This window comes from Calliphora vicina, chromosome 2 (genome assembly GCF_958450345.1).
Source record: "Calliphora vicina chromosome 2, idCalVici1.1, whole genome shotgun sequence".
NCBI classification, from domain to species: domain Eukaryota; kingdom Metazoa; phylum Arthropoda; class Insecta; order Diptera; family Calliphoridae; genus Calliphora; species Calliphora vicina.
Window position 1 is genome coordinate 580049 of NC_088781.1, and position 72089 is coordinate 652137.

Below are 72089 nucleotides of genomic sequence, written 5' to 3' on the forward strand. Positions count from 1 at the left end.
ATTTGTAAATAAATTTTTCTCACACAAATTCCTACGTTCTTGTTTTTTTCACTTAAGATTGGATAACGTTACCCCGAAATAACAGCAATTACCATTACCGATATAATCGTTTATACCGTTATCTGTAAATACCGTTAGTTACCCTTATTCTATAAACAATTTAAAATTATAAAAATACAAATTTTTGATTTTGGGTTATCTTGAAAATTAACGTTTCCAATAACAATTTGTAATAACTTGTAAAACTGTATAGTTATTAAATAGTATTTGTTGTTTTATATTTTTTTCATGTTGAAATTAAAAGTCTTGTATGTATATAAACTTAAATTTAGTTTCTATTACCAATATTACGCAAACAAACAAAAAAACTATCACAAACGGCAAAATGTCCACTTGGAAAACCAAAACATAGCAATCTCCAAATTACTTATCGTATTTTTCTGCAAACCTTAATGTTAATTTAGTTCAAACTTGATTCATATCTTCATTTTACAATATAATAAATATGAATACATTTAGAGATACTAAAATAGAGGATATAGCTACTTTCCCTCATATAAATGTACATATTTATTTCAGTCGGTTTTGAAATCTGAACAATTGATAATTCATTCATTCAATTAAAATTCTAAATATAGATAAAAGACATACATTGACAATATATTTTTTGGATATAATTGGAATTTAAAATTACACATGAATTACACATTCACTCAATTACACATGGGCTACACATCCAAGTTAAAATTACACACAATATGTGTAATTACACATAAAGTGGCAACACTGGTTCTAAAGCAAATATTATCTCCTCTTGTAGGAGTATGAGTGTAAACATCATTTTATGGAATTTTTATACTAATTATAATGGAATTTAACAATTAACTAAATCTTAACGTAGAAGCTTAAATAGAATTAGTTGCTGTTATTCATTACTGATGAGTTTTATAACAGCAATTAAATACTAAAACAATAATTACAGAAAGTCCAATAGGAAATCATACTCATACTATAAGTCCAATATTTAAGCCCGAACAAATTCGGTTTTCACAGCGAAACTCCTTTTTCTGCGTAAAGGATATTTAAAAAACAAGCCGAACTATCACATAGTTTTGGACGAAAAGTGAAAATATTCCAAAAATTGGTATTACCCAAATTTCTCTTGCCATGCCTCATTGTTGGAGTAAGTTCGGGTAATATGGTATAGGCGGGTAATGTGGTATAGCTACTTTTCTCTAAAACTAAGAGCATAGAAGTTACGGTACCAAGTTTAAGAGTTTTATGATCTCAGAAAATTATCATTGGGTGAGTGTACTTCATTCTCTCAGGTAACGAAAATAGTTAGTTGTTTAAAATCAGCGTGATCTTGTGGTAGACTTTTTGTGATCTGTTAAAAATTAATTTTTTCTAAAGTCACGTGTTTTAAACTGCATTAATTTAATTTTAAAGTCAAATGGGAATATTTTGCTATTGAATAACACATGCATGCAACAATATAGCATATTTAGTGTATATGTTTAATTTTATAATAATTTCAATAAACCACTTGGTCGGCTAATGTGGTATAGCTAAAGAATTTCAAACAAATAATATGCCAAAGAAAGGTGAAGTAAGAAAATGGGCAGCGGAAGATTTGAAGAATGCTATCTGAGCTATTAGAAACGACGAGATGGACATTATTATCGCATCAGTCATTCAATGTCTCCAGCGAAGCGAAGAATGTATTGAGGAGCTTCTGGTAAGATTAGTCAGCCGCCAACTTTAACCACATCCATTGAAGATGATTTAAATAAAACGCAACTCATTTACAAATTAAAATACTATGCATCGGTTATGTGGTTTAGTATACAATATTAACAGAACATGGTATACAACATTACCCGCCAATTTTATCAATGGCTTGTTTATGTATTTTTTCTCTATTTCCCAAATTTATCTGAAACCTGTACTTTTAGAAGGTAGAATCACTAGGGATAGATTTAAAATGCTATGCCTTGTTACGTCAAATAATAGAATAATAAAAAACATAAATCCAAAAATACGAATAATAACAAATGAAAATTGAGAAATATTTTGTTTATATTTGAAATACGAAAAAAAATCATTTACGCCTTTTACTGGCTCAAGAGAAGGTGTCGCATTTGGCATTAGAGGTGCACGTTTTGTGGCTTGAGGCAGTTCAATATAATCGGAGTCATTTTGAAATGATGCATGCAAATCCGGGAGTGTTTCTTCAGCTCAACACCGCAGGCTACACTCCATTCTCTAATTTTATTTGCAGGACATTTTATAAATCTTATGAGATTTTGTTCAAATGAACATTTACACAAACAACATTTAACACACATGTTTCTTCTTATATTTTTTAAATTGAATTTAATTTTTTTTTCAATTTAGTTAATTTTTGATGTTTTATTTCAATTGTACTTTTATTTATTATTTTATATATAATCATCTGAATTGTCGATAGCGTGCGGTCTCTGGGGACTATGAGTGCCGACCACTTCAACACCTTAAAAATCTGAGCATATTTTTGTCTGCTAATTAATTTAAATTTGCAAAATTTTCTATTGAATAATATTTAATTTGAAAGTACATTTTTTAACTAGGCTTAATTAAGTTCACGTTATTATAATTTATTTGTAATAATTCAAAGAATATCACTAATACTAAAATTTTAGACAATTGGCAAATTGGAGTGCATTTTCTACCCTGCCAAGGGCGTCATCAACAATCTTCATTGTCAAGGTCTACATATGTATGTATAAATATCATATATTTAACTTACTATTATTAGATGATATTTATAATAGATAAATTGAACTTAAGCCTAATTAAAAAAATTTACTTTCAAATTATATATGTACATACATATAAAGTTCGAATAATTACCAAAAATCTATTAAATAATATTTCTACTCATCAACAATAAATATTCATATTTATTCTATTACGAAACTGTTGATGGTGTGAAACGCCTACCCCAACTGCGGTAGGGATGATTCATGTTAGCAGTTTATTAAATTTGTTTAATTTGCATTAATTAATAAATAAAGAGGCAGTAAATGAACTTTGCAAGAATACAAGTTCGAAAAACTTAATACATTTACACGTTTTCACTTGCAGCTCAACTCGCAGTGTTGCTAATTATTTTATATGTTTCAATATTTTAAGTTTGGATCGGACTTTGGCCTGAATATTAGGACTGAAATTTTGAATTTACAATTAGCGAAGCAAAAAGTTATGTTTTAGGTGACGAAAAAAGTCTGCTCTGTTTACCTAAACAGGTAATAAATATAAGTTTGGTACTTTTTGGAAATTTTGTTGGTACTTTTTTCATAAAATAATGTTTTTCTATTGTATAATTTGACATAGACAGTGAATATTTTATTGTGACCTCCCACTACGATACTGAAATTTATTTAAATATAAAATGTATATCTTTCAATGGGAAGAAAAAGTACGAAAAAGGGATAAAAAGCTAATTTTGATAAAATATTAAACATTGTCCCTGCAGTCATACAAAATTTAACTATCCAAATCAATCTATGATCACTCATATTTTATACCGAAAATAGATTTTTAGTACAAAATCGTTAATAGGTTTGTAAATACTGCGATTTAAGGGGACATAATCTTAAACTGCGATCATGTTAGCAGGGGAAAAATACTAGATTCAATTTTTGTGAATGTTTAAGGAGAAGTGACAGTTTTTTTTAATAATAAAAATACATACGACATAACAAATATTTCTATGTATATACAAAAACATTTACAAAACAATTTTATAAAATCATGCTATTTCTGTTGAATTTTATGTTTATACGAAAATTTTTAAGAGATTTATGCTCGTTAAAGTGATTTCGGAAGCGGGCCTTATATGGGAGCTATGACTAATTATGGACCGATCGCCATGAAATTAGGTCGTGTGATTTATGTCTATATGGATGTTTTTTCTGTTGAATTTTATGTGTATACCAACAGTTTTAAAAGATTTATGCTCGTTAAAGTGATTATCGGAAGCGGACCTTATATGGGAGCTATGACATATTATGGACCGGTCATCATAAAATTAGGTGACATGAATTCAGTATATATACAAAACAGGTCAACAAGTATATATGGGCTGAAAGAGGACAATTTGGCCTTACTCCTGGTAGAAAAATTTGTTTAACCCCTTTTGACCCTAAGAAATTCTATTCCACTGAAATTAAAATTTGTCTAAATTATAGAACCTGAGAAAAAATTTAATAACACAACAGGTGTAAACGGTACAGTAACACATCATACCAGTTCTTAAGGCTGTTATCCTACCAACATAAAAAATCATCCATTTATCGATAATAGCTTGCGGGTAATGATAATTTACTTCTGATCAAATTTACCAAAATCACGTTTTTTTTTTATAAAATAACATAAAATATTTGACTTTAACAGCATGCCAGGCCTACAATTGCCAATATTTATACCCTACACCACCATAGGTGCATTAGGGTTTTAAAAGAAGTATAAAATAACTATATTTGGTTGTACAATGTTGGTCCAGCCTTTATAAGGATTACTAATTGAATAGTGGCATTTGATCGGTATTGTCACAGTCGTAGTTTTAATCAGTAGGTATTAGGGTATTCAATCGATTAACCGTTAATCGGTTAACCGATTAATTTTGGACGGTTAACTGTTCGAATAATTTAAAATTGCCGATTTTCAAATAACAAATAAACCGATTTATTTGTGTCGATTAACCGATTAACCGAAATTCCTTTTTTTTCACTTTAACACATTTTTGAATTTATTTTTCCGTTTCAATTCAAATACAAATTTCAAATTAAAATTACATACATATTTTTTCGAACATCCAAGAATCGTGTTTAGTGAGTATAATAACTGACATATTTAATTTACATGTATTTCAAACTTTGTTTGTATTTATATGTATAGACGAAACTTTTTTTGAATTTAGTCTTTTATCAGAAATTAACGAAACTATTAATAGTATTCAAAATCTAAAACAATCCAAAAAGGACTAGAAAAAACTCAAAAAAGAACTTTTATATTGAATATTCTTTATCATGCTTTCTATTTCTCCAACATCTACAATCAGCGAGATAGTTTTTCCAAGTCAAGTTTTATTAAATCTAAAGAAAAAAACGTTTAAAAGGTTATTTCAGAAAATCTCACTAAAATCCTATAAAACTCACATGTGTATACAAAAAGGATCTCAAATACCACATTTGCTATTATTTTTTCGTTGAATTGTTATGTTATGTTTTGTTTGTTTGTTTTTTTTATGTTTTTGTACAAAAAATCGTGGTTGTATTTTCAATTTGAAATTAAAATAGATATTATTCGGTTAATCGAATAATTTTAAATTAATCGATTATTAATAAATCTAAACCCCGATTAATTATTTGCTCGATTAACCGATTAAACCAGAAACCCGATTAATTGAATACCCTAGTAGGTATAAAATCAATAAATTCTTTGTTTAATTAAAAAACTTATGAATTTCGGCTATGTTAAGTCTGTAAAACATGTAAACAAATTTGAACCACTATTATATATTATTATTTTCTCTAAATATGAATAATATTCATTGAATATCCCTAAAAGTCGTAATGTCAGACATCTTAATAATTCCTTTAAGAGCATAAAGTTTAAATTAGATTCATTCTTAATAACCAAATTTTTCTGAGTTGAGTGAGAAACATTCGGTTATTTGAACCGTATTACTTCTTTGCCAACTGACTACCTATCTGTTGCTAGAACCAAAAAATCTATGGATATAATAAAATGATTCAATTAGCAACAAATTTGGCCATCGAAACGAATCTGAAAATTGTAATTTTTAGAAGAAAACTTATGATGAAATTCCCGTAAATTCCCGAAAATTAACAAAAAAATATTCCCGGGTAATTTTTCCCGCGTAGGAACCCTATTGCAACGCCTAAAAATATAAATCTGACACCCACCTTAATGTATACCGATCGACTTAGAATCACTTTCTGAGTCGATTAAACGATGTCCATCCATCCGTCCGTCCGTCTGGCTGGCTTACTGTCCATGTAAACCTTGTGCGCAAAGTACTGGTCGTAATTTTGAAGATATTTCTATCAAATTTGGAACATATAATTTTTTCGGCCCAAGGAAACTATTGAAACTGGCTGATATCGGTCCATTATTTCACCTAGCCCCAATACAAATGTCCTCCTAAAATTGGACTTTATCGGCCATAAATGTTTAATTTATATATGTATGTATCTCCACAAATTTCGCTCCAAATAAGTTTTATATATACGAAATTCATGTCACCAAAGTTTGTTACGATCGGTCCATAATTAGTCATAGCTCCCATATAGACCCTCTTCCAAAAATCACTTTAACGTACATAAATGTCTTAAAAATGTTGGTATACACACAAAACTCACGATATATGGTTCTGAGTTAGGGTGATCGGCCCGGTTTTTAATAACCGGTTTTTTTGGTTAAGTCGGTTTCGGTTTTTTTGAAAAGCTCACATTATCGAAGAAACCGGGTTTTTCTCCTCGAATAGCCGATTTTTTCCAAAAGTGTGTTTTTATGAGTTTTAGTGTATTAAAAACCTTAAAAAATAGTCAAAATCCAAAAAACTTTATAAAAAAAATACTCCAACTATTTTAGAAGACTTTTTATTTTTATATTTAGAAAAATGTCACAAGCAATCTGGAAAGCTTGAAAACTTACTCAATGCTTTGTTAGCTACATATACGTCCTACAAGTACACTGAATGAAAGATAATTTTCAATGTTTCTTTGAATTATCATTATTATAAACGATTATTGCTGAGTTTTTCTCCAACAGAGAATCGTCATTAGTTTACATATTATATTGATGCAGCAGTCGAATGGTTACTATAGGTGTTCACTTTAATTGAGAAATACACAAAAAAAACATAATTTGCATAAATTTAATTAAAACTCGTTACCATGTCATACAACATTATTAGTCAACTACCAATTTGTTGTATGACCTCAAATAAGATTCATTTAATTGGATTTTAACAAAACAACATGCAACAGTGTTCTGTCTGTATTTTGCAAAAATGTATGTGTTGAGATTTTAGTTTTGTTATAGACATTAAGGACATTTAGCTCAGGGAGTACTTCGTTTATGAGCTGTCATTATCAGACTTTAGAAGGAGAGTTCAGCTATAACGAATGTGAAAATGTAAGATGAGCAATAATATTATAGCGCTCAGTTTCGTAAGAGGCTAAAATCTTTGCGATGCTTTATAAAATCATATTTTTTGTAGTTTTCCTTATACAACAAACCAAAATGCTTGAAAAGTAAGTAAGCTTTTGCTTATTTTACAAGTTTTTACAAAAAAAATTTTGCTGAACCGTGCATAAATGTGCATATTTCGCACGCCGACTATAATTTCTCAAATAAATTGAGTTTTTTTCACACAACCCAAAATATATATATTTTGGGTTGTGTCCTTACGAAACTTAAAGACGATGGCGATTTTTTTTGGCGATTTACAGACTAGTTGGCGATTTTTTAACAAATTATTTGATTTTTTTGAAATATTTTTTTTGATATTTATTAACCCAATAGTTAATAAAATTAATCATATAAATTCTGATCATATGGATGCAGGTAGCGTACATGATCAAATAGTTTCAACAATATTAATTTTTTCTTCTAAAATGTTTAAGCCGTCATGACGCGTGATTTTTAAATACTAATGGAAATATTGATAACTGAATATGCTCATTAAAATTGGCTATTGGTTCGACGGATTTTTTGGAATCAGGAATCTATCGATTTTGGCACAGAATTGGAAATGGAATTACAAAATATAAAAATGGAGAAATATGATGTAGAAATTTTAAAAGAAAATAGTTTTTTGTACTTAAAAAGCTTTGTAAGAAATGCTTAAACGGTTATCAGAAAATATAACTATTTTTAAAGTATATAATGAATTTTCAATATTGAAATGAAATGGAACTTTTCGGTAGTTCAAAATTCACTAACTTTATTTTTCAATCCAAAAGTATCTGCTGGGGAATGTCAAAATTAGCATATATTAATTTTCAATATTGAAATGAAATGGAACTTTTCGGTAGTTCAAAATTCACTAACTTTATTTTTCAATCCAAAAGTATCTGCTGGGGAATGTCAAAATTAGCATATATTAATTGATCTTTCAAGGTGAAATTCCAACAAAATTTGTTAGATGTTTGGCCACAAGTTTACAATTATTAAGATGCAGGTGGAACATTTCTCTTTAAAGACTTAGCGTTGGCCGTTCTTAATATGTTAATTTTACCAACCAGCAACGCTTGCGTAGAAAGGGAATTTCAATATGAACTTTTAGATTCATTGATGAGAATAATAAGTTATAGAATGTTAATAAATTTTGTTGCTATTCATTTCAGGCTACAGATAAAATGTTAAAAAAGTTTAATTCTAATACAATGTATACTTTTGATATCAATTTAATATAAATAACTAATGGACTAGATTTAATACATTTTACAATAAAAAACTCAAAAAAATTATTTTGGCGATATTTGGCGATTTTTCGTTTAGCTTTTGGCGATGGAGGTAAACAAAATCTGACAACCCTGCATACGGGTGATACAAAAACAAAATACATGCAATACATTCTCATGAATTAGGTTTCTGAGAAGAGACTTAAGGCCTTGTTAGTTTGTACGTTCCGTTCCGTTCCGAATCAGCTGTTTTGTTTTTAGCATAGAGAAAGTTGTGTATGTCGTTAGTTTTTCTGTAACGTTGCCGTTCTGTTGCGGATGAATCTGCTGAAAACAGAATTTTGTCCGCAACGTTAAGTGACAGCTAAAACAGCTGATATCATATATACACAAAAATGCCAACAATATGAAAGCAGTGGTGCCAACATTTTTGAAAGGGAAATATTTATTATTAACAAAAGAATATAAAATATAATATTTTCAAAAAAACATTGAAATTTAATAAAATAAATATAAATTTCTTTTAATGTGTGTACTATGTATGTAAAAAAATTAGTTTAAATTAAATCATTAACAAAAAATATATGTATGTATTTATAAAAATGTTCACAATAATATGTTGAAGGTCTAAATACAAAAAACACTAAAAATAGTAACAAAATCACCAAGATGGTTTTTTGGTTATTATTTTAAAAACAGCTGATACGATCTTACGGAAAAACTAACTACAATATAACAGCATTCAGAACGGCACAGAACAGAAACGTTACAGAACGCAAAGACTAATGGAGCCTTTAGGTTTTTGGCTCTCAGTTACCGATCTAGTTGTTGTCTATGGCAGTGATGTTAACCGTACGGTAGGCAGGTAATTTCTACATTTGTACGGTAATTTTAAAAAGTATAAATTTTAAAGAATTATATCGCAAAAGTTATATTTCCATAATGTGTCTACATATGATATACATATTTCTCATTAAAATAATAATAAAATTTTGAGGATGATGATAACCAACTACCGCAAGTCTTTCAAGTATGGATACAAATACAAACAAATTAGTATTAAAAACTGATTGCAAACATTTTTTTGAATCAAATCAAATGCAATCATTAAAAACATTAACGTAATAAATCCCCAATTGTTCGATACCAATATTTCTGTAATATTAAAATATCCTTTAGTTTTTCATTTCCCAGAAAATGTTCAAATAGATGAATTTAATGGAATTGATATCTATCTTTGATATTCATGAAAATTAGTTTTTGATGGTAAAATGTTCAGTAAAACAGTCCTCATCTATGATGTGAATTTCTTACAAGCATATTGTTTTTTGCTATTTTATTTGCATTTTTGTTATTTCTCTATGTTATACAATTAATTTTTTCCGAATGCAAAAGTCTCTATCTTTTCAAATAATTAATTTTCAAATATTTTTTTTGCATATAAATAATGCAAAATTTTAAAAACAAATTGTATGTGAGATTCAGTAGTTGTTTTAAAATAATAATTGTAGCATACCGAATTTTAATAACTCAAGTAATACGCGAAAAAACATTTTTTTGGCTTTCCTGAAAAGTTGTGTTTTTTAAGATAGAGAGTTTTGAATATAGGCCCTCGATATGTTGAATTATAAAAATAAACCTGTTTCAATAAGAAAATATTATTATTTTTGTACAAAACTTTGCATACGGTAATTTTACTTAAAAACGGTAATTTTTTAGGGCTGTACGGTAATCGAAATTAAAAAGTTAACATCACTGGTCTATGGCCACAACATTACGATTTCAATAAAAAAAAAATTAAATAGAAAAGCAGCTACTACTTATTTTATAAAGACAATCGAAAGCAACTATTTAGAATTTTCCTATACAAGGAAATTTCAAATCAAATATACACAGACAAAAATATGAATGAAATATATTCAAACAAACGCTTGTTTGAAATAAAATTTATATTTTAGTATTATTTTTAATTGGTTTTATTAATATATTTATTGATTTTAAATTTTGTTTTTAACAATGCTGACAACATTTTAAATAATCAAAAACGCATATTTATTCTTAAATTTTCTTTATTTATTGTACTGCAAATCCCATATTTTCTCATTATATATGTAGATGAAAATCATAAAAAAATTAAATATTTTCCAAGAAAAATTTCAAACATTTTTGAATAACATAAAAATATACTAGAGAATTTAAATAATTTTGTTCAAGCCTCCTAGATTTTATTTGAAAACAAAAAGTAGGAAAAAAATTCTGTGAAGTTACGCAATAAATGCCCTACACTTTTTCTTCAAATCGTTGGGCAGTTGCATTTGTTCCATTGGAACATTTTCGTAGATTTCGTAGATATAAATTTTGTGTTTGAATACGAAATTTAGTTTTTTCTGTGTAGTTTTTACCGTTGGGAAAAATTTATTTAGGATTTTTAGCTCAATCGTCACTTATGGATACAAAAGAAGATCCGGAAAAGATTTTTTGAGATTTATAAATTAATTTTCTAATATAATTTAGATTTTAGTTACTATTAAATCAATTTTCTAAAGTCCAAAAAGGACTCCAATGGTATAATGGAGGATTTTATATGCTTAGAAAAAACTAAAAAAATAACTGACAAATTGGATATTCTTTACCTTGTCTTACTTTCGATTTCTCCAACATCTACAATCAGCGTGAGAGTTTTTTCCAAGTCGAGTTTTATTAAAACTAAAGAAAATTATTTACTGTTTGGTTGAATTGTTATGTTTTGTTTATTTTTTATGTTTTTGTTCTTTTTATTAATAAAATACTTCAATAAGTACACAAAATTCGTGATTTAATTTCAGTTTAACATTTAAATATAATTTATTCGGTTAATCGAATAATTTAAAATTAAACGATTATTAACCGATTAAATCTAAACCCCGATTAATTATTTGCTCGATTAACCGATTAAACCAGAAACCCGATTAATTGAATACCCTAGTGTTCATCATAGCAAAATATCGGCTTAGTGCTTCTATTGTATCCTTAATGGGGTTTAAAACCTCCACCAATATTTGGAAAAAGCCATTCATCAAACAGAGATATTATATTTAAATCTATTTAAGTATTTTTAATTAATTTTAAATTTCCCGTTTTTTCCGGGGAAAAAATTTAAATTTCCCGGGAATTCCTGGCAATAATTTTACGGGAATTCCCGGCCGGCACCCCAAACCTTAATCATGTGCTACAAATATGTAAAGTAACTACATACTAATAAATTATTTGTTAGTAATATCTCTACTCTCCTGTATTTGTATGTATGTATATGTGTTTTAAGAGGTTTTTTATTCATAATTAACTAACATCATTCGTGCAACAAGGTTTTATTTCTTTTACAAATATTGCGTGTCTTTTTAATTTATATTGTCAAGATGACCCTGAATGAAAAGTTCTTTTTTCCTTTCTTAATTATTACCATTAAATTCTAAAGTTTAAATACTTACTTAAGTTTGTCGCGATTTATAAGGTTAAAAATCTCATATTTAGTAATTTTAAATGAACTTTATTTTGTTTTTATCATTTTAATATTATGATTCATATTTCGGCGGTTTTTTTTGTATACATTGAACATCATATATTTCTTTAATAAATTATTTCATATGTTTTGAGTTTACAGTGTTTAAATAAGCTACATATGTATTTATGATTGCAATAAAATGGAGAAATAATTTTTTTGTTAAAATATTCAAAAATTAATTGCAAACTTGTTTAAAATTAATGACAAGCTTTTTAAAACAATGGATTTTTTATAACTTTTACTGCAGCTAAAAAAGAATATGGATTTAAAAAACATATTACTCATTGGCCTACACTGTTGTAAGTAATCTGTGCCGAATTACCGCATTCGATATCGATTGAAAATGTTCGTAATTTTCTTATTTGAGTTTATGGAATTTGATATCCAGCCTGCAATTTAGTACTACATATAAGATTGCCCATTCGATCATGAATGCGGTAATTCGGCCTCTGCTTAGCTATGGATTGTGATTTTTTTTTATTTTATGGACTTCATTGACATTGTTCTTGTTTACAATTAAATAACCGACCATGCTATGAGTACCACCGACCACTGTTTTATATCTATTTTATTAGAAAACTAATATTGGAATTTGTTTGGGAAGAATACATATTGTTACGTTTTAACCTTTTCAAAACGTTTGTTTATTTCCTTTAAATAAACCGGATACTTTTGATTGCAAATAAAAGCCGTTTAGTAGTTTGAAAATTGTAACAACTATTTATTTATTTAAAATGTACAACAACCACAGAATTAAATAGTCACTCAATGTTTTTTATACACGTTTATAAATTGTCAGAAATACAGACACTTTATAATGTACACGAATTCACTTGAAAAATACAACACACTTTAAGGCACTCAGTTGATGTTTATTCGAATAGCGTCTCTGATAAACTGACTAACTACTGCAACCTCTGCCACTATTTATAACACTGCATTACCATCTAGAAAGCTCTATTTCTACAATGTTCTTTAACTGAATATTCGAATTCGAATATAAGGTCGCAGCAAACAGCGCGCTGCAGCGTTGCCAACTTACGATCAATGGTCAACTGAAAGATTTTCTTCAATGTTAATAAGCACTGTTATTTGAAAGCATTAGGCTATTTTAAATCAGCCGTTAAAATCTTTATATTTGAATTCAAGTACAATTTCGTAACAATATTGGCGCATATTCAGAAATCATAACTAAAGTCGTAACTAGTAAAACAGAAACTAAAAAATAGTTCATAGATAGTTGTAGATCTTATTCACAATTCATAACTAGCTTAGTTACTGCTTTGACATATAGAGAAAACAAAATATCGATAATATTTTGATCGATATATACTGTAATTAATTAAAAGGCTTATAAAGCTATTAAAAACTATTTTTGTTCTCTAAAAAGTACATACAAAATTTATAGTTATAGTTTGTATGTAAATCAATTAAAATAAGGGCATGTAAAATTAAATTTTTCAATAGAATGTTGTTGACAAAAACAAAATACATCTCTAGATTATTTTCTTTTTGTATACATGTATTAAAATGAAATCAATCAGCTGTTTTTTTTAATGTATTAGTTAGTTGGCATTTAGTTACAACTATACCCATGATTAAGTGCTAACTAATTGTGCTGAAAGTAACCAATTGTGAATAGGTGCTTAAAAAAGTTAACACTTGGTGATCGTTTATGAATATGCGCCATTATGTTTTGTTAATGCTTTAAAACATGAATATAAAACTGAAAACTGAACTATTTGTTAATCGAATAAGGGTCAATTCGTATCGTAAAACATGAATAAAATATTATTTTTAATGTAATTTGTGGTTGATGCGAAATTGACTAATCATGCGTTAAGTACTCAACATGTGGACACGTTTTTCCCTTATTAAATGAATTAGTTATAAATAAGTCCCTTCAGTTTACATGGTGGTAAAATTATAGTGTTATTAAATGAGAAGTCAATAGATTACATTACATATACCAATAAATCTAGCTTAGAGTCAATTGTCACTGTTTGGTCATTAAATTAAATGAAAAAAATGAATTTTAATTGAATTTAATAATAATAATAATTAAGAAAAACAATGAATTAGTAATACCCTAATCATTAAAGTTTTTGTTAAAAATAGTAGTTTTTTACACCCTTGACCTTAACAAGGCTTGGGTAATTTTGTACAAAAAAACTGTTATACTGAAAAGATATTTAATTTTGATATAAATAAACTTCACTTGTTTTATACACACCACACAAAGAACACCAATTTTATATTTATTTTCGTTTTCGGATTTTTTTAAAAAGTTTTATAAAATTTTAATATCGGTCAATTCCGTGAAAACTCTCACGATACAGTCACTTTAGTGCCCCTAAGCAATCAAGAAGAATTAGTTTACTTCAAGAAGTAGTTATTTTACTCAGTAGGAGTAAACCATTGCAGATTCAATTGTCTTTGTAGGGTCAATTGTCTTTTTTCAAAGACATGTACGTGTTAAAATTACTGGCATAACTAATTCGGTAACCAGTTGTGACCCTAAATGTAGGTAAAACCTTTAGTTCTGTAGCTCGTTTCTGTATTTCTCGCATCGGAAAATTTCTCACATGAAGTGTGAAACAAAAAATTCTATCGTTTCTCGATGTGCGAGAAAAAAGTGTTTCTGTATTTGAATGCGAAAACAGACAACACAGATTCTGTTCTTAATGGAAAAAATTGTCTTTTATTGATTGTCATCATTTAAATGAAAAACAAAAAGTATAGTGTGGCGCTTATAACTGCTGAATTTAAAAAAAAAAAATTTAGAAACACATTTTTGTGTACTTTCATGTGTAAATATAATTATTTTATTCAAACTCTGTGCTACTTACATTTTCGGCTGATTTGGGTTCCATATTTATATGTACACATGTATATACGAAATTAAAAATATCTGTATTTTTTAAAATTTAGTTTTTCTCACACCAATTTCAAATGAGACTTGTTTTGGCAGTTCTTGTGAGAAACTTTTCGCAAAATGTTGTTACAGAAACACTTTTTCTCCCATCCTTCCAATAATAGCTGGAAAGTTATTTAAAGTGACAGATAATTCTCGCAAACTCAAGATACAGAAACAATTGTGCGAGAATAAACATATGTATTTTGTTTCATTTTACATTCAATCGTTTCATGCGGAAAGTTTTTCGATTCGAGAAATACAGAAACGGCCTACTAGTTTAGTCACCAGAACTGCTGGGATTTAAATCCATATCGCTCATTTGCAGCAACAACGTCATAACTCAAAATCCGGATGTTTTGAACTGAGTAATACAAAATATGCGCCGCTCTTTAGTCTTTCATAGACATATGTATTTAGTTTTAACAGTTTTAAAAAAGTGAATTATTTTTTGTATGAGAGTGTTTTTTTGTTGGAAAACACTCATGTTTTCTCGTATATTTGACAAGTAAAAATGTGACTTAAATACAGATTAGAAAGATATTAATATCTTCTATTTAAATCAGGTTTTATTTCTGAAATCGCATGATTTATTGAAAATTTAATTAAGAAATAGTAATATCTCCTAAAACATTCACAGCCGTTTTTCTCGAAACGACTTTTTTTGAATTATGACGTTGTTGCAGCAAATGTGCGATATGTATGTTGAGTTGTATGTATGTGTATTCAAGTTGTATGTTTATCAATTTTGTATTTAGCATCAAATAAAAGAAATTATTCATTTGGTTTTGCTCAAATTGTGTTTATACATATGTAGTTGATTTTATGCACTAATGAAAATAAAGCTCTTTTGTAATAAAAAGCTTTTCAACTGAACTGTTTGTTAGCTTCTAGATCAGGGTTGGTAAATTAAGATATTAAATGTTACATTTTTTCTACGAAAAGTTTAATTTTTCGTACTTTAATAATATGCAAAATTTAATTAATTGCCTGGAAGTACGGTAATGTAAGAGAGTAGTAAATAATAATATTTTTATTTGAAAACATTTTAAAAATGTATTTTTTGGAATAATACTATTGAAATAATCCTGAGGGAAATTTGTTCAAATTGTTTTAAACACACTAGTCCCGTTATTTGTGAAAATAAGACATATTACTCTACCAATAAGTTCTTTTTTGTTTCAGGTATGTTCGTTGATTTTTTTATAAAGTTTATATTCTCAAGAGTTTATTTATGAATGCCAAACTCATATGTAACAATTCGAATGAATTCGCCACTGCACAGTGGTTTAGAAACTTTTTTTTTTTGGAAATAATTCGGTATCTCGGGAACTATTGGAGATATTATTACAAAATTTCACATGGTTAGAGCTGAGGTGTTTTTGAGTTGAATTACATTTGTTCAGCTTCCTAGGGGTAATACGGGCCAGTTTGTGCCCCCTCAAAGTTGGTCACCTCGGGTCTCAAAATTTTTAAAAAAATCCCCAAAAATTCATTTATGATCCGAATGAGCTGAAATTAAAAAAAGAAAAATAAATAAACCTAAATATCTCTTCAAGTGAAGGAGATAACCTACACATGTAAGCGTATTTTTTGTAGATCTTCTCAAGGACTATTTATATTTTAAATTTCAGCTCATTCGGATCATAAATGAATTTTTGGGGATTTTTTTAAAAATTTTGAGACCCGAGGTGACCAACTTTGAGGGGCACTTTGAGGGGGCACAAACTGGCCCGTATTACCCCTAGGAAGCTGAACAAATGTAATTCAACTCAAAAACACCTCAGCTCTAACCATGTGAAATTTTGTAATAATATCTCCAATAGTTCCCGAGATACCGAATTATTTCCAAAAAAAAAAGTTTCTAAACCACTGTGCACTGCTTCAATCTTATACAAAATGTTCTTTTTGATTCTTAAAACTTGAATAACTTTAATGCAAGCATGTTCTCAGAATGATAATTTTAGATAAAAATAAAAATAATAATAATAATGATTTGTTCAAGTCTAGATGTAAGACATCTGCATTTAAAAGCAGATAATAATTTCAATTCAAATGCTTAAATAAATTTTAAAATTCATGTATAACTAAGTATTTAAAAATGTTGCAAATTTAAACATGTTGCACGAATTCGTTTTTATTAATAAGTAATGTAAACGGTAAGGTGTACTCATTACATGTAAATGGAAACTGTAATATTATGATGACTATTGTTTTATTATGGCACAGAATATAATAATAATTTTGATTTAAAAATAATTTTTATGTAAAGACATCTTAAATTTTTAATATTTAAAATTGATTCTAACTATTTAAATTGCAGGAAACCGGAAAAATTGGAGGTGAGTGTATTGTGCATTATTTTAAAATAATCTCTGTGCGAATATGAGTACATAAATTAAAATATTTTATGAACTTGAACTTTTAAATTGGTTGCATGTAAATGTATAAATGTATGTATGTATGTATAAATTAAATAAACAAAATAAATTTAACAATTCTAAATTCAACAGCTTAATGCTACATTTACTTAGTTTATAAAACACATAATAAAAAAGATACACTCATGCTTTTTAAAACAAATATCACAAATAATTAAAAATATTTTTGTATTTTTTATAGTAAATTAACAAAATCTAAAGAATAACTATAAAACATTTAAAAGTTAAATTAAGAATAGTTAGGTGTTGCTTTCTCTGTTCACTTATACAATAATTGGTTTTTATTCTTGAACATGGAATTGTCTTTTCTGGAAATTTTTAAGTTTTAGTTATTAGTTTCTTTTTTTTTCTCTTAATTTAAACTCTTTGAGTTTTGTATGCTAAAAGTAATGTTAGCAAAGTGGCAGTTAGGAAAATACTCCATGAAATATTGAATTTAAATGCGTCATTGCACTTGTCGGTCAGACAATCCTCACAAAAGTCTCGACGAACATTCTTTTCGGTGGGTTCGTTTTTACAGTGATCCAGAGCATCGGATTTACTGGTGTAGTAACAGAAACGCTTGACCACTTCTTTGCCATTTACTGCGGAAATATAAAGCGTTTAATTCAATTAATAATTTATGTTGAAGAGAATTACTTACTTTTTTCAATGGTCTTGCGACAGACGGCTCTTTCATGTTCCGAATTGATGGTGCTATTGCAGCTGCGTAATACACTGATATTGCGATCCTTCAGCAAGTCGGGTATGTTGCTTTCCATGAATTCATTGCCACAAAAGTCTTCAGCTCCAATTGTATCCGAACCACAATGCCAGCATTGAAGATGGGATTCAACGGCTGCAATTGAGAAGTGAAATATTCGGTTTTTTTATTAAATATTGTATCTGTATATCAATGGTTTAATATAGAAAGGTTGTATCTCGTTTTTTTTTTGCAAAATCGGGTTTTTTACATATTCTGGTAGACAACTCAAATAGACAACTCAAACAGACCTCCCTTAAAAAATTCAGTTTTCTATGTTGACGAATAACTGATTTACAGTAATTATAAAAAGCCCTAACTCATTTAAAAAATCGTTTGAAAGAAAATCCCCTAACTCATTTAAAGTGAAATGCATATTTTTTGGTTTATATTAAAACAAACAACTTTTCTAAAAATATTTTTTCGTTTCTAAAACTGTTAATGTCAATTTCTAAAAAATTTTCACAATAATTACACGGTGCTACGAGGGAAAAAACTTGGAAAACGACCTAGCGTGGGTTCAGAAACACCGTCAAATTCAGAAGTTATTCTGAAAAACTGTTTTCAGTGATGTTCGTCAACTTATCGATTTGTAACTCAGTCAGTCTCTGTCCGACTTTAAATTTTGAAACGGGGTTGGAGGGAAAACTGAATGCGCTTCAAAATGACGTGCATTCTTTGATACATTTGTAAGTCATAAGTATTGTTTTTGTTAAGAATATCTAAAAGAAAAACAAAATTTATCAACTTTTTTTATTTTAGTCGCTTTTCATTGCTTATTTTGATATGGAAGCTTATACAAATTTATACCAATGTATTTATGAAATTTAGTTCTTAACAAACCAGCGTTTCAATTTTTCAAATCGGATGAAAATTGTAAAAGTTATTCAACTTTTCATTAACACTTTTTTTAGTATTTTCGCTCCAGCTCATATGAATAAAAAAAAAAACAAAAAACTATACAAAAAAAAAAAAAATTCTACAATTTTTAATTTATAAGGTAAATTTTGTGGAACTTTTTTCGAAAATGTTTAATAACGTACATGATGTAACATGATTTTTGGCACCAAGTGCTTCTCTGATGAAAAACAATTTAATATTTTTCGCTCTGATGGCCGTCAAACAAAATATTGCTTTCAGACCATATTTAAAATTACCAGGGCTATAATATTATGAATAGATTTTACTTAAAATTTATAACAGTAATTAGTAAGCGTCAAGTGTATAATAAAAACGGGTAAAAAGGGTAAAAAATTAGGAAAAAAAAAAACGGGTAAAAAGGGTAAAAAATTAGGGAAAAAAAAACGGGTAAAAAGGGTAAAATTGGCACTAGTGTTTATAAACTGGTTAACCGAAAAACCGGGTTTTCTTCGTAATCTCGGTTTTTTGCGAACCGGTTAATTTTAAATGTTGATTTTCGGTTAACCGGTTTATCCGGTTTTTATCACTCGGTTAACTCATGGTTTTGTGCATTTTTTATATTCTTTGTACACACATTATTAGTCTGATTTGAAACCTAAACTGCTGATTTACAATACCAACCTATTTAGATTGATATTTTTAAGAATTACAATAATTCTAAATAGTAGAGCACGATGAGTTTACTGAAAAACTTTTTCAGAATAAATTGCACATAATGAAACTATTAAAACTGAAATTCCGCATAATTCTAGAAGTTAAGTTAAATCTTAATAATGATTCCTGATAAACTTAGTGATGATTTTACCAAACGTTAAGTTGAATTTGATGTGCATACCTCTTTCAATCAATTTGACTTCATTCAGTAGTGTGTATTGTTCTTAAAATTTTATTTTATTAATCATTTCGTTAGCTTAGTGTACAAAGTTCTTTTCAGAAGTATTACAGGAGAGACAAAACGTTCTAAAATTTTTGAAATAATTTGAAATATTTATGAAATCTGATAATGGAGTTTTATTACTTACATATTTGGTATGATTTCTAATGACAAATAAGCACAGGTGAAGAAGTGCGTTTGCATCGTATAGGTCCTTTTTTGTGGGACTTGTAACATTTTCTGTTTCATATCAGAAAGCCGAGGTGATAATAAATTTTAAAATGATCAAATTTATTTACATTTTTTTTTTGAAATTTAATAAATAAATCAATAATTAAAACAAGTATTACAATATAACATATTTATACTCAATTCCATTTGACTGAGATAATAATTTTGAAATTTTTACAAAATAAAATGTACTTATCACTTTTCTATATTCATAGTTATTTAATATTAACCATTCCTGACTACTAAAACTACAAATTTTAAAGCTGTATATACTTTATTGGACATTTTATGTTTTCTCCACATACATAGTATATGACGGTTAACCGAAAAACCGGTTTTCTAAAAAAGGCCAATTTTAGGTTAACCGACAAACCGGTTTTTTAAAAAGTCGGTTTTTTATAAACACTAATTGGCACTCAAGAAGAAAACCTTAAATAAAAAATCAAGTTTAAATTTTTAATTAAATTATTTATTTTATTATTTACTTACGAGTAAACAAAACCTTAACCCAGATATGCCGACTGTACTATATGTAGTACAAGTAGTTATTGTTTACAGGATACGTCACGTTTATAAAAATATAATTTTTTTTTTGTTCACATACTTAGTACTCACCAATACCTCATAGGAGATTGTGTGATCGCATTAATTTTTGCTATTGTTGAGTTATTGAATTTTTAATTTGTGATATTTTCATAATGCCCATATTAAGTCATTATGGACATCTCGTTTGTGCGGAAAGTAAAATTTTGTACATTTACATTACAAGTGAATAAATACTATTGTACAAATAGGGAATTTGTTTTAATAAATATTTATTTATTTAAATAAATATTTTTGCAACTTATAATTTCTCAGCAATGAGAAATTATAAGTTGATGAGGATTTGGTGCTTGAGAAAAAAGGGAAAAATGAGAAAATAAAAAACCAAAAGGAATTAGTTTTTAAAATAAAAGAGATTTTATTTAGCAAGAGATGCTTACCCTTTGGAAGATGTTTTGAAACTTAATTTTATTATTTTATGTTTTATGCCTTGAAGGCTTTTTTTCACAACGTTATAACGGTTAATTCTTTTTCGTTAAGTTTAACATAGATTTTTTATACAATGTTAATTCTGTGTTGACAATTCATTAAATATATCGCGATTTTCATTAAAATAGAGGAAACAGAATTCAAGAATTCAAGAATATAATTAAATTCAATACTAATACAATTCATAAAAACAAAATTCAATATTTAAAAATACAACATTTTGGTAATTTATACAACTATATTTTTTTGGAATTTATATTTATGAAGAGTTGCTTGATTGTTACTATATGCATAAATGTTTCATTATTGCGCTTTAGTTTTGTTTTTGTGACCCCAATGTCCTCTATCTATATTGGACGACTTAAAAAAACACTTTTTTCAATAAATTTTTAAAAAACTCTAATTGCGCTGTTTTTATACCCTTCACCTTCGTGAGAAGGGTATATATAAGTTTGTCATTCCGTTTGTAATTTCTACATTTTTCATTTCCGACCCTATAAAGTATATATATTCTGGATCCTTATAGATAGCGGAGTCGATTAAGCCATGTCCGTCTGTCTGTCTGTCTGTCTGTTGAAATCAGTTTTCTGAAGACCCCAGATATCTTCGGGATCCAAATCTTCAATTATTCTGTCAGACATGCTTTCGAGAATTTTGCTATTTAAAATCAGCAAAATCGGTCCACAAATGGCTGAGATATGAGGAAAAAACCAAGACAACCTCGATTTTTGACCTATTTTTTTACCTATATCTGGATTACTAAGACATTAATATAGACAATATGGATATCTAATGATAGATATTTCAAAGACATTTGCAACGACGTATATTATATAAGACCATAGTAAGTTGGACCTACAATGGGTCAAAATCGGGAAAAAAAATTTTTAACCCAAATTTTTTTTTCAAAAAAAAAAAAAATTGTAAAAACAAAAAAAAAATTTTAAAATTTAAAAAAAAAAATTTTTAAATTTAAAAAAAAAAAATTAAATAACAATCGAAACATTTTTTTTTCCAAAAAATTCAAAAAACAACTGGAAAAAAAAAATAAATTTTGTTTACCTAAAAATATTTAAAATTTTGAAGTATAATTTGGTGAAGGGTATAAAAGATTCGGCACAGCCGAATATAGCACTCTTACTTGTTTATTTCTCATTTGCTTCCAAAATAATGTAAAAGTACTTTTAAAATGATCAAGCTCAAGCAATCGTCATATCTGGGTTAAAATCAAATAACAATTCAATAAAAAACAAAATAAGGATAACTTTTTAGAGAAAAACAATTTCATTTTCAAATACATCTTTTTAATAATCCTCATCATCACCAGGCCACAAAACGATTTTACTGAAATACTCAGGGGGCAAATTGTCTAGTATTTTATTCGATATCAAATAAGAGAATACCAAAAACTAAGAAACGCACGTTCGAGTAAGTATTCGATCGTGCTCGACTGCGGTAATTAGCCCCCAGATCTTTTATAAGTTTGATTTGTTACAAAATCTCATGGTTTTAACAAATAGCACCAAAAGCGCCACAAAATATGGAAAAAACGTCATAAAATACCATTTTTTAAAAAAGGGTATTTGGAAAAAATAAAATATATCCGAGAAGCGTCAAAATGGCAACACTGATGTCAAAACCTAATAGACGCCATCAGTGTGACCAGGTCTCAAACATTTTTGCAGCTAAATCCTATTCAAAATAATAATGCCAAAAAAAATGCTAAACATTTTTTTAATAATATTATAAAGAAATTCTTCACTATTGTACAGCTGTTTCTACAAATTATATTTGATTATATAAATCAAACCACATCGAACTCAAAAACAAAACATCATATATAAATACATAAACAAATTTTGGACAAAAGCGACCATTAATTCATGTAACATTTTATGTATTTTATATGTTCTAAAATGTCATAAAAAAACCTATTTTGTACTTCACAAATAAATTTGTTTAAACAAAAATAACAACTTTTGGCTACATATTAAATATTTCATCAAAAGTTTTATTCTTCACTTTCTGAGGGCTCTGTTATAATATTATACAGTAATTTTGACTTACCTGCACAACCAATTTTGCACGATATTTTGTGCAGGTAAGTTAAAAATGCAGTTAACCTTATTGTACTTACCTGCTCATTGATGCTGGTAAGTGCATTTAAAGTTTACTGCCCAAAAAAGCAGCTAACGACAAATAATTTATGTGAGGCTTTGTGATTTTTCCGACTAAAAATAACGTCAAATTGCTATTTTAGCTACTTTTAAAATTATTAAGAAGTTTACAACATATCTTTTTATTCAAAATCCTATTTTTCTTATTTTGTTTTGATTTAATTTTGTATTAGGGCGCTAAATGAAATTTTTTCATGATAACCAGCTATAGATTCCAAAAGTATTATGCACTTATCTTAAATGTGCAGCATAAGCGTAGCTAGACTATTATTCTGGGGTGGGCAAGTACCCTTCCCAAATAGTAAAAATAAAAAATTTTTTTTATAAAAAAAATAATTTTTTATTAAAACAAAACTAAAATATCAAAAAAATTCAGTTTGCTAACATATATACTTCATTTTTAATATTTAAAACTGCTAATTTATTTTATAAAATATTTTTATAATTTTTTTTGGGGATTTTTTTAATTTTCCTCTTGATCTATACTGTTATTTGTTCCTTATTATATTAGTTAGACAAAATACTATTTTTGAGTTGAAAAGATTTATTTATATCTAAACTCTCTATATTTAAAAAAGGGAATATTGTATACATATATATATATACGCCTTTGTACAAATAATTTTATAAATAAAGAATTGAATTGAAAAAAAAAACTGCTAAATTTGAAAATCGTTCCTGAAGCATTGCACTGCGTAACCATTGTTATATTCTACGCATATCATAGAAACTTCTTTCGCAACTAGCAGAACTAATAGTAATGCGGATTTGACTCCTTTATTTTAGCTTGTAAAAACCAAACATTACATGTGATCCGTTGTACGATTGACATTGGAATATTTTTTAACTTTTTGGGTTCCAAAAACCCCATGATTAATGTTCTAGGGCACAGGAATTTCTTAACGGAACAATCTACAAATCCAAAAAATCTTTCTGCGACTTTCCAAATTTTTATCTGGGGTGGGCAGATGCGAGTCTGAGGTGGTTTTGCCCACCCCAGCACCCCCCTATCTACGCCAATGATGTGTAGGTATGAACAATGCACTTAAATTTACTAATTTATATGGAGTTTGGTAAATAAATATACAAAACACAAGTTTTGTGCACTTATATGCAAAATGCTCTTAAGTGAAAGGCAGGTAAGTCAAAACTACTGTATTTATATATTTTCTTTAGTTATTTGAAAACTTTGGCAGCATTTATTCAATCTTTTCAATCCACATCTTATATAGAGGAGTGAATTTATTGTATTTAATTATAATTATAAAACACCACCATTATGGTGGTGTCTTAGACCTTATATTGGACGATCTCGTTAGGATCGTATGTTCAAATATTGAAAAATCTGTCTACATATAACAAAATCTTTTGAAAAAAGTAACCAAAATGAAAAATAAATACACATCTACACATCCGAAAAAAAATAACCAATTTTGGTTATAAATATGTATGTGAGAATAGAGAAAAGTTGTTGTTGTAGAAAAAATGAGAGGCTTCACTTCTTGTTATTCTTTGTAAAAAACAATCAAAGAATTCAAAATTATTTCAATAAATTTTATTTGTTGGAAAATAAATAAAACTAATTTAATTTATTTGTCGGAAAGTTGACATAAAATCAATGTTTTCAAATTTGGTACAAATATCGTTTCGTTTTATAAAATATCAAATTTTAATATTATTCTATTTCTTTTTTTATTTTTTAGAGGAGTGAATTTATTGTATTTAATATCATTCTATATTTATTATTTATTCTATATTTTTTTTATTTTTTAAAAGATTCATTCCGCTAAATACACTTTCAACTTCTGCATAACTAAATGGCAAAACTAAAAATTTCATAACAAAATCGGGCAATACCTTGAAGGGATTTTCATTCACTGCATTCATAAACTTGTATTCAAAACTCAATAGTTGTCTTCTGATTTTGCCACTCGTATGAAGTTAATTTTTGCCATTGTAATTCTAAAATTGTAATTTCATAATTTTCTTTGAAATTTTCATATAATTTACTTTGATTTATTTTTAAACTATTGTCAACAGCAAAAAAGTTAATATTTTTTAAACTTAACAAATTTTTGCTATGCAATTTCTACATATTATTCTAATTTCTTTCTCAGATTCAGAATTTGTATTTGTGTATGTATATAAAAATTTTCTAAAGATGAAGTAAAAGGATCAAAATATTCAGATTTTAAAACTATTTGAGATGAAAGATTTTTTAAAAGAATGTGTTATTCTGAGAATAAGAGTGTTGGATCGGCGTCGTTACTTTCAAACATTTTATTTACTTTTAATAAATGCTTTAAAAACTTTAAATACAATAAATTTTTATCTGTATCTTGTCATTCGTTTGATGACAAGATTCGGAAGAGGCAGCAATTTAAATTACAAAATTAAAATTCGTACATATAATCAGTCTGAGATAATTTATGTGAATTTAGTGCTTTCAATATTTTCAAATCAATCTCCCCATTTAGTAAAGGAATTTGGGGACAATAATTTTGAAATAAAATGCTCAGCTTATTTCCAAAAAACTTTTTTTTTTGAAAAAACAAAAAACTTGCAAAAACAGGGAAAACTTGTCATATAACACTGCTTATTCCCTTCCCTTTTTATCTTTTCATCGTTTTCGTGGTTACCATTAAACTATGGTAACCACAGGGGTAAAAATTAAATATAAATTGAAGCTAGAAAATGCTAAACAAATTATTGAGCATTCAAAATAAAATATATTAATATACATAGTTTTTCGTTTAACCCTTTGACGACAATGGAAAACATTTTTCCCATATATTTAATTAGTAATTAAAACATGTTTTAAATAATTGACATACATTTTTTTTCTTTAATAATGTAAAATAAAGTAGATTTATATTATGTAAAATGTTAAAGTTGAAAATATTGAATAAATTAAGTGCCAAATCATTGACGGGAAATCCCAAAATTTTCTTGCGCTGAGTGCTTTATTGTTTTCGTTTATTGTACTGCTATTTTATTATTTTTTCTGATTTTGGCGGTTGATACATATTAGTTAGTGAGTATAGAAGTGTAAAAAGGTATTAGAAAATTTTAAAAGTTAAAAATATACTTTGAAATTGTCAATGAATACCATGGGAAATATTTTTCCCTATGGACCACAAGTGAAATTTTTAGTGTTACTATTAATTTTTAGATGATGAGGATCATCAATTCATTGAAGAGGATATTGTAAACGATGCAGATGTACTGGAATTCGACAATAATCATCAAAAAATTTAAAATAATGTGCCTTTGGATACACGTCAGGACGCTACTATTCCATGAAAGCGCATATGAAGTCGGTCGCATAAACACTTTTTGTGACCGTCGTGATATGTTGACCCCAATGGAGATTTTTTTGGATGTTACCAAGCTGGATATGCTAATAAGTGATAAGTAATACTAGAGCAGATACTCGGGGCAGCACGGAAGTTCTTTTATTATTGAACTCAATGAAATGAAAGCGTTTTTAGGAATGAATTTAGCAATGAGTTTCCAATCAGGGTCTGCTCAAAAAATAAACGTGACATGTCCTGAAATGTTCATAAAGTATTATAATAAGAATAGGGGCGACGTTGACCTTATGGTTGTGACCCCGTTAAACAAACCGACAGTTAGTTAATTTCCCGGTTAAAATGAAATAATCGTACATTGTGAAAATGGCCGTAAAAATTATAAATATTACAAAAATATAAATGTTTTTCCATGTTCTTTTATTATATTTCTTACAATTAAGATGCTAACCGGCGAAATTTATTCGGTTATATTTAACAGCAACTTTGTTGTTAAATAGTGTCAGTTAAGAATTAATTGTACATTGTGAAATTCATATTAGCCTAACTTGCGGTTAAAGTTCACGTTATCTTTTAATCGTACATTGTGAAAATGGCCGTTAATGTTATAAAATATTATATAATAAGAATTATTTAATATTTGTATACAAAATTTAAATACTTGCACTCTCTTCACCATGAGTGGTATGGGTATGTATTAGGGTATTCGAATTATTCGATTTTTTTCTTGTTCGAATAAAACGAATAATTAGAATAAGAGATTTTAACTTGTTCGAATAATACGATCACACGTTTAAAATTAATCGAATTATTCTAAAAATTTAATTTTTTTTTAAAAAAGTAAAGAATGAAGTTTTGATGTCGGTTTTTTAATATCTTATTGTTAAAGAAAACCAAAAAATAATGTTAAAGTTAACAATTCAAGTATTGATAATGTTTAAAAACATTCCAAAACAAAGTCCATCATTAAATTTTTAACAGAAATATTCTGATCAGATTAACTCCTGAACAATCTACAAAACAATTGACTAGCAAAACCTTTAGTTTCCCTTTTGGAGCTATGCTTTAAAAAATCTGAGCTAGTTGGACATGATCCTGAATTCAAATACGTATTAAAAACTTGTTTATTTTTAAATTGAGTAACTAATTCTTTAGTAAATTAATTATTCACTATTTCTAAATTATTTATAACAAATTGTATTATATAACAAGCTCTATCAACGTTGCCGAATCTTTGCTTATAAAGTGGCCTTGGGGAATTACACAATAAAGGAAATCTGTCCAAAGTTTGATATCATTGTCAGTGAAAGTGGCTAATTTGAAGTCAGGCAGTGCATGATTGACGCATTTACAAATACGCAAAGATTGTATTACCATGTTAGACAAAGATGTTCAAAAGCATGTATAAGACGAACTCCATGCTTTTCTTGCAACAAAACGTTAGTTGGGAATATTTGTGTTTATCATTCGATTTATTAAATATTTTACAACACTTATGTACGCGGTTAATAACATCACTATATGTATACATTTTAAGATCATAGCCTTCATCTATTTCAATGTAATCTTATAAATGTCATCCTCAATATCACTTTCGACGACCGTTTCAAAATCAAATTCTCCTCACATTCAACTACACTTTAATCTAAGTTAAAATTTTGATTAATAATTGCGATTCTTCTAATATTCCGCCAGCTAAATAACAAATATTTTATTCCGTACCTTTTATTTTCAGTGGTTCAATTGTTAAAATTGTTGAAAGATTTGTTTTTAGAATTGTAACTTCTTGCAGTAATATTTATAGAAGGAGCTATCGGACCACTCATCTACAGTGATCGAAAGTCCCTTTGTCTTTAGTTATTTGTCGAATTTCAGAAACAATAAAATTTTTGCGAGTCATTATTACTTATTTAAATTTGAAATTATGAAAAATTTTAAGCAATTTAATAAATTTAAATTTATATAAACATTTATTCGTTTTATTCGATTATTCTGCATTAAATTGTTCGAATTATTCGTTTTCGAAAATGGCCATTTTTAAATTGTTCGAATAATTATTCGTAAGAAATAATTCGATTAATCGAATGAATACCCTAGTATGTATGTATAAGTTTATCATAACGTTATTATTTTCCACATTTTTCATTTACGATCCTTATAAATAGAGTAGTCGATATTTCGATGTTCGTCTGTCTGTTGAAATAAACATTCCAAAGGCTCCCAATAACTTACAAACATGAATGGTACAACAGGTATGGTTCTGGTTCGGTTGCTAATTAAAATCTGGAAGATCGGCTTACAAAAGTCTGAAAGATTTGCAAAAAGCTTACAAGCTTACATATATCGCGAATACTAAATTCAGACCAATAATGTTTCAATTTCGGGAAAATCATGTACCAGGCTTAATTAACTTTAATAATTCTTTAGTATAGGTTTATAGAAATCTTTCAAATAGGCGGACGACTAAAATTAAAAATTTCACAAATTTGTTCAAAGTCTTAACAAACATTTTACATTTGTATTCATTAAATTACACTATACAACACCAAAAAAATACGAGGTCCGACCAAGAAATTTTGATAGAGGAGACAAAAATAAATTTAAATAAGAACAACAAACACTATTAAAACATGGATTTAAGGGGTTAAAATGTTCCGCAAAAATATTGTCCTGAATACACCAAAACGGAAAATTCAACCAGAAAGTCAGAAATAAGACACAACAAAAGAGAGCTTAGGGTTAATTTCGCATTTATTAAGAATTTTATTTTAAAGTACCCCAAAAATTTAACATGCGCACCCATTGAAGAACGCTTATAGCTGAAATATGCGTATGGTAATTAAATGGAATTGCCTAGAGCTAAAAAAATGTAATTAATGAAGACTTCCTATCCAAATACGAAATTAGCCGTAAACTCTCATTTGTTGTGTCTTATTTCTGAATTTCTGGTTGAATTTTCCGTTTTGGTGTATTTAATGACTTATAGTAAAATTTTGAGTACTAAAATAGCCAAATCGCACTTTGCCATTTTTCCGATCAAAAATCGTCAAAATGCCGATAAATCGGCAAATCTGGCAACAGTGATACTAACATACACACATAATTATACCCTGCAAACAATTTCTATCGAAAAAGTCTCCCAAACGGATCATTTTCATCGAATATGATATAGATGTAATATCCCATATATGTGAAACTATTTCTATCCATCATTTAGTGTATTATTATTATTATTATTATATGTGCTAGAATCGATCGGACCGCGGTGGTCTAAATTCGACCACTTTTATGGAAAGGATTTTGAATACATTTTTTATATTGTGAATATCTAGAGAAAATATCCTTTTAAACCATTTATGTTCCATCAATATTGTTGGACAATAACTTACTTAAAAGTGTTCCACAAAAAAAAAGAGTGGCCTGTTTATATATAAGATGTAGGAAGAATCACATTTTTATATAAGCAGTGGCTAGGAAGAAGAACATGTTTACAAAATATTTTATTGCTAAATACTTATATATTCGCTAAGCGAATATATAAGCGACCAAAAAGCTCTTAAAGGAAAAGACCTAAGCTTTCATTTGAGAAAAAAAATAAATAAAAAAGGGTCCATTTTGAAAAAAAAGTAAAAAAAGTTTTTGATTTTGCAAAAAAAAAGTAAAAAATTTTATGTCTTGAGTTACAAAATATTTTTTTTGATAGATATTCCACTCGCAACCCACTAAGCGACCATATAGGTCGCTTAAGAAAAGACCTAAGCTTTCTTAAAACAAAAATAAAAAAGGGCCCATTTTGAAAAAAAAGTCAAAAATGTTTTTGATTTTTTTTTTTAAAAAAAAGCAAAAATATTTTATTTATTTTTTTAATTTTTTTTTTTCGAAAGATTGCATAAATATCTATCTAAACTATTTGGGACACATTTTGCTAAGAACAATAGGTAATAAGTTATATGAATAAGAAAAAACACCTGTTTGGCCAAAATGTAAAATTATGATCTCCTCTAACTCAGAGAGTTCTTGACCAATCTTGTTAAAAAATTGTGTCCGAATTACTATCCATTAGAACTAAGATTGGTGCAAATTTCATCCCGAGCGGAAGACATCGATTTCAAAATTTGGTTCACTTGACATGAAATGCCCCATATACATTAAATATAAATAAAATAATCAAACAACTATATAACTTAACTTAAAAATGAGTTTGGAATACCTTTTTTGAATTTTTATTTATCTGCACACTAAAAAAAAAACATTTCAATTATAAATATAATTTAAATTTTACACTAATTTATTAATAAAACGTTATAAATTGTATTTGGTTCAACAAACACATTTTTTATGTAAGACAACCGATGACTTTGAAATTCATAAATTTACTTTTACTATTGTCATGTTCTTCTTGATTATTTTAAAATGTAAACTGTAGAACAAAGCCAAGTAAAATTTGTTCGACAAGAAGTAGACACGCTTTAGTATATTTATCGAAAATATAACTTTCAATTGATGGCAGGGTAATAATGTATGTGTGTATGCTTGACAAAAATAATAAAGATACACAAACAATGCCTGCTTGATGATGTCAACTTCCTTTAATAAATAAGGACTGAGCGAAAGCCCAACAATAATAATAAAAAAAAAGAAGAAACATCCCACAAATGACTCTCTGCCCACCAACGAAATAAAATGGATAATTCGTAAAATTCTCACTCGTTTGAATGAAAAAATATAATAAAATTCTGTTGTTGTTTAATGTCTCCTTGTTTATTGTAGTTGAAGTTGTTGTTTATTTTTTATATTTTGCTAAGCAATTTTTTCTAATAGAACAAACATACTACATACAAACAAACAAAAACACGAACGTATTTTGAACTTTACATTGTAATTTTGTATTTTTGAGTAGTAAATTATACTTGTTTACCAGAATTAAGGTCAATGAAATAGAAATTGTCAAAGAGCAGTTAGAGGCGTCATAAATAATAAACATAGTAGGATGGTAACGTTTTTGTGGAGACAAAAAAATTCAATATTTAATGTTTGCAACTAAGACGGAAGGAAAGTTTCGTTTATGTAATTCAAGGTATAACCCCTAAGCCCCTTTTTCATATTTCACTGATTTATCTCATATTTGGAATATTGGATATTGATGTAATTATTTTTATTGTAGTTTGAAAACTACGAGACAATTACTTACGAAAGTATAATGGGTAACGCTAATTTTTGATGATCCTTTATATCAACAGGGTGCTCACAAGTATATTTTCTTTTTAAATCTTAGGTGTTTACTTATGATTTCTATTTGTACATTGTTTGCCAATCAAAGCATTTCAAGAAATGTATGTTTTTGTATCATTTGGCCCTACTGTGCGTGCGCTATCATTAGAAATTCTCATTTACTACTCACACTTTGGCAGACACAATTTCGTTTTTAATTAAAAATTTAAACACCGAAACAAGTGAAACTTAACTGTTTGTCTTCCATAAATTGACATTTACTAATGATCACTAAATGATCATCACTAAATATTTCCGGTAAGAAAAGAAATTGAAATGTTTATGATTTCTTTAGGAAATACCAACAAAATGTTTTGAATTGACAGCTATGCCAGTATTCGATATTATTCGAAACCGGTTAGCCTTTATTGTTGCTTAAATTCATTTATTTCTTTATTTTCATACTTAGTTTGATAACTTTTTTAAGATTTTCAAGACTCTTGTGAACTTGCTCAAAAATAATTTCTAAAGTTCCTGAAAACGTCTAAAATGGAAGAAAAACGACTTTGAATGTTTTATGTGATTTTACTATTTCTTAAATAAATTTTCAACAAATCATGCGATTTCTGAAATAAAACCTGATTTAAATAGTAGATACTAATATCTTTCTAATCTGTATTTAACCCAAAATTTTACTTGTCAAATATACGAGAAAACATGAATTTTCATTTTGACGTTTACAAAAAAAAAAACACTCATACAAAAAATAGTTGACTTTTTTTAAAACTGTATGAAAGAACGGTGCATATTTTGTATTACTCAGTTCAAAACACCCGGATTTTGAGTTATGACGTTGTTGCAGCAAATGAGCGATATGTATTATAATTCTTTAATATTTTTTGACACTTTGTTAATTAGAAACAAAATTCCGTAAGGAATTTAAATTACAAACAAAATAACGAATTAAAATACAAATTATTACATACAGAATGAAGATGTTTTATATTCGGCACAGCATTTTTGTGGAACATAATAAACAAATTTAAGAATTTCTTTATTCATAAAAGGCATTTTAACAGCATGACAACATTTGCTTGATTAAAAGAATTAGATGATGGGGTATTCATTTGAACCATGGAAAAACACACAGATTCTTACGCATTTAAATATCACCATGTACGAATATCTGTCTATCTCTATGTACATATGTGTCAAAAGCTACCTACCACTACTAAAGCTGCCCAGCTTTATGAGGAATAACATAAAACTAAACTTTAAAAACAGTGAGTGCAGTGCGTTGTTCGAATATTTTTTGTTGTATTGAATAATCTGAGAGGGATGTTAAAATACGGACGAGTAAAGGAGAGTGAGGCATGTTATGTATCTAGTAAACTATTATTATCTGGAACAGGCGTCTGCATGGCGCCAGACATGAGCTGGAGACAGAGTTATATACACAAACACATTCGTGATAGTGGCTGAATGATGAAATGATTTTGACTGAAAGGATTTGTATTGAAGAACTGCACAATTATGAAATAAAAATTAGTCTTTATGAAAAAAAAGAAATTTTATAATAACGACAATTATATGGAATGTGACTATAACAACAATGGGTATGTAATTGATGTTTGGATTGGAAAAAAAAACAAGTAATAGTGTGTTATTCGACTGTATCTTGTATACCTACCACCAATATATTTTATCTGGATTGTCGCATAATCCACATATTTATAACTGCTCAAACAGGGCTAGATGAAATCATGGACCGATAAAGAAGTGGCAAATTAAAATCCGTACGCACTATAGTAATCATAACAATGTCCCCTGTTATCAAAATGGAATAAGATTTACACAGGTTTTTAACAACAAATCTACCATTATTCTACAATGCATTGCAAGTCATTGTGTTTAGTTTTAAAAACTAGAAAATCCGACTTTGTCGGGTTGAAAGATAGCCAAAATCTGATTTTCGGCAGATATCAGGTCAAAATTTTTACGTCTCGGTAGCTCGAGGTTGTGTGGCCTTTAAATATGATTAAGTAAAATTGAACAAAAATATTAATTTGGCAAGCAATCCGCAGCTGCGGTTTGAAGAGTCAAGCTGTTCAGATATGTTTTTAAAGAATTTTCAGAATTATATATAAAAAGAGAATTTGGAAAAGCGATTGCTGTCATTTATAAGACATCACACATCTGATACAAAGTTTCAGCCATGTTATCATTATTCAATGACAAGTTGTCATTACTCAAATATTTCGAGACTTTTGATGTGTATAATTCTCTCACAAGGGTGTTGAATTTACAAAGTACCCGTATATGTGAGAGAGTAAATTTATAAAATAGAGAGTTGGACTACTTGGTATACTTTGGTTCGAACATAGAACCTTTTACAAACAAAACATTTTTTACTAAATGTAGAAACTGTCGTCTGTCAGGGTTAAATTTTAATTCACATTAGTGTGCTGCTAATGCAAATAACCTCTATTGTCTGTCTACGGTATTATGCTCCATTTTAGCCCTGTTCCTAATTCTCTAACGCAGCATATACATATTTCTTGTATTTATGTAAATGAATTCATAGCATTATTTATTAGTTTTGTTCAAGTAACACTACATTTTACTGCCAAAAATTCCATTTTATCTGTAAGTCGGTCATACAAAATTTTTTAATTAGTTTCCACTTTTTCGTTTCGTCTTTAATTGTATTTTAAAATGTCTGCCAATTTATTTATTTGCATTTATGTAGTTCATTGTACGTTTTATGATTTGGATTTAAAGTATTTTTTGTTTTGTTTTAGTTTATTGATGGTGGGAAATACAATTTGACACATGAGTGAAATTTTAACAATTTACAATTTAATTTATGAGGATAATGAAAGTAAAAGTGTCGTAATTTACATATCTGTCTGTGTGTCTGTGTTTAATGAGAGCCATATCTCAGGCAAAAATAAACTTTGGAATAGGAAATAATTAAATGTCCACCATAGTGGGATGTTTGTAAAACGATCGACTCAGAATCACATTCTGAGTGTCAATGTAAACCTTGTGCGGAAAGTATTTGTAGATATTTCGACTAAATTTGGTACATCAATTTTTTCGGCCCAAGGACAAAGCCTATTGAAACTGGTTGAAAACAGTCCATTATTTCACCTAGCCCCCATGCAAATGTCCTCCCGAAATAGACAAATAAGTTTTAAATATACGGAAGTCATGTCATCTAATTTCATGATTATTAGTTCTTAATTAGCACATGTTGCTATGAAAATCACTTTAACGAGCATAAACCTCTTAATTAAAAATAGTATCCACATAAAATTCAACATAAATAAAAATATAAAAACATAAATCACACGACCTAATTTCATGCCGATTAATCCATAATTAGTCATAGCTCATTTACTCAGTGTAGGGCATTACATGGTGGGGTCTGACCGATTATACTTTCTTTCTTGTTTTTCACTTTTCTTGGTGCAAACTTCATGCAACAGTAATGGACAGAGTGGTTCAAATGTATTTTAATATTTAGTGAATATATGTACAAAATTTAAAAAGTAGATATGACTTATTTCGTATAGAAATAGTAGAATTGTTGTACTTGATTCACTTTATTTAATTATTAACGATATCTGTAAAAAATACACCTTGTACATGTAACTAAAATCCTAAAGTTCACCTTTACTTTTTGATGTTCATTTAAAATAGATATTTGTAATTTAAAAAAAAAAAATGATAAATTAATTTCCGTTCTCAGTATGAAAGCGTAGCCTTCTAATTGGTTTGCAATTTCCATTTGAATTTATTGGCTTTTTTGTTCAGTATAATTTTATGTGAAGCAACATGCAGTCACAGCAAAGAACTACAAAGTAATTCTTCACCCAGGGAGTGTCATAATAATTTCAATTTCATTTAATTTGTTTCTTGTTAGATGGCAGGTAATCAACAGACCCACTTTTGGTGGTAAAATACTTGAATGGTTAGTTAACAAACTCATATGGACATGGAATATGGAGATTTTTAAGCTTGAAACCCTGACCTAAATTGTTGCTAAAATTAAAAAAAATTCTTGGCGAAATAAATTTATGTTTGTTTATTTATTTATTTCGTAGCCAGTCAAGGGGAAAGAAAAAAACTTTTCAAAATTTCATAAGAATTGTTTGCAAAATAAAAGAATTGAAGCGAAAAGGTCATAACAGGAATTATTTACTCCCTCTCATCTATAAAGTTTCACAAATATTTTGAGTTCACCTTTTGTAGATTTTGGCATCAATTGATTGTTCTAAAGGTCATATTTTTTGTTTTTATTATTTAACCCACCATCAAAAAAGATGGGTATATTGATTTTGTCACACCGTTTGTAACATAAAAATATTTGTCGCCTTCCCACATTAATATATGGGGGATTTCATGTCAAGTAAACCAACTTTTGAAACCGATGTCGTCCGATCGGAATGAAATTTGCACCAAGGTTAGTCCTATTGGATAGTAATTTAGAAAAATTTTGAAAAAAAACGTCAACATTTTTTTTTTCTGATTTTGCCAATATTGGTTCCCAATAAGATTCTAAGACGATCTAGCTATGTCTCTCTGTCTGTTGAAAACACGATAGGGCACAAATGACAGGAGCTAGCTGGCTGAAATTTCCCACAAATACTCTCTGTTGATAAGGTTTGTTTGGTATTGGGTAATAAAGAAGTGGCCATTTAAAATCCGTACGGATTAAATCGAGCATAACTTTTAAATGAAACAACGTATGTTAACATTTTATACATGAAATTAAAGGTAATTTATTAAGCTTTTAAAAATATATAACTGTAGGTTTATGTGTCTTTATTGCAAATAAATTTTCTGGGACAACTTTTCTTCCAACTTCTACCGTTATTCCAGCATATTTAATATTATTCTCATTATACCACTTCATTTAAAGGAAATAAACAAACGTTTTGAAAAGGTTAAAACGTAACAATATATTTTGGAAAAAAAGACAAAATCCCCTATCCGTTGATATACATATAACAAGTCTACCTTGTATTTTTTATGTGACAATTAATTGGGGAAAGCTTAACCCCTTGTGGACCAAGGCTTTAAATCGTTGAAAAAGTTTAATTTTTTTAATAAATATTGAAAATAAGGACTTTAGGAAGTTATTTACAAAATTTTAACTTTGTGGAGGACCTGCAAGGAACCGAAAGGGACATGCAAGGATACGAAAGAGACCTGGTACCGTTAGGTCAGCATCAGTCAGAAGATAAAAAAAAACTCATCGATTTTTATTTAAATTTTATTAATATATTGATTAGTTTTGTAACTTTTATACAATTTTCTATTACAACTCGATTTTATGGTATTTTACGAAACAGTATTTTTTACCATTGCAACATAAATAACCATCTCAATGAGAACATGAAATAATTCATCGTTATTCTGGGTAAGCGAGTTTGCCAAAAAAGTCGATAAAAGTCGACTTTTTAGATTGTTAAAAAAAAATATTGCACTTGCATTTTTAGTAGTGTATGCTAATATATGTAAATAATAAATAAATAAATGTTTATAAAATAAAGCTTTTTTCTACACAAAATTCTTACAACATTATTCTAACTATTATCGCCTAGATAAATTTCATTTTTATTGCTAAACATTACAAAAGGCGCATCAATAAATGTAGAAACCATGTATTTTTTACAAGAAATGGTTGAAAAAAGTCGGTAATTTGAATAGTCGAAAAAAGTCGATTAACTAAAAAGTCGAAAGTTCGAAAAGTCGACTTTTCATAAACTACCAAAAGTCGAAAGTTCGAAAAGTCGACTTTTTAAAAAACGGTAATTTGAATAGTCGAAAAAAGTCGATTAACTAAAAAGTCGAAAGTTCGAAAAGTCGACTTTTCATAAACTACCAAAAGTCGAAAGTTCGAAAAGTCGTCTTTTTAAAAAACGGAAAAAGTCCGACCTGTCGACTTTTTGTTTCAGCTATAGAACCCTACTCTGATCAACTCACTAACGACTGCAACCTCTGCCACTATTTATAACACTGCCATCTGTACTCTAGATTTCTCTTTAACTGTCTAGAGGTTTTTAATACATACGCCATCTGTGGTGTACTTTCTACAATGTTCTTTAACTGAATATTCGCAGCAAACAGCGTTGCCAACTTACGATCAATGGTCAACTGAAAGCTTTTATTTCAATGTTAATAATGCCCACAGATATGTTACAGTTTGCTATTACAGCACTGTTATTTGAAAGCATTAGGCTACTTTTAAATCAGCCGCTATAATCGTTATATTTGAATTCAAGTACAATTTCGTAACAATATATAACAATTAAAAAATTCAGGGAATACTTTTTTGAAAAATATAACAAAAATGCTTTTTAATGTGTTTTTGCGATGATATAAATTTTGCAAATTGAAAGTAAATTTTTATTTATGATTATTTTTTAATGAAATTTTAGAGATACATATATAAATTTTTCTATTGAAAGTGCATAAATGAAAACAAATGGGATTTTTTAGTTTTTTTGTCTATAATATCCATACCAGGGCGGGGACATCGGACACTTGAATTTTACATAAAAAATAGGAGTTCTTTGAATGGACCTGGTTCCCTCGGTAAAAACAATTTTCATTTTTTTTTTATTTAAAATATTTGATGAAAAGTTAGCTTTTCGAAAAGTATAAATTCCTTATACATCGTCTTAGAAATTGTTGGCGATAACATAAAAAGAAAAAAGTACTTTTTTCCCAAAAAATTAGCGAAAATCGCCTTTTTAAAATTTTTTAAATTCAAATGCATATAACTTTGGACTTAATCATTATTTTTGAACAATGAAAATTGGAGAAAATCGGGAAATACTTGGATCCGTTGTTATTAAAAAACTGTAGTAGGGTGGGTAAAAATTCTTAAAATTTAATTTTAAAATGCGAATATGTCCTAAGCATTAAGAGATAATTGAAGCTACGACAAGGTTTTTTGTAGTGCTCGATGAGTAGAATCTATATATATAATTTGCTCGAAATTGGAACACATTTCATTCAAACCGGGCTAACCGTTTAGATGTTACAGCTTTATTTCCCTCTTTTTTTCTATTCTACTGTGTTACGTTTTCTTTTACAATAGTAAATAATTTTTCAACATCTGATTGATTGTCGACGGTATTTCCATATTGAAATAGCTAAATTCAGTATAAATTCAGTTTGATTTTGTGGATTTACGTCAAAGCTAATGCGGATTAGGATGGGGATAATCTACATGTTAATTTGAATTAAGACTGCTAATGCAAATTAACTCTGTCGTCTGTCTACGCTATAACATAGTGTTTGCATCTTTCTTAACCGAAAACAATTTGTTCTCCATCAAACATTCTTCATCTAAAATTTCTTTTCACTCAAAAAATGTCATGAAATAGCGGAATGGCTCTCACTAGTCCCCATTCCAAATACGAGCCCTTGTTAATACAAATGAACTTAAAACATCTATCACGAGCTACCGAATAATTTCCAACATACATATAAAGTTTTTAAACCACTGTGCAGTGCTATATAAGATTCATTATAGAAAGAAAAGCACTTTTTACATCCACATCCACATTTATTCTAAAATAATAATTCATGCACAATCAAAATAAATACAAATCAAACAATAATATTTAACAGATTTGCGTTTGCTACAAAAAAAAAAGTAAAACACATTTTCACATTTTCTTCGTGTACCTAAATAAACATTAAAAGTTTTAGCTTGAAAAATTGTGTGCATTGTTAAGTGTATTTTTTATAAAAACTTGGCTAATGACGAATTTGCAGAAACATGTATATGAAAATAAACACTTTTATTGAACAAAATCTGCAACAACATGTTTACAGGAAAAATTGTTCAGCAAGATGTTTGATGGAAAAATGTTGCTACAACATTTCTTTCTATAAAACTGTTGCTGCAACATTTTCCAATCTATTGTTACGAGCAACTTTGGATGGTTGGCTGACTGTAAGGGTTTAAAAATTCTATAAATTTCCAAAAATATAATTAAATTTGTATAAACAATAAAATAAATACATATGTACATTAGGCATATAACTAATTTTTGCGAAATTTTTGGCATACCACCACGTGATGGCCAATGTTGTATAAGTAATGAAAATCATTTTTTTAGGTCATTTGGAATCAAAAACATCACGCACCAACACCAATTTCTAAAATAAACCAAACTTTTTTTTCTCTGAAAAATTATGTAAATAATTTCGTTATTTTTTTTGCGTGTGTGTGTGGGATACTTCCCTTATTTAAAAATTATCTTTTGAAGTCTGTCCGCAGTTATTATTAAAATAAAATATATGGTATTTCAAAATAATTGAAAATATTTCATGAAAAACTTTATTGCGTTTGGTGCGTGAACTTTTTTAACAACCGCAAAAAAATAACACCGTGATTTTTTATATTTTTTAATGCTCTATTCGACTATGCTATGCCCATTTGTATATTTGCAAAAATTGTCAATAGTTATATCCCTAATGTACATATGTAGCCAAAAACATCTAGCAAATCATAACAATGCCAAAGATCGACAGCTACAAATAGAATTTCAATTTAATGTGGAAATAAAACAAAATATTTTGATAGAAATTATTGTATTTTAAAAGGTGTATTTTTGGAAGATTATTCTACGAATACAAAGTAAACCGTATAAAGATAAACATGTCAGTCAGTGGGGGATATTGAAATTATATGTGGCGAGAGTTAGAAAGATAACGTCTATATCGTCCATCTATTGTGGAATCGACTTTTTATTACAACACTCAGCAATCATAAATATTTCGTAATAATCAATCATTTCTACAAACATACATATGTATGTATGTACATTAGAGTGCTCCAAGATTGTATGGACGAAAAAAACTTTCTAGGTACAGGCCGTCCCCCCCTCTAGAATTGTTCTATGTATTGTAGAAACACGTTGTGTAAAATATTAGGATGATAGGATAACGTTAACTGGTGGCGCAACGACGCTGAAGTTTTGAGGTGCATTTACAAGGGGAAAATATGGAATTTTTTCAGTTTTTGTAAAAATTTTGCCATTAAATAATGACTTTTACAATTTAATTTAAAAGAATCGAAATGTGTACGTAATTGTCATTATAATAAGATATAAAAGACAAAACTTGGTCAAAAAATGTTAAAGTTATTAAAAAATCGCCAGGCCATTAACGTGTCTCAGGCGACTAGAACAAGAAATTTATGAACAAAATTAACATATTTTGAGAAATATTAAAATAAAAGCTAATTTTTACTTAAAATATATCCATATTTACTTGTATATGAGTTTTTGTCCTCGTAGGATACCGTTAACCTATTCGCAGGTATGACCAAAAAAATAAAATTTTTTTAACGGCAGTTTCAAAACTCCAATTTAAAATTTTTAAAAATTTTGTTAAACAAATTTCAGAATTTTTTGATCATCACATGGGGATTTATTGACAACATAATAGGGAATAAAAATGTGAAAAAAGTATGTCAATACCTCCTATAGTTTTTCCGTACCTGCGATATACATTTTGCGATTTTCGAGAAAAACTAATTTTTTGGCCATATTTTGGGGAATGACCAGAATTTCCTTACTGTAATGATTTTTAAGTAAAAGCTATTCAGAATAATATAGTCCAGGTAATTTTAAATATATTCTGAAAGTTTTACTAAAATCGGAAAACTTTAACCCTTAAATCGTGAAGGTCAAAGTTCAATTTTTTCAATATTTGGAATTTCTCATGGAAAGATAGCGAAATATTATATATTTTTGGGCCGATTTTGATGAAACTTAAGAAAAATATAAAATGAAGTCTAGTATTCACAATAACAGTACAAAAATGGAAATTAACCCTTAATAGCACTTGGGGTCCAAATGACCCTCAACTTTTAAAATCACAAAAAACACATTCATTTTGACCCCAAGTACTCTTAAGGGTTAATTTACATTTTTGTACTGTTATTGTGAATACTAGACTTCATTTTATATTTGTCTTAAGTTTCATCAAAATCGGCCCAAAAATATATAATATTTCGCTATCTTTCCATGAGAAATTCCAAATATTGAAAAAATTGACCTTTGACCTTCACGATTTAAGGGTTAAAGTTTTCCGATTTTAGTAAAACTTTCAGACTATATTTAAAATTACCTGGACTATATTATTCTGAATAGCTTTTACTTAAAAATCATTACAGTAAGGAAATTCTGGTCATTCCCCAAAATATGGCCAAAAAATTAGTTTTTCTCGAAAATCGCAAAATGTATATCGCAGGTACGGAAAAACTATAGGAGGTATTGACATACTTTTTTCACATTTTTATTCCCTATTATGTTGTCAATAAATCCCCATGTGATGATCAAAAAATTCTGAAATTTGTTTAACAAAATTTTTAAAAATTTTAAATTGGAGTTTTGAAACTGCCGTTAAAAAAATTCAATTTTTTTTGTCATACCTGCGAATAGGTTAACGGTATCCTACGAGGACAAAAACTCATATACAAGTAAATATGGATATATTTTAAGTAAAAATAAGCTTTTATTTTAATATTTCTCAAAATATGTTAATTTTGTTCATAAATTTCTTGTTCTAGTGGCCTGAGACACGTTAATGGCCTGGCGATTTTTTAATAACTTTAACATTTTTTGACCAATTTTTGTCTTTTATATCTTATTATAATGACAATTACGTACACATTTCGATTCTTTTAAATTAAATTGTAAAAGTCATTATTTAATGGCAAAATTTTTACAAAAACTGAAAAAATTCCATATTTTCCCCTTGTAAATGCACCTCAAAACTTCAGCGTCGTTGCGCCACCAGTTAACGTTATCCTATCATCCTAATATTTTACACAATGTGTTTCTACAATACATAGAACAATTCTAGAGGGGGGGACGGTCAAAATTCGCAATTTTATTTTTTTGGAGCACTCTAATGTACATATACATATATACAATCATTTAATTGAAAGCATGATTGTATTTACATTCGTATATCTACATATTTGTAAAATATCTGTAATTATTTAATTTTTGTGAAAGTTGAATATGTATGTATGTATGTATGTATGTATGTATGTATGTATGTATGTATGTATGTATGTATGTATGTATGTATGTATGTATGTATGTATGTATGTATGTATGTATGTATGTATGTATGTATGTATGTATGTATGTATGTATGTATGTATGTATGTATGTATGTATGTATGTATGTATGTATGTATGTATGTATGTATGTATGTATGTATGTATGTATGTATGTATGTATGTATGTATGTATGTATGTATGTATGTATGTATGTATGTATGTATGTATGTATGTATGTATGTATGTATGTATGTATGTATGTATGTATGTATGTATGTATGTATGTATGTATGTATGTATGTATGTATGTATGTATGTATGTATGTATGTATGTATGTATGTATGTATGTATGTATGTATGTATGTATGTATGTATGTATGTATGTATGTATGTATGTATGTATGTATGTATGTATGTATGTATGTATGTATGTATGTATGTATGTATGTATGTATGTATGTATGTATGTATGTATGTATGTATGTATGTATGTATGTATGTATGTATGTATGTATGTATGTATGTATGTATGTATGTATGTATGTATGTATGTATGTATGTATGTATGTATGTATGTATGTATGTATGTATGTATGTATGTATGTATGTATGTATGTATGTATGTATGTATGTATGTATGTATGTATGTATGTATGTATGTATGTATGTATGTATGTATGTATGTATGTATGTATGTATGTATGTATGTATGTATGTATGTATGTATGTATGTATGTATGTATGTATGTATGTATGTATGTATGTATGTATGTATGTATGTATGTATGTATGTATGTATGTATGTATGTATGTATGTATGTATGTATGTATGTATGTATGTATGTATGTATGTATGTATGTATGTATGTATGTATGTATGTATGTATGTATGTATGTATGTATGTATGTATGTATGTATGTATGTATGTATGTATGTATGTATGTATGTATGTATGTATGTATGTATGTATGTATGTATGTATGTATGTATGTATGTATGTATGTATGTATGTATGTATGTATGTATGTATGTATGTATGTATGTATGTATGTATGTATGTATGTATGTATGTATGTATGTATGTATGTATGTATGTATGTATGTATGTATGTATGTATGTATGTATGTATGTATGTATGTATGTATGTATGTATGTATGTATGTATGTATGTATGTATGTATGTATGTATGTATGTATGTATGTATGTATGTATGTATGTATGTATGTATGTATGTATGTATGTATGTATGTATGTATGTATGTATGTATGTATGTATGTATGTATGTATGTATGTATGTATGTATGTATGTATGTATGTATGTATGTATGTATGTATGTATGTATGTATGTATGTATGTATGTATGTATGTATGTATGTATGTATGTATGTATGTATGTATGTATGTATGTATGTATGTATGTATGTATGTATGTATGTATGTATGTATGTATGTATGTATGTATGTATGTATGTATGTATGTATGTATGTATGTATGTATGTATGTATGTATGTATGTATGTATGTATGTATGTATGTATGTATGTATGTATGTATGTATGTATGTATGTATGTATGTATGTATGTATGTATGTATGTATGTATGTATGTATGTATGTATGTATGTATGTATGTATGTATGTATGTATGTATGTATGTATGTATGTATGTATGTATGTATGTATGTATGTATGTATGTATGTATGTATGTATGTATGTATGTATGTATGTATGTATGTATGTATGTATGTATGTATGTATGTATGTATGTATGTATGTATGTATGTATGTATGTATGTATGTATGTATGTATGTATGTATGTATGTATGTATGTATGTATGTATGTATGTATGTATGTATGTATGTATGTATGTATGTATGTATGTATGTATGTATGTATGTATGTATGTATGTATGTATGTATGTATGTATGTATGTATGTATGTATGTATGTATGTATGTATGTATGTATGTATGTATGTATGTATGTATGTATGTATGTATGTATGTATGTATGTATGTATGTATGTATGTATGTATGTATGTATGTATGTATGTATGTATGTATGTATGTATGTATGTATGTATGTATGTATGTATGTATGTATGTATGTATGTATGTATGTATGTATGTATGTATGTATGTATGTATGTATGTATGTATGTATGTATGTATGTATGTATGTATGTATGTATGTATGTATGTATGTATGTATGTATGTATGTATGTATGTATGTATGTATGTATGTATGTATGTATGTATGTATGTATGTATGTATGTATGTATGTATGTATGTATGTATGTATGTATGTATGTATGTATGTATGTATGTATGTATGTATGTATGTATGTATGTATGTATGTATGTATGTATGTATGTATGTATGTATGTATGTATGTATGTATGTATGTATGTATGTATGTATGTATGTATGTATGTATGTATGTATGTATGTATGTATGTATGTATGTATGTATGTATGTATGTATGTATGTATGTATGTATGTATGTATGTATGTATGTATGTATGTATGTATGTATGTATGTATGTATGTATGTATGTATGTATGTATGTATGTATGTATGTATGTATGTATGTATGTATGTATGTATGTATGTATGTATGTATGTATGTATGTATGTATGTATGTATGTATGTATGTATGTATGTATGTATGTATGTATGTATGTATGTATGTATGTATGTATGTATGTATGTATGTATGTATGTATGTATGTATGTATGTATGTATGTATGTATGTATGTATGTATGTATGTATGTATGTATGTATGTATGTATGTATGTATGTATGTATGTATGTATGTATGTATGTATGTATGTATGTATGTATGTATGTATGTATGTATGTATGTATGTATGTATGTATGTATGTATGTATGTATGTATGTATGTATGTATGTATGTATGTATGTATGTATGTATGTATGTATGTATGTATGTATGTATGTATGTATGTATGTATGTATGTATGTATGTATGTATGTATGTATGTATGTATGTATGTATGTATGTATGTATGTATGTATGTATGTATGTATGTATATATTTAAGCTGTTCTCGATTTATTCGATTCCTTTGATTTTCATTTAAATTTTTATAATCAAACGTCCAATATTTTCCATGTGTTCTTTTTCTAATTTGTAATTTGTTTAATATTTTCTTGTTGTTTTTATTGTAGTGGTTTTTTATATCTTAATTTTCAACAAATTAATTGTTCGTATATGTACATACATAGATACATATGTATGTATTTATATAATAAAACTACATGATAAAACTAGTCTTTAGGTTTTTCAGTTTGTTTGCGACTTTCAATAATTATAATTTCTCTCATGTGTATGTTTAAATCTTTTTAAATATTTCAAATATTATATAATGTTCTGAAGAATGAGTATTTACCTAAATAACAGAAATATCACAAACCCATCGTTTTATTTTACTTACTACCCAGTATGCAACATTTCGAGTCAGTTCTTTTTATCGAACTTATTTCGAATTAAAATCGAAAATGTGAATTTATTATGATGCTCTTCTATCCAATCTACATTTTTATGGAATATCGTATTTTAATATTTTTAACACGAAAAATGGATCGAAGACGTCTTAAAAGAAAAGCGCAGCCAATTATTGATGTTGTTTTTGACAATTCGAATCTTCAAAATCAGCAAACATCAGAAATATGTGCAGAGTTTATTGCATTAGAAAATGAGAATACATCTAACGCAACATTATTGGATAATAATAAAGGTATGGAATATACATTATTTCAAGAATAAATTGCTCGATGGTATAAAGTATACGAAATTGTTCATATATTTAATCGAAATCGAATCATTTTAGAACATTTTTAATACCGAAAAAGGTATAGTATATCGATAAAAATTAGAATCAGAATAATAAACGATTTTCGACTCTTTATCTCTCTGCCTCTACTTAGGAAAACACGCACATTCTCGACATTATATCGCAGTCGATATCGATAAAATTTTACGAAAAAATTATTCATTTTCGATATAACTTCGAATCATTTTGCGTACTGGGTAATAATTAAACCAACCATTCAAATAATTTGTTTATTTCTAAGGGTATCAACGAATCTACAGTTTAGGTGTTTTTTTGGCAGAATTCTGGTAATGCAGAGTATAAGGACCTCACATTACCATGTAATGCTGGAGATAACTAGAAAGAAAAAGTTATTATTGGGTATATAATAGGGTATTCAATAGATTAACCGTTAATCGGTTAACCGATTAATTTTGTACGGTTAACTGTTCGAATAATTTGAAATTGCCGATTTTCAAATAACAAATAAACCGATTAATTTGTGTCGATTAACCGAAATTCCTTTTTTTTGCACTTTAAATTTGTTTGTATTTATTTTTCCGTTTCAATTCATATACAAATTTCAAATTAAAATTAGATATTTTTGAACATCCAATAAACATGATTATTATGTATAACAACTGACATATTTAATTTACATGTATTTGAAACTTTGTTTGTATTTACATCCCAGTATGTAAAATGATTCGAAGTTATATCGAAAGTGAATCATTTTTTCGTAAAATTTTATCGATATCGACTTCGATATAATGTCGATAATGTGCGTGTTTTCCTAAGTAGAGTGCAGAGCGATAAAGAGTCGAAAATCGTTTATTATTCTGATTCTAATTTTTATCGATATACTATACCTTTTTCGGTATTAGAAATGTTCTAAAATGATTCGATTTCGATTAAATATATGAACAATTCCGTATACTTTATACCATCGAGCAATTTCTTCTTGAAATAATGCATATTCAATACCTTTATTATTATCCAATAATGTTGCGTTAGATGTGTTTTCATTTTCAAATGCAATAAACTCTGCACATATGTATTTCTAATGTTTGCTGATTTTGAAGATTCGAATTGTCAAAAACAACATCAATAATTGGCTGCGCTTTTCTTTTAAGACGTCTTCGATCCATTTTTCGTGTTAAACTATATTTTTATGAATATGTTATTGATAGGATAATAAATAAAATTTTATTTTCTCACAAATTGACAAAAGAATAATATGTATGTATATGAATTTGTCAATTTGTGAAAAAATTAAATTTGACATTAAAAAAAAACTCGAACATTATTCACCATTTCTATAAAATATTAAAATACGATATTCTAAAAAATGTAGATTGGATAGAGCATCATAATAAATTCATATTTTCGATTTTAATTCGAAATAAGTTCGATAAAAAGAACTGACTCGAAATGTTGCATACTGGGATGTATAGACGAAACTTTTTTTGAAATGAGTCTTTTATCATAACTAAACGAAACTATTAAATTAATCAAAATCTAAAACAATCCAAAAAGGAATATTCTTTATCATGCTTTTGATTTCTCCAACGTATACAATCAGCGAGAGAGTTTTTTCCAAGAAAAGTTGTATTAAATCTAAAGAAAAAATCGTTTAAATTATATTCTTTTTATAAAACATTATTTCAGAAGATCTCACTAAAACCCTAACAAACTGCAACAACGTCATAATTCAAAAAAGTCGTTTCGAGAAAAACGTCTTTGAATATATTATGACATTTTACTATTTCTTAAATAAATTTTCAACAAATCATGAGATTTCAGAAATATAAATAGTAGATGTTAATATCTTTCTAATCAAAAATGATCTCAAATGCCTTATTTGCTGTTTTTTATATTTTTGTACACAAAATTCGTTGTTGTATTTTCAATTTAAAATGAAAATAGAAATTATTCGGTTAATCGAATAATTTTAAATTAACCGATTATTAACCGAATAAATCTAAACCTCGATTAATTATTTGCTCGATTAACCGATTAAACCAGAAACCCGATTAATTGAATACCCTAGTATATAAGTTATAAAACAAATTGCGGTATATTTTCGTAGGATTTTTGATAGTGAAGGGAGTAAATTATTCCACCCTGCCGAATGTATCACTTATTTTGTTTATATTTCAATTTAACCGCGCGCCAGGTGATTATTATTGACCTTGTTTAAACACTACACCAACAGCAAAAACCAAACACACACTTAAATAAAACAATTAATAGAAATTTTTAAATTAAGACAATATTTTATTTTATTTCTAAACATTTTCTAACAACCAGAAGACTTAGTATCTACTTGTACTAGTAAGTTTTGTGGTCATGTCTTATTTTTATTTAATTTAAACAAAAATTGGAATATATATTTTTGGAAATACATATTTGAATACCTACAATTATGTTTGTTTAGAAAGATCATTATAAATTACTTTAAATTGTGATGATTTCTTTTTTTCAATTGTGGTATCATTTTGTACATGTTTTACTTATTTTTATTGCACTCATGTGTTGACTAATTAAGTATTTATTGAAATTTAAATAAATTAAGTTTTTGTAATTTGAACTGCATCACCTGTTTGTATTTTTAAATTTACATATTAAAGACCACACATGCATATGTATGTATATGGGTATTTCCATGTCATCGTACGCCTATAGAGTGGAATAGCTTTTGCAAAAATAAGTGTAACTGAACAATTATCTATATATGTACAATAGATTTCGTTTGTGACCAGGTCACGTCATTTGATTTGCGTCCTTTGTTTCGGAAAATTTTCACTCATTGTGGTGGTTCAACGCACGTAGAGCAAAAACGGTTGAATATGTTGCAAATCTGATTTCACTAGTCGATTGTTCATCAAAAATTAATACAATTGATGTTTTTTTGAATCCTTAAAAATAGTTCCAAAAACCCACAACAGGGGGCGTTCTTCTTAATTATAACACTATAGATACTTGTTTCAGTCGTGGTTGACATATTCATGGAATTGCCCATATGCGTATAAGTACAAATGTTGGAGATTGATAATGTAAGCAATTCGTAACATTGTCTATACATTTAATTTAAACTACAATTTACTTGACAGTAGTAAATTATTTAAGTATCCATTTAAGTTTTATTATCTTGTAAGAGATTTTAGTGGATTTTTGCACAAATTTATTGCATTTACAAAGATTTAAATGTAATAAATTTTAATATAAAATTGTATTTTCCTGTTCTGTTCTCTGTATCACAAAAGTAAAATTACTTTTGTAGTAATAACACCAAAGATCGAACATTTCCATTTTATCATAGAAAAAAATCAGAAAGCATACAATGTTATTAAAATCTAGTTGAAAATGATCAAAACGGTGTTCTTGACGTTGTTCTGCGATATTTTCTTGTGCTTGTACTAAATCCTCGCAAATTTTAAATTTTTGAATATTTCAGGATTCTAAATTAACGAAATATTGTCAAATGCTACAATTTACATTTCCTAAAACCGGCTAACCGTCATAAAAAACAGGTTTGTCAAAAAAACGAAAATATAATGAAAACCGATACTGGTCAAGTTTATAATGATGAAAACTGGGGTTAAGCTACGTTTCCGCATACACCGTAATCGGCATCGAAAACGAAATTCCATACATTTGCACCGAAAAAAAGCAACGAAAATTGGGAACGAAACGGCACCGATCAGTAACGAAAAACCTGTCATTTGGGGCCGCAACGAAAACAACTTCAAGTAGGTTGTTTTTGGTGCTGTAGGAACGAAATTATTTTAATTATTTTTTTATTTCAAATTTAAAGAAAAAAAATAAATTTTCTTTATTGGAAGAGGAAAAAATAATGATTTCGTCAAAAATAATGAAATTCTATTTAATGTGCGACATCCAAAATTAAAAAAAAATATTTCTTTTCAGTTTTATGCCGCAACGCACCCAACTGAAACGAAAACAATTCAGAAACGAGACGGTGACGAACACCAACGTTTTTCAGTTTCAGTTTTCGTTATCGGCACCGATAACGGTGTATGCGGAAACCCAGCTTTATCCGGTTTTCGGTTTTGGATACTCTAGTATCTACGTAATTTAAGAAGCTTACGATTGTCAACAATACAGTAGTAGCACGGTGATGTCATTGGAGACATGTACATACCACAACTGCTTATAAATATGTCACTAAAGCTTATTACAAGTTATAAGTAACGCGGGCTGTATATAGTAGTCATTGAAAAGTAAGTTATTGAGTAAATGCATATATATATCAATCGTAACTAGATTTAATGAAAAACTCACTGATTTCACTATAACAAAGCTGTTTTTATTCTTTGTTGGGAATGACTTGATCAAAAATTCAATTCTCTATCCCACTATACACAGTGGGGGAAATTAAAAATAAATTGAAAATAAATGTGTAATTGTATCGTAATTTAAGTGGGTACAGTGTTCTTCAAAATCTGGACAATAGAAAAGTTTTATCCGAGTTTATGTTTTGAATTTGGGCTTTATATACCAACAGGCAGCGGGATCACAAAGCCCCAAAATAAGGCACCTCCAATATATACAAACTTGAAAACAATGTAAACTTTATTATTTCAATAATATTTTGATTCGCTATTAGCAAGTATTCGAACGGTAGGTCAAAAATAATTCATAATTGTTATAATTTACGATATTTCTTTAGACCTTTAGACATATTTGATAAAAAAAAAAACAGAAAATTTACATAGTTTGCAATAATGCATATAACCTGTGTGTCCTACTTTGAAGTATTAAGTATATATGTATGTACCCAAGCAAGTTTTATTAAAATCGAACAATCATTTAAGAAATTACAGATGTATGTACCCATGCAAGTTTTATTAAAATCGAACAATCATTTAAGAAATTACAGATTTATTTAATTTTTTTCAAATTCATGGTGGCATTTTGTTTACATTATTCAGTTGGAATATAATATTTTTATATGTATGATTAAATATGTTTATAATTTTCCAAACATTTACCTTTAATTTTGTAAACAGCTGTCAAAATGACTAGACTTATAATCATTACTTTCATGTTTGATGTAGTTTTTTGTTCTTTTTTTTATTTATAGGATTGTTGTTTACACTTGTTCTTTCTTATACAAATATGAAATTATTCAGCAACACTCTTCAATAATACTCAGAACAGAGATTGACACCTGAGATAATCGAACCAACTCTGGCAAAGTTTCAAAAATGTTTCAAAATTGTATGTGTACCAACACAATTCTCAATAATTGTCCATTAAGTGTCAAATGTAATGGACAAATAATAACAGTTTGTAAACATGCAACGTTTAACGCAACAAATTATTTATATTTTATTCTTGTAATATTTTTAGTAAATTACTAAAAAAAAGTTTATATATTTCACTTAAATTTGTTTATTGTTTTTTTAGTTAAACAAATTTAGTTTGTTTTCGATTTAATTTCAAATATTACGATGCAGACAGCAAGTGAATTGTAGAGCAACTGATTGTAAAAGCCATCACTGATGGCGGAAGAAGCTCAAACGAATAGAAATAAAGAAACTTATTTCGTACGATTTTCCCATTCGTTTTTTTTTATATGCATGACGTATGTTTTTGCTGTATGTGGCATGAATATTGAAAAAACCCTTCGTGTGTGTGTGTTTGTTTGTTTTTGGCTTGGCAGCTTGTGGAAAGAGGCGGAAGATGCGTAAAAAAGTTTTCTAAATTTCTATTACTGTCATTCTAATACACAATTTTACTCTGCTGCTGCCACTCCCAGCAGTTCTAGGAGACAGTACCGAACTAGTGATTTTACCCATCATTTAGGGTGGGAGCTAGTTACTTCAATAGCCACGTGGCTAGTCATTTTAACACGGGCATGTCCTAGGCACAGGGTCAATTGTCTCTTTTTGATTACAATGGGACTGTCTAATAGCTGGTCCAAAATAGGCAACGCATTGGATTAACATACTGGTTACATAGCGTCAGTTACCTTGCTAGCTTTGTAACTGGTTACTTGATCAGGTACTTGACTAGTTATTTTAACACGTGCATGTCCTAAGCAGGGGGTCAATTGACCCTTTTGATTACAATGTGAATATCGGATAGCTGATCGAAAGTAGTCATCGCTTCTGGTGGGTAAAATAAAGTGCAGTACAAAAAAAATTTGAAGTGACTTCATGCTATGTTACATGGGATATCAGTATACTTAAGCAAAAATAAAAATAAACTGTATGAGAATTATATTAACACAATTTGTATAAAACCAGTTTGTACGAATAACTCACAAAACGTTTAAAGTGACTACACTCTAGATTACTTAGAGACAATTGTCTGCACGCTAGATTACTTGGGATGCATAAAGTAACCAATTGTCTTCTCTCTGCACTACAAAGTGCACACACGTGTCAAATGACCAAAATATATAAAATGGAGTCAGCCAATTGATAAGACATTTGTGACAATTACTGTCTTTAAGGGACACATTGACTACTTGCCTAACTGCTGGGCTGCTACTCTTACTACTTATACTACTACATCCCATTATGAAAATGGTTTTCAGTTACTAACTACAAATACATAAATATTGTCCAAAAAGGACTTTCAAGCTTGTGTGTGTGGAAAACAGAACAAAAGCTTCAAGGATTAATTTTGGCGCCAAATGGTCGTCTAGTAAGTTAGAGTGTGTATATCAAGTAGCCATTTAGACGCCCATTACGTCTAAGAAAAAAATGATGCCGTTTAATCGATTAATGGAGATTAAAATGTTAATATATTTTAAAATGCAAAGTAATACTAGACTAAATATTGTAATATTTCTATACAACTAAGTATTTCTAGATTTCTTTACAAGAATTTCTTACATGAATTTGGTTTTCTTCAATATGTATAAACAATTTATCTTTTTTTTTGCGTATGTATGATGTATTTCTCTATATTCGTGAATTAAAAAGCTTTTTTTGTACTTTGTGTATAAAGCTTTTCCATATCCGCTGTTAGAAATGCTTTCAAATTATAAGTTTGAGAACGACTGTTGCCATGGTTGTGGTCTGTAATAATCAATCTTTTGCAAGGTTTTAATCGGAAATACCGTTAATTCTAAAATACAGTTTTTTTAAATTTAAATTTAATCAATTAAAGAAATGTATGTATGTTACAAAAGTCATCAGAGCTCCACATCAATAATCCTTCTATTCCATCAATATTCTTCCTTATTTCCATAAACTGCCCGATTTTAGCTTAAGAAGATGAAATAATAGCTGTAAGAAATACTCGTAATTTCCGTATCTTATATTGTTTACCAGATTACATATGAGGCTAGTTTCTAGTTAGTTCGAAAGACTAGATGTCGCAAATTAGATTTCTGCAAGGGATTCTGTTTGATTACCACCAATTTGATATTCTTCATTCCGCTGGACAAATTATGTTTGAATTAAATATGCTTTTGTATTGAAAGGAAAATATACATACATATATATTTATGTACGTGACTCTCATAAATTAATATCGGGTTGGATAGCCCTTATTTTTTATAACCTCAGAAATACGTTTTGGCATGTTATAAATAATTTTTTCCAAGTAATCAACACTGATTCTTCATGCAGTAGGGTGCCAGACGGCCTGGAATGGCCTGGATTGTACAGTTTTTTGTGTCTTGCCCAGTTTCCAGCTAAAACACAATTTGTCCAGTTCTTTCATTTTGCAAAGAGGTAAAAATACCTCTTCAAAACGCTTGTCGAAAAGTCACATGGGAATTTGTTATAATGATGATGGAGCATATATGGATGAATGTTTGTCAGAGGCATATTTGTATTTTATGTATAACGTAATGCATGAATTTAGCCCTATTTACTATATAGAACTGTACGGTTATAATATGGAAGCAAAGTTGTAACTATTTCAAAAAAAGATTTCATCTCTCGAAACAAAAATTTTACAATTAGAAGCAAATCAATTTTTAACCCTCCGTTAGTCGCAATAATTTTCAATTGAGATTTGTCGCAATGTATCAAATTGATATCAATAAAGAAGAAGCCGTGTTTGAATATAATCTCTTCACTTTTTATTTCGTAAACATAAAAACAATATTAAATTCAAAGTATTTACTAGAGTAATCAAAATAAAATTTCAGTAACAAAAATATATTTTTATCAAAAAATAGCTTCAAAATTAGGGCAATTTTGTTTTGGCTTATTGTTTGTTTAAATGATCATAGTAATCCAATTTAAGTTTTTACAGAAAGAAAAATTGACCACTCCAATTTTTTTTCGATATATCTAAAATCGCAGGACGCCTGGACCGATTTAACTAATTTTTTTTAATGTTCGCAATACATAGTCCGCAAAAGTTTTTACATAAATAAAATAAAACTAAAAATATATAAATTCGCTAATAACTTGGGCAATAAGCGTTTAGTCAAGAAAAACAACTCGATCTGTGATCACTCATATTTCTGACCAAAAATCGATTTTTTGTATAAGAACTCAAAATATCTAGATTCGCTAATAACTTTGCCAATAAGCGTTGAATCAAGAAGAGGATCTCGATCTGTGATCACTTATATTTCTGACAAAAAAAAACATTTTTTATATAAAAACTTACAATATGTAAAATCGGTAATAACTTGGCCAATAAGCGCTTAATCAAGAAAAGAAGCTCGATCTCTGATCACTCATTTTTCAGACCAAAATTCGATTACTTATATAAAAACTCAAAATATGTACATTGATTTACATGTATTCTGTTGTTGCAAGACTTAGATTTTTGACAACAAACTTAGGTTCTCAGTAGCGCTTCTATGTATATTTTATTCTATGTCCTATATGAATAACAATTATCATACAAGCATTTTTTTAACTTGGACAGGACAACGTCTGTCGGGTCAGCTAGTATACAATAAAAAAATGTTTGGTGTATCAACCAGATCAGTTGCGACTAAGAGCGGTGATATGATTTCGGAGACGAATCACTTTACAACAAAATTTAATTTTTAAATTTAAAACAATGTCTTTTGTCGTGGGATAACTTATCAAAGCTTCCAAAGTTTTAGAAATATCAAATATAATTTTTTTTTTGAATTTTTAACACTGCGATCTTTGATATTTTTTACATTACTCCGAAAATTGACCTTTAACCTTTTGGAAGTAAACAATTTTATTTACACAATTTTAAGGACAATATCTTTGCATTTAAAGTGGAATCAAAAATTATGTTGGACTTTGAGTAGTTTCAATATAATTTTAGATAATTTTAAAAAATTTTTAAATCGCGATATTTTTGAAGTGGAAAGGTGATTGATTTCATGAACCCTTTTGAACCGTAATATGTGTGGTAATTTTGATTAAAATCGAAGATGCCAAATCCAAAAATAGCAGTTTTCTGCCCGTTTTGATATGGATTCTCCCACTTGTGATATTGAAACAAAATTTTAAAATTGGGATTACAATAAAACTAGAAATATACATATTCTATAAAAAAGTACACTTTTCTTTTATGATATGCGTCTTACGTTATTTTGAATTAATGTTTTCTAAAACCAAAATAACGTATCATCAATATAAATTTGTATGAAAAAATAAAATCTTAAATAAAAAACAAGTTCTTAAAGATACTTAAAATTTAAAAAAATGTACTTATTAAATTTTCATAAAGATTGCCTAAAAAAAGTTCTATTGCAACAAATTTATTAAAAAATATAAGCAAACTACCTAAAATATTGTAAAATACTATTTATTAATTAATTACTCAAAGCGTTAACGTTATTTTGTTTAAGAAAATCATGCACTTGATGATACGTTGTTTGAATTTTGGTTAAAATTTGGTTGTTTTTGAAAGTAAAAGTTTAAAATTTTTTACACATACATATGTAATAATTAGGAGGCTGATTTATATGCATCCAAATGCATGTATTTTATCGAACGTCCAAATACCATATAGACTAATTATCTATCCGAATCACACATTTTGCTGTAAAATGGCATCGATTTTTTGGGGCATATGTTTGCATATTTTATTGATAATGCATATTTTGTTATATTTTACTTTAAAATACATATTTATATGCATATTATATCAATTTTTAATAAAAATATTATTTTTTGTCGTCAATGGGCAATATATTGGCTCAACAAAAAGATTTTTTTCGAATTTGTTATAGAAATAGCTTCAAATCTTGTCGACTATCTGTATTCGACATCGATAAACTGGCAGTAAGTCTCCTATATCAGGAATAAAAAAAAAGTTTAAGTCATTTATTACGAAATGAAAATTAAGGTTGAATGCTATTTTACAGCACGATCAACATTTTAATGATTTTAAAATGCAAGTTGCATGCTGGAGGCTTTAAAGATTATGACGTTTAACAAATATTAATCCCAAGATATTATAATTAACATATCCATCGTTTTCTCAGAAGACCAATTATAATTTTGTTGATAGTACAATTAAAAGAATTCTAACTGCTGGGATCACTGTTATGCAGTTTTTGGGCATTGAGCCAAGCATAGTTAATTATTTTATGTTTCTGCACAAAAATATAAGTGCATATTTTTAAAATTTTTAGGTCATATTTTGATTTTTTTGAAGCATATTTTAGGCGCATATTTTCCAATAATAACTGCACAAAATCCGCCCCTAGTAATAATATTACATATTATGATGTAGTAAATCGTAAACAATAATAAAATATTATAAATAATAAAATTTTGCATTTTTGGTGACGATATGTATGCAAACTAGTGTTTATAAACCGGTTAACCGAAAAAGCGAGTTTTTCAAATGTTGATTTTCGGTTAAACGGTTTTTATCAATCGGTTAACCGGTTTTTAAAATTTGAGACTAAAATTAATAGATCTCATGTTTTTGTGCATTTGTTATATTCATTGTGTACACATTTCTGGTCTGATTAGAAACCTAAACAGCTGATTTACAATACAAACCTCTTTAGATTAATATTTTTAAGAATTACAATGATTCTAAATAGTAGAGGACGATGAGTTTACTGAAAAACTTTTTCATAATGAAACTATTAAAATGCCGCATAATTCTAGAAGTAAATCTAAATCATAATAATGATTCATTATAAACATAGTGATGATTTTACCAAACGTTAAATTGAATTTGATGATGTACACTCCTTCTTTCAATATATTTGACTTTATTGTGTTGTTCTTAAAATTTTTTTTTATTATTCATTTCGCCAAAAAACTTTCTAAAATTCTTGATTTGAAATATTTTTGAAATCTGATAATGGAGTTTTATTAATTATTTGGTATGATTTGTAATGACAAATAATCACAGCTCAGAAGAAGTGCGTTTGCATCTTATAGTTCCTTTTTTGGGACTTGTAACATTTTCCGTTTCATATCAGAAAGTCGAAGTGATAATAAATTTTAAAATTATCAAATATTTAATTAAAAAATTGATTTACATTTTTTGGCTGCAATTTAAAGAATAAACCAATAATTAAAACAAGTATTATATATTTAGTAACATATTTATACACAATTCCATTTGACTGAGATAATAATTTTGAAAATTTTACTAAATAAAATGGACTTAGCACTTTTGTATATTTATAATTATTTAATATTAGCTGACCCGACAGACCTTGTCCTGTCCAAGTTAAAAAAATGCTTGTATGATAATTGTTATTCAGAATAAAATATACATAGAAGCGCTACTTAGGTTCTCAAGTTAGTTTTCAAAACCCTAAGTCTTGCAACAACAGTATACATGTAAATCAATGTACATATTTTGAGTTTCTTCGAGCTCTTTTTCTTGATTAAACGCTTATTGGCCAAGTTATTAGGGAATTTAGATATTTTGAGTTTTTATATAAAAAATCGATCTTTGGTCAAAAATATGAGTGATCACCAGGGAAACCAAAATATGCAAATGCATATTTTTTCTGGTGAGTCTAATGAGCACATGGATAAGATATTTGCACGTTTCAGAACTATTTAACCTTCGCTTTACCAATACCCACCCGGGTGACCACATCGATTTTATTGGTTTAATATTTTTTTTAATTTTGTTTCGATTTAAATGAAATTCGCACTCACTGAACAAATTCTAGAGTTCTATAGAATTTAATAGAACCATTTTAAACTTTTTATAAGGTTTTTTAAATTTTTTAAAATTTCGTTCGTTATAGAAGTGTAGTGTCACCCGGGTGCAGTGTTGCCAATTCATGGTGAACCAAAAGGGCTAAATACTTAGAAAAAAAAGGCTAAAAAAGGGCTAAAAAGTGGCTAAAAAAGGGCTAACATTTTTAATTAAAAAAATACATACACTTGACACAAAAAACAACTTAGAATGTTACATTTGGCTATGCCGAATAGACAAACAAAAATGTATGAATGTAACACACGTTCAAATGCAAGAAAATAAGAATACTTATTCCTGTATGTTGATTCTTAACTTTAAAATAGCGTAATTTTAAAGCCTCGTATTTATTACCTGGCCTGTGAAATGCTCCTAGGCAAATTTTTTTATATGCAAGATAAATTTTGTATAAAGTAATCCTTTGTGATGGAGAATATATTTGATAAGTGAATATATGGCAAATATGTCTCTCAATGCAGAAAAAATATTCTAAAAATTATACACGTCCCGGACAGAATTGATTTCTTTGGCAAAAACATAAATTTTGCCATTAGTTAGTAAACATATCAAAACTAAGGTAGCCAAAATATGTAAACATAAATATTTAATTTAATTTTGGAAAAAAGTTATTTTTTTATATTTGATGAGATAAAAATGATCATAGCTAAATTATTATCGATAATGAACTGAATTTTGAAAACGGTATACTACATGGCATGTGTTATAAAATATTTGTTAAAGTACTATATTTACGTCAATACATCGCCCAGATAAAGTTAAAAGTATTCTCTTTAACCCTATATATGATTTTATAAACGACCGGATCCGCGCGTAAAACATTAACATATTTATTAACAATTTTTATTCAAATAAAGTCCATTTTCTCTATATTAGTTATGGCATTTTTTTAATGTATGGAAGGTCCAACAATTTGTATGTGCTTAAATTGTTTATTGGTTCAACATTTTTAGTTAATTTTTGTCATAATATCCCTACCAATTTTTTTGAACTGATTTTACTAATTTTCAACAGCAAAAATTTCAGATCATTAGAGTAAATATATAATTTTCATTGGAGTAAATATGTATGGCTAAATGAAAATAAAAAAGGCTAAAAAAATTTAACCCAATACCCACCCGCTTTACCCAATGCCCGGGTGGGTATTGGTAAACCATGAACATAAAAAACCTTTGGTAAAGCGAAGGTTAAGAATTTTGGCATCGATTTGTTAGTGCATATTTTTGCATATTTTACCCTTATTTTTCGCTGTTGTATTACAGGTTTTTACTTCCTTTGTTTAAATTTCAAAATTGAAAAATAGATTGCTTTTTATACCCTACACCACCATAGTGCAGATGTCAAACGGACGAAACGCTTGTTGGCTGGCTGTCCATGTAAACCTTGTGCTCAGAGTACAGGTCGCAATTTTGAAGATATTTCGATCAAATTTGGTACATATTATTTTTCGACCAAAGGACCATGTCTATTGAAACTGGCTGAAATCGGTCCATTATATCACCTATTTCAAATGTCCTCTCGAAATTGGACTTTATCGGTCATAAATGTTTAATATATATATGTATCTACACAAATTTCGCTCCAAATAAGTTTTATATATACAAAATTCATGTCACCAAATTCTGTTACGATCGGTCCATAATTAGTCGTAGCTCCCATATAGACCCGCTTCGGCAAATCACTTTAACGTGCATAAATCTCTTAAAAATGTCGGTATATACACCAAATTCAACATAAATAACTTTCATACAGACATAAATCACACGACCTACCTTCATGGTGATCGGTCCATAATTGGTCATAGCTCCCATATAAGGCCCATTTCGAAAATCAAATATAAATTGTTGATATTTTAAAAGAAAAATCTTCTTGCTCATTTACTTGGTGTAGGGTATTATATGGTCGGTCAAGCCCTTTCTTACTTATTTTAATATAAAATAAGCACTATTTTAATAATAGCGCCATCTAAATATCAAATTTTAGTTCTAATTCAAACTTAACCCTTCTAAGTGTTAACCCATTTCGCTCCGCTGTTCGATTTTTGGAAATAAAATTTTTCAAAAAAGTGTTTATATGTGAAAAAGGTGGAATTTCTGAAAAATTTTGGTATGAATGTTAAGTCAAAATAGTAAAAAAACTTAAATTAAAATAATAAACATGAAAATTATTGCCAACATATGTAACTGTTTCATAAAACATAAAAACCATGATTTACATGCAAATGTGGGACAACACATATCGCACACCCAGTTCAAAAGTGACGCAACTCAAATTTAAATTTTTCAGAAATCGAAAATAAATATATACCAATTGAATCATAATGGAAGACATTAGTGTTTTTTTTATCCACAGTTAAAAACAACAACATACACTGATATCTTTTGTATAGATAAACAAGTATATTGTGCATAGTTTAAGCGTAAAATTAATTTTTCGGGTTTATATAACGCGACAAATTAATTTTGAGTTGTGTCACTTTTGAACTGGGTGTTCGATATGTGCAAACTTAACTGTTAGAAATTTTGAACTGGCTTTTCTGGGAAAACGAAAAATCGCAAAATTTTTTTGACCAGATATTTGCAATCTATCACCATTCACCTTATTTTTGGAAGCATAATTACAACAATAGTATCAAATTTTCTCAGCATTTCTAATTATAAATGTTTACAAGTGATTTTTTTAACCTTAATTATATAATTTTCAAAATCTTATTTTATATTATATTGTTGCAATTATGCTTTCAAAAATAGGGTGAATGGTGAAAGGGAGAACAGGAATAGCCATGATTGTCTTTTAAATTTGCTCCGATAACATCTGTTGATGTCGAAAGAACATTTTCTATGTATAAAAATGTTTTCAGATCCAATACACAACGATTTTTATTTGAAAATTTAAGTCAATATTTTGTAATTTATTGCAATAATAACCTTAATTGAAAAAGTGACTTTATATTTATATAAAATATCATCAAAAATTATTTCTCGAGGCCTTTTCATAGCTTATTGTTTTTATGTTGTATTTATTTTTTGTTATACTTGTTTTAGTTCATGTTATTTTTGTTTATTTTATGTTACTTTACCTATTTAGAAATGAATTGTATTGATTTTTTTAAATAAAAGTATATTATCTGGTTAAAAATTATGTAAAAGTTTGTTTTTTTAAGAGCATAACGAATTTAGATATTTGGAGTTTTTATATAAAAAATCCATTTTTTTCAGAAATATGAGTGATCACAGATCGATCTCCTTTTCTTGATTAAACGCTTATTGGCCAAGTTATTAGCGAAATTAGATATTTTGAGTTTTTATATAAAAAATTGATTTTTGGTCAAAAATATGAGTGATCACAGATCAATCTCCTTTTCTTGATTAAACGCTTATTGGCCAAGTTATTAGCGAATTTAGATATTTTGAGTTTTTATATAAAAATCGATTTTTGTTAAGAATTATGAGTGATCACAAATCGAAATCGCGTCCTGCGATTTTAGATATATCGAAAAAAAATTGGCGTGGTAAATTTTTCTTTCTGTAAAAACTTAAATTGGATTACTATGATCATTTAAACAAAAAAATTAGCCAAATCGATGTAGCCGTTTTCGGATTTTAGATAAATCGAAAAAAGTGGGCGCGGTCAATTTTTTATTTCGTAAGAACCTAAGTTGGGCTATGACCATTATTTAACAAAAAAATTTGTCTAAATCGGTCCGGCCGTTCTCTACTGATGCAATTACCAACGAACGAAATTTTATTTTTATTTATATAGATAGATTAACCATTCCTAGAGTTATCAAATATGCGACATATTCAATTAATTAAAAATATAACTTAAATTTACACATTCAAAATTTTTGACAATACACTGAGGGAAAAACGACGTTGCAAAATCGACAACTATTGGTGTCATTTTGACACCATACGGTGTCACTTTTTTCGACACCGTACGTTTACAATTTGTAAACAAACGGGTATGAATCGATAACGCAATGTTGATTCGCGACGCATTATTATAAGTGTGTTTTAATTTTATTTACATTAAAAAATTTAAAATATTTTAATAAATTATAAAGGGTAATAGTGATGCAAATAAGTTTAAAAACCAAAATAGAAAAGAAAGTGTAATTGTGTTCCATTGCGAATTTGCGTTGATGAAGATCCAGTGAAGATCCACGCAGAGAAGACCACCGAATCCAGTGACGTCATACAACTACAAATGGAAACATAGTTTTTATACTTATTTTATAATTAAGTATTTATATGTATTGTATTAAAAAAATGTAAAAAATAAAGAAATTGTTATTTATATTAATTACCAAAAAATAGAAAGGAACAATTGTCAGGTGTCAAATCGTACACGAATTGACAACGGTCTGGTGTCAAATCGTACACGAATGGTGACAAATTGTCAACGGTCTGTTATAAAATCGTACACGAACGTTGTCAAATCGACTACGGATGGTGTCAATTCGGCAGCGGAATGGTGTAATTTTTTCGTTGTCATGTTGACACCGTTCGTGTACAATTTGTACACATACGGGGTTGATGCACTATTGACACCGAATGGTGTCAAATTGTACACGGATGTGTTCATTTTTTCGCTGGGTGTATACATAATATTTATAGGTAGGTACTTATACATATTAATAATAGTTAATTGTATTTCCATAACAGAATACAATTTAAATGATTTGAGGACATACGATCCTTAAATTATTTTTTATTAAATAAGAGGCAGGGATTAACTTTTAAAATTTCATTGTATAAATTTAATTAGATATTTTGAAAATTTGTCCAAGTAATTAAAATCTTATTTTAATTCGCTAGTTGTAGCTATATTTGTTCTTTTGTGTGGATTTTGAACTTTTTTTATTTTAAACCGAGCTGTGCTTCTAAATTTTGCGAGTCACTTTCAATATATTCTAAATCTGAACTTGATGAACTTTCATTTAGATCTGACGGTATACCAAAGCGAATTTATTATAGGTGACATTAAAAATCCATCTGATTACACTATGCAACAAATGAAGACCTTTGGAAAAACACAAGATCATGACAGTATAGTTTCGACTCTACTACCAAAGGGTAGTAAAACCCTATACTCAGTTTGTCCATTTTGGTGACCGATTTTTTTTATGGGCCCCCAAAGTTTCTGAAAATCAGTGGGGCCTCTAAAAAAGGTGTCATCAGTTTTTGGTTAACAGCTAATTTAGACATGGTGATACCGCTTAACATTATATGGCAATAATATAGCTAAGAGACCGCCAAATAAATTTTGTTAAAAAATTGTTTTCCAAAAAATATCTTTTTCGTGCACTTTAGTTGAAAAAATATAGGAAGAACATTTTTTTTTACTTTTTTTAGAATAACTACAATAACAAAGTTGTAGCTACGGAAAATCTGAATAACTCTTGTGAACATATCTACTAGGCACTGTAAGTAGCTGTCAATTTTGTGTTTTTTCGGATGTAATTTTTTTTGGAAAAAACTTAAAAAACACAGGCGTACAAAGTTGAAATATATAAAAAAGATGCTTAAATTTTGGATGCGTGTAACTGTTTATAGGGACGAAATAATTGTTATCAGGTTTGTTTTATTTTCTTTAGAATTTTATCGCAAATATACGTCATATATAAAAAAAAATTTCGACCTTTCGTAGGCCCATCATATATAAAATACGAAAAAAAGATCGAGAAAATTTTGCTTCATAATTTTTGAAGCAAAAGTTTCCTGAAACAAAAATTGATTTCTTAAAAATAAGCAAAAACTAGCAGAAAGTTATTGATGATTCGTAAGCACAAAATATCACTGTAATTTTATGCGTTTTTGGATCGTTGAAATCGGTTGAAATTTTGTAAGTTATATACTATATTTTTTTTAAAAGAAGTTAAAATCAATGATTTTTAGGTTATAAAAGTTTTTTAAGTAATTTCTTATTACCATAATCTTTATTGAATATTTCACTATTAAAAATTTAAATACCATCATCATTAATATCCATAACTAACAGATTTAATTTTTTTTTTTATTTTCGTGTAACATGTGACTCAAATAAAGCAAAAAACTGCACCGTGTTTCAGTTTACCACTGCACTTAAAACATTGAACTTTCTCACTTCATAGAATAACGGTTAATTGAAGTTTGTAAAAACAAATTATTTTTTTTTGTTTATCTGAAGTGTTTTCTAGTATATTCTATCAACAAATATAGGAAAAGAAGTTTTGAGTTTTGACCAAAAAAAGTGGTTTGCCAGACCTATGTGCATTGGTTTGTTAATTTAAATATAACGTTTTTGTATTAATTTTTTAAAAAAAAAAAAACAGGGGAATAGCTAATTATATTATAAAATAAATTTAAAAAAATATTCGATTTTGTCGAATAATTCGAGACAAAAAAACCGGTTTGTCGAATAAATCGAAAACCGTCCATTTGTAAAAACCATTTTTTTCGATGTCGGTTAACCGAACAACCGGTTTTCTAAAAAAGACCAATTTTCGGTTAACCGACAAATCGGTTTTTTATAAACACTATATAGGACTGAATTTAACGTTTCTTTATTTTTATTTATTTTTGTAAAAAAAACTTAACTTGAATTTAACTTTTTTGAACTATAAGTTTATTTTTTAATTGTCCAGTTATTTTTAAAAAATCCAGGTAAATTTTTCATACGGTACAGTTATTTGACTTTTATTATCTGGCAACCCTATCCTGGAGGCTTTTTTTGAGTTCGGTTTTCGAAGAAATGGGGTTTCTGCGGACTCGGCAATCTAAATGGTCCAATAAATTTTTTTTATGAAATTCATGTCTGTGGACTGATCACTTTTGGACAATTATAAAGCAACTACTCACGAACAACGTGGGCTTTAGCTTAGGGTCGTTGTCCTGACACAATTCAAAAGTTCTTGCAATTCCCATTTTTTCTGCAGATTGTTTCAAACTGCCTCTCAAAATGTTCAATAAACATCCTTCCAAATAAGTTAAATTAGCTTTCATCGAGAATAATTACGTCTTCCCACCATTTTACATCTTGTTTTTTAAATTCACGAACCTTTCTTTTTTAAAGGTGTGACGTATTGTTACTTAAGCGTGGGTTAGCCTTGATTTTTCTAACAATAGGGCGCTCTTCCATCTCGGTAAAATCAATTCGATCCTCGTTTTTACATACATATATCTTCGGATAATGTCACCGACTGTATTTGGCTATATAAAATCCGAATATTAATGAGAGTCACTGTACTTATATAAACACTTACCAACAGATATCTGCCTGCACATAAATATTCACCAGGAAGAGGATCTAATCTTTTTTTTATCTTGATACAATATTTTTACAGAATTGAAATTGTTTGTACAATGCGAAAAAATGTTACTAGTTATATTTCACAATGAAAAACCGAGTACTAACTTGAGTGAAAATTTTTGAATAAATTTCATTTACATATTTTTTCACGAGAAATCGAACAGAATACTGGAAATACAGAAAACTATCGTACTATTTTGGATGACTATCTTAATTTTGAATAATAGACCCAAATGTAAAGATAAATATTTCGAAATTCCTAAAAAATATCAAACTATTTCGAGTACGGATTTGTACTTATATATTCTATCATAATGGAAATATCCTTCGGCTTAACTTATTATTTTAATCAAGTGAATTTTTAACATAAAATTTCTCTTTTTTTTCTTTATGTAGGCAGTATTATCATACAAAATTTTTCGTTTAATGAATCGTAATAATTTTGAATATTTAGAAAGATTTGTTATGTTGTTAATGAATAAGAAAAAAAAAAATTTGAAAAAATAAATGTTAGCTACTAAAAATTTTACTATATTCTTTTTTACTAAATTTATTTATTAAAATTTGTGAACAAATTTAAAAAACTCGATGCTACATTTTTCTATTTAATTATAAACTTAGAATTTTGTTTAAAAAAATCACTATTTCGACCATTGCCTGAAGTAGGGTGAACGTTTATATGGATTTAAACATTTATAATTAGTATTATTTATAGCTAGTTGATATCAATATATTCCATTTTAAATATTGAATTTGATTATTTTTCACGATTACGCGGATTGAGATTTTGAAGAAAAGTTTTTACGTCTTTGATTACACTCTAAAACAGTTTTGCTGAAAATTAGGTCAATATTAGTAGGCAACACTTTAGCGAATATTATCGACCTAAAAATAACCCAACTCCTTTTTTTAAACATTTTGTTGATTTTTGAACCAAATATGTATGTTTAACATTAAACAAAAAATGTGCAATTCTTTGAAACACATTGTGTCTAGTTATCCCCCTTTTTACGTACAAATAGTAAGGGTCCTCATGTAAACGCTCGCAAATGAAATGTCAAAAAATGTATGGAAATTCGTTTGCACAACTCCGATAAGTTTGCGCGACAATTTAGACTCGCAAACTTGAATTTATTGTGCATTTGATGAATCAGCTGCTTTTGTTTACTTTTATTTATAAGAAATAAAAATCAAATAAAATATAAAAATTTTGTGTATGTTAAAATTGTGTAACTTTGGAACAGAATGATTGTATTAAATGACATTGTGTATGAAAACATTAACCAACAGCTAGAACATAAACAAAATCCTCCAAACTATGTATACCACCGTTTGTTCGAAAGATTTAACTTTCATTCAACATTTTAAAATTAAAATGTATACAATTTGAAAAAAAATTATTAAAGCTTTTGTTGAATTTATGTATTTTTATTTGACAAATATAAATTTTCTGTATAAACTTGCACAAAATTGAAAAGGTGGGTTCATGAAACATGTCGCGCAAATTTGCCCATTTGCACAAATGGGAAACTTAAGCGTTTAAATGAGTACCCTTAATATATAGTATGAATATGTTTGATTTTAATCATGTTTCCTTAAATAAAAATACATACATACGTACATATTATTATTATTATTCAAACTTATACATATTTGCATTTAATTAAATTTATTAAAAGGAATATGAGAAATAAACTTATCTAAATTTATGAAAAAGAAATTGTTATTCTATTTTTGTGAGTGGACAGTTTGTATTTTAAAATTATTCCTACGTACTAAAGTAAATATTGTCAGCTTAAATATAAAAAATAAAAATAAATGATTTAATTCAAATAAAGTGAACTGAGTTTGCTCTTACCCACTAAAAAATTAATAAAAATTCTTTTTACAGTTATTAGACAATTATATAAAGTTTATGTATTAAAGAATTAATTTTTCTTAAATTACTTATATGAAGCTTTTTGGATTCAAAGGTTTGAGATTTGTCTTTAGGATAGACGATGTTAAATATATAATAGTAACAATGCAATTGCAAAATAAGGTCCAACAAATTAAAATTATTTTCCACCGACTTAATCTCCATTTCAAACCAATAGGCGGATTTTTCTTCTATTGTTGTTTCTGTATATAAATAAACAAATATTAGATCATTATAGGCGAGCATTTTTTTTATTGATAATGGTACTTACCAACTATAGTTACCAACGGAATTAATTCATGTATGTATATCATTTTCAACTTCATCAAGAGTTTAACCAAACTGAAAGTTAATTAAAAAAAAAATCATATAACAGTTTTTAAATAATAACTTTAAGGAAATTTGGTTTACCTTGTATTCTTATAAAAGCATCTTCCTCCTTAAAAAATTTTGCAAATCGCTTTTATTATTAATTTTTCAGTCCGTGCAATTGACACAATGCTTCTAATAAATTTTTGTTTTGAAGTGCCGCTTTTATCCGAGCTGTGCTTGCGAAAGAAATGTGACCGAAAGGAGGACTGATTACCGTACAATTGGAAGCGCATCAATATCGCACAAGGAACTTTCTTAGTAGTAGGAAAATGTTTTAAAATTTTTAACATAAAATAACAAGAATTCACTAAACACTAGGGTATTTAATAAATTTAAATATATATGAACATTTATTCGTTTTATTCGATTATTCTACATAAAATTGTTCGAATTATTCGTTATTCGAAAATGGCCAATTTTAAGTTGTTCGAATAATTATTCGTAAGATATTATTCGATTAATCGAACGATCATTAGTCGAATGAATACCCTACTAAACACCTTATCTGAATGTCAGACTCCAAATTTTGTCTGCCCACTTTAGAAGTATGATACCGTGTGAAATGCACTGCATATGAATTATAATTACTAAAATAGTTTCCGCATTTCGAATACAAGCACTTAAATGCATTGCTTTTTTCGTGTAAATGATATGTTTTTAAACATTGAATCTTTTTTCACAAATTTGGCACACTAACATTTTTTTATTTAAACAATAGCTTCTGATTAATTTTTATTACATTAGTTAAGTGTGTGGCTTTAGCTTCATCGAAAACCAATTACACGGTGCTACGATGGAAAAAAAACTTGGAAAACGACCTAGCGTGGGTTATAGGTCTTGCTGAGTACATTACAGATTGTGTCAAAAAATTTCAAAAACACCCTCAAATTCAGAAGTTGTTCTGAAAAAACCGTATTGTATTGTTTTTGTTAAGAATATGTAAAAGAAAACAAAATTTATCAACTTTTTTATTTTAGTCAACTTTTAATTAACACCATTTTTAGTATTTTCTCCCCCAGCACATATGAATAAAAAAAACAAAAAACTGTAGAAAAAAAATATTTGTAAAATTTGAAAAAAGTTTAATAAGTTTTGCAAATATAAACCGATTTTAACATTTGTTCCCATATAAAGTTGCCTTTAAAACACTGTGCAAAAAAGAATAGGTTTTTATAGAAAAAAATTAAAATAACTATTGTTGAATTTGAAAAAAATTTAAAAAAAAAATAAAAAATAAAGCGAAACTTTTTTATAAAAACTTACGCAATTTACGGTATAAATGTACTTACGATATACATTTTATGCATACATTTTATAAAAGCTTAATTCTTTGTCTATCCATAATTGTTTAAAATTTTGAAATCGGTCTAAAAATGTGTGAGTTGGAGGTAATTTTGAGGGTGTTTCAAAATCTTTGAAAACGGTTTTAGTATGTCCTCACCTAGGCCTACAACCTCCATTAGGTCGCTTTTCAAATTCTGACAAAAAGTGTCATTTTGTAGGAGAAAGTTATTCATATTTTTTAATACTTAAATCACAACGCAATTTGATTTCTTCCTCGGAGAAAATATGACGCAACGTGTTATTGAAATAAAAAACTCTTTAATGCTTCTTCTTCCTTATAAAGCCTCTATAATATATTATTTGCATAGTTGGGGGTAGTGCACTAAATGTTGATTGAAATCAGCATTGCACTATCACTCACTAAAATTGCAAAAAATTTAGTTTGCACTATTTTTTATCAGCTTTAGTGATAATGCACATTTCTTAACTAGCACTAAAAAAAATAGTGATAGTGATAATTTTTTAACTATCACTAAACGAAGATTTAGTGCAAAAATCTGCACTACAATTAATTAGTGCAAAATTTTAACCTGCAATCAAAAAAAGGCTGCATTAAACATACTATCACTAAATTTTAAAAAATGAGTAGTATGAAATTATTGAATCCAAATTCGAAAAATAAAAATTTTTAATATTTTTTGTTATTTTTAATGAAATATTAGTCTTAAGTTTTAAATTAGTGTACAGGAATAAACTTAAACCATTTTGAACTTAAAAATTTAGTGCACAATTTGAAGTTGCACTCAAATTAGTGCATACAAAAATGTTGCAATAAACTAATGATTGCATTTTTTTAAATCAACTAATTTAATTTTGAGTGCAAAATTTTTTAACTCACTATCACTAATGTTTAGTGAGGCTGCTAATTTTCAACTCAGCACTAAATATGAACAAAATGATTGCACTAATTTTGCACTATCACTAAGTATTAGTGCAAACTGCAAAATTAGTGCACTACCCCCATCTATGATTATTTGTTGTTTTTTGGACAGATATGCTTAATATTAAACATTTTCATGTTATTTAGTCATATTGAACATATTTTTATACACAGTTTGTTTAAAAATTAACAATTTCAATATAAAATTAGTATTTTTGTTTAAAATTAGACAAATTATGTTTCATTCTTGCGATTTTATCTGTCTTAACAACAAAATCGATGTAATTTTAGACATCAAGAATTTTTCAACAGGAATTTAAACAAAATACGATGGTAATTTCAATACAAAGTTTTAGAGTGTATATATAAAATAATGTTTTTAAAGTCAAGGTAAAAATTATGACCACGAATTTAATTCTCTAAAATATTATGCTTGTCCATCATTTTGCAATCGGTTCAGCAATATAGAATATACAGATTTATTACCACCTTTCTTCCGATTGACACCAGTGTGCCGGTTTTTATCGGAATTATAATGGTTTTTGGAACCAACATATGCTAGAAAACTAAATTTGGAGTGTCGTGAGTGACACAAATGAAAATATTTATAAAAACAGAAATAACACTGTTCATTTTTATTTTTTGTTACAATTTTAACGTTATTTTTAGTATTTTATTTCTTAAAAAATATCTCAAAATTCAAGTTAGACGTCCTAAATTAACAAACCCATTTACATACATAAATACATACATGTATGTATGTTTCACATCATGAAAACCTTGTAAACTAGTGCTATTAGACAGCCATTATTTAACTACTTCTAAGAATTGTGGACGGAATGTAGTTGTCACTATAACGTACTCAGAGATAACAGATTGGTTGTGATAACTTACAGTCTTATGCAAAAAAAACTTACAACATGCTTACTAACCGTTGTTAGTAAGCTAAATTCGATAAAAGTATATCCAAAAACGAAAATTAGCTTAAAACACCTGTAGTAAAGCATTGTTAAATATATGAAATTTAATAATGGTTCAACCCAACTTTAAACCTATTTTAAGGAATTCTTTTTACTTTTTATCTTAAAAAGGAGGATTTTAAAGATAAATTTGAAATAACAGACGATACTATTGCAATTGCTAAACACAATTTCCACTCCGCTGGCGAATAAGTTCCATTTTTATAGTATATGATTTTGATTGATATTCCTCCGGCAGTGAACTACATGAGGTTCACAAGTGAGTTTGATTGGCATTTTTGTCATTTACTTTTAACCTGCAACGCTATATAGTTATAAAATGTGTAAACATTGTGGAAGAACG

General features: G+C 27.9%; 1 protein-coding gene across 1 annotated transcript; it reads right to left on the bottom strand.

The window, feature by feature from the left end:
- Positions 1-17619: 17619 nt before the first annotated feature.
- twit (target of wit) lies at positions 17620-52190 on the bottom strand. Its single transcript, XM_065501406.1, has 3 exons — positions 51846-52190; positions 18017-18211; positions 17620-17957 (listed from the first exon to the last, which is right to left on the bottom strand). The coding sequence occupies exons 1-3, from the start codon at positions 51898-51900 to the stop codon at positions 17731-17733; spliced, it is 477 nt and encodes a 158-aa protein (XP_065357478.1). The 5' UTR covers positions 51901-52190; the 3' UTR covers positions 17620-17730.
- Between the last annotated feature and the right edge of the window lie 19899 nt (positions 52191-72089).

Excerpts from the sequence above, each read along its gene's own strand:
- twit (XM_065501406.1), bottom strand. The coding sequence starts at position 51,900 with ATGAAAGTAATGATTATAAGTCTAGTCATTTTGACAGCTGTTTACAAA. Across the intron at positions 18,212-51,845 it reads AGCTGTTTACAAAATTAAAG|CCGTTGAATCCCATCTTCAA; the intron begins GTAAATGTTTGG and ends TCTCAATTGCAG. Across the intron at positions 17,958-18,016 it reads TCGCAAGACCATTGAAAAAA|TAAATGGCAAAGAAGTGGTC; the intron begins GTAAGTAATTCT and ends ATATTTCCGCAG.